The sequence below is a fragment of the Sorex araneus genome, chromosome 11 (genome assembly GCF_027595985.1).
Source record: "Sorex araneus isolate mSorAra2 chromosome 11, mSorAra2.pri, whole genome shotgun sequence".
Lineage (NCBI taxonomy): Eukaryota > Metazoa > Chordata > Mammalia > Eulipotyphla > Soricidae > Sorex > Sorex araneus.
The window spans coordinates 46,700,702-46,770,368 of record NC_073312.1 but is presented as its reverse complement, the minus strand read 5'-3'; the positions used below and the strand labels follow the sequence as shown (position 1 = coordinate 46,770,368).

At 53.3% G+C, this 69,667-nt stretch overlaps 3 protein-coding genes across 3 annotated transcripts in view; 1 reads left to right on the top strand and 2 right to left on the bottom strand.

Moving 5' to 3' along the window:
• GGT1 (gamma-glutamyltransferase 1) overlaps positions 1-840 on the bottom strand; it is a 21,871-nt gene extending 21,031 nt beyond the window's left edge. Inside the window, exon 1 of the mRNA XM_004607439.2 lies at positions 755-840. The gene's annotated coding sequence lies outside the window, so the exon portion shown is untranslated. The remainder of the gene's footprint in view (positions 1-754) is intronic.
• Positions 841-31,412: 30,572 nt separating this feature from the next.
• SNRPD3 (small nuclear ribonucleoprotein D3 polypeptide) lies at positions 31,413-46,481 on the bottom strand. The gene is made up of 4 exons (XM_004607438.2): positions 46,336-46,481; positions 43,743-43,886; positions 34,787-34,979; positions 31,413-31,653 (listed from the first exon to the last, which is right to left on the bottom strand). The coding sequence occupies exons 2-4, from the start codon at positions 43,866-43,868 to the stop codon at positions 31,592-31,594; spliced, it is 381 nt and encodes a 126-aa protein (XP_004607495.1). The 5' UTR covers positions 43,869-43,886; positions 46,336-46,481; the 3' UTR covers positions 31,413-31,591.
• A 639-nt stretch (positions 46,482-47,120) lies between these two features.
• On the top strand, positions 47,121-58,789 carry GUCD1 (guanylyl cyclase domain containing 1). Its single transcript, XM_004607436.2, has 6 exons — positions 47,121-47,363; positions 52,267-52,351; positions 53,292-53,457; positions 54,608-54,699; positions 55,895-56,136; positions 56,822-58,789. The coding sequence occupies exons 1-6, from the start codon at positions 47,321-47,323 to the stop codon at positions 56,911-56,913; spliced, it is 720 nt and encodes a 239-aa protein (XP_004607493.1). The 5' UTR covers positions 47,121-47,320; the 3' UTR covers positions 56,914-58,789.
• The last annotated feature ends 10,878 nt before the right edge of the window (positions 58,790-69,667 follow it).

Sequence of the window (69,667 nt, the reverse complement as noted above, 5' to 3'; positions counted from 1 at the left end):
CCCTCGGCACCACATATGGCCCTCTGAGTGCCACCAGAGATAGAGAGCCCTGAGTGCAGGTATGATCCGAAAATCAGAAATAAAACAGAACAAAGCAATAAATGAATAGCACAGTCACGGCACAGTGAGGGCTGCTACCCCACAGCTGGGACCCTGCCCTGCCTGGGTCCTGGTTCTAAGGGGCCCCGCCCTCCCCCTATACACGCCCCCCCACAGCCGCCACATCCTGTCGGGGTGCCATTTATCCCATGACCTCGTCATTACCTGCAGCGCTCGCCCGCCCGCCTGCCTGGGAGCTCCAGAGTGCGGGGGAGGATGGCGGACTCCGCGGGACCCAACCCCCACCCCAGCGCTCCCCAACACACTCAGCTCTACAGCCTGGAGAGGGGGGCCCGCACCCAAGCCCCCCATCTCCATAACGGGGGATTCCAGAAGTCCAGTCTGCCTGCCCCATGCTCCCGAGGGCGCTCTCGGCTGCATCCCGGGGACCCAGGAGTCCCTTCCCCCGCCGGGCGCCTCTTCCAGCCCTTCCTGGCCAGTCCCGAGGCAACTCGCCCGGGCGGGCGGCTGTTTCAGACACCTCGGGTCCGCACGCCCCGACCTGACTCAGCAGCGGTCCCCCAGACCTTCACGCGCCACAGCAGCCAGGGGTAGCCCGGGTTGCCACTCCTGCATCCTCCCCGGCCCCATCCTTCTGCCCCTTCGCAACCCCACTCCTCCAGACGGACCGACAACTCCGGCCAACACCACCCACCTCTCACCCGCAGCTCCTCAGCGCAGTCCCCAGACCCTTCCCTGGCTCCTCAGGGCAGCTTTAGAGCTCTCGGAACGCAATCCGAGCAGTCCCTCCCCTCTGGGGGGAAAAAAAAAACCCACGTCAAAGGCCCCCTTTGCCCTCTGGATAAATTCCTGCCTTGCCCCGCCCCCTTCCTCCCGCGGCTCCCTCGCTGGGGCTGGCCGGTGAGTCTTTCCAGACCCCAGCCTCAGAGCTATCTCTGCCCCGGAAACCCACTTCCACCTCGCTCGTTTCTAGGGACGGGACCCCCAATTGCAGCTCCCCATCCCAATGAGGGTAGGAAAGGTGGGGGGGTTATCTGTTATGGCATCCTCCGTATTTGAAGTTTCCACCCTGCCTAGCAAGCATCTCTGGATGGACATGCTCACCTGCAGGAAAAGGAAAAGTCATTAGCAGGAGCTGGTGTTGACTCAGCCACGCCTTTGCCAGGTGGGGGCAATCCCTCTTACTTCCCCCTTCCCCAGATAAGGAAGTTGACACACGCTACTGTGATGACTAGAAGAATCCGCTCCCCGCACTTTAAAACTCGTACCCACCTGGGAACTCTGAATAGGTCCTTACATGAAAATAGTGTCTTGATGGGCGCCACTAGTAAGAAAAGGTGACACTGTGTTGCGGTGGCCCTAAGTCCAATAATTAGCATCCTTCTAAGAAGCCCTGGCGAGGGGCTCTCGAGCAGGCTCTGCGGGCGTGCACTTTGCGTGGAGAAGGTTTGAGTTTGATGCCTGGTACCACGTGGTGCCCTTAGCACCTTAACGACTCTCAAGCTGGGAATCGCTGCTTAGCACCACTGGCTGTGGTGGGCTCTCACATCCCCTGACCCCAAAAAGGACTTATGAAGAGACACTCAGAAGACGTGGGGAGAAGGGGGGCATCTGGAAGAGTCGGAGGTGAGAGCAATACAGCCTCAGGAGGGACCGCTGGCAGCCCCCCAAAGCTAGGCAGATGTAAAGAAGGATTCTTGCGGGGGGGGGCAGCGTCGGGGGAGGGCATGGGAGATGGCTCAAAGGGCGGAGCGCATGCTGGGCTGTGGGAGCCCCCCCATTCTATCTCTGAAACCGCTTGGCCCCCCTCTCTGGGCACAATTGTGCCTCCCCTGCCCCACCCCCCTGAACACAAAACAAACAAAACCGGCCACCTACTTTGACTGTTTACATATCCCCCAAGTGCCCAATCCAGGGACCTCGGATACAGGTTGGGGGGGCCCTCTACCCCTACTCCCCCAGAAACCATCTTCCACTGCCTGCCGCAGGCTGACTCCTGCCTGAGACAGGTTTGGGGCGCTCTCTAGACGGCTTTCTCAACTTTTGCCCACCTTGGCCCCCTTCCGCCCTTGCCCTCTTTCTCTGGTTCCCCTGTGGTTGGCCCTCTAGTCTCTCATTGTGGCCCCCCCATTTATGCAGTTTTTACCCGTGGCCCCCTTAGAATGTTCCGGGCCCAGGTGGGGAGCGGCAGCTCCGGCGCTGCCCACTGGCTCCCTTCCTCCCACAGAGCTCTGGAACCATCCGCGCAACAGCTGTCATGGGTCTCAGCCACCAGGCTGTGTGCCGAGGTTCCATCAGCCCCGGGCCAGCCTTCCTCCCGCGCCTCGCTGGTGGGCAGGGAAGGGCCCAGAGACGGGACAGGTTCCTTTCCCTGAGGGAGGCTGCCCTGAGCCTCGCCTGCTGGCTCCTCTGTCACCGGTCCCTCGCCACTCCAGTCAGGTCACCACATGGGTGGCTGAGGGCTCGGAAACCAAAGATGGAATCTTTTTCTTTATGCTTTTGGTCTTTGGGCCACACCTGGCGGTGCTCAGGGGCTACTCCTGGCTCAGTGCTCAGGGATCACTCCTGGGGTGGGGGCGGCTCAGAGGGTCAAACGTGATGCCGGGACGAGACCAGGGTCAGCAACTTGCAAGGAAGGCAGATGCTTCGAGCCCTGAACCATCTCTCCAGCCCCTGCTGTGCTCCTGTCTCCCAGGAGGGTCTGAACCCCCCTCCCCCCCAATGATTCCCTGCATCCTCTCTCCCACTGGCTGCCAGGGTGCCGGCACTTCACAGCAAGACCTGGTGCAGGCCACTGAACCTTCCCAGGAACCGTGGGACTTGACAGGCACTATCACAGCTCCCGTGCCCCAGGGGTCTCCATAAACACAGCTCCGTACAGACCCCAGCTACAGAGCCAGCAGGGGTGGCTCAATCCCCACCCCACCCCCTAAAAGAAAACAAACCCAGCACAGTTCAGGGCAACTCCAGGGGAGGTGGGTGGGGGAGGGGGGAGCAGTTCTTAGTTTTTAGTTTAAAATACAGAGAGGCCATTAAGGGGGATGAAGCCCCCACTCCCGAGGAGATTAGTTCTGTCTCTGGGGGGCGCCCGCCCAAACCAACTTAGACCAGAAAAAGACCGTCAAGCGCCAACTCAAACCAGGCAACCCCCACTGAGGGCGGAGAGGCCGATCCGGGCACAGACGCCACCTCCCTCCTTTCCTGGAAAAATGTCCTCCAGGAATCGCTCGGCCAGCCAGGGGCACAGAGTGGGGATGTGGGTGAGGGACTCGGCCTTTCTCAGGGCTCTGAGCATCCCCCTTAGTTGTCCTCCTCCTGCACCCAGGCTCAGCCTTCCCTCCCTCCCTCCCTCCCTCCTTCCTTCAGCTCGCCCCCTGCCTCTGGGGCTCCCCACCCCACCCCCACCTCCTCACGTTCCAGGGGGCAATGACCATCCCTGGCGCAGCCTTTGGAAGGCTCTGGTCAGGTTCCGGGAGCGATCCCAGCCCTGGCTGCAGCTCTGCGCATGAAGAGACGGGGGAGAGGAAGGTTCTTACCAGGATGCCAGCTCTGGCCCAGGGTCTGAGAGGTCCCTGGGGCGCTGGGCTGCTACTTAAGTCCCTGGCCCCTTCTCGGGCCCCTCCACTACCACGTCAGTCAGTCAGAGACAGCCTTGGCCTCGGGAGAAGGCAGGCTGGGCAGTCCAGCGCCCGCCAGGGAGGAAACCTGTGGTGCCAAGGTGGCCCCAGGACCAGACTCGTGCCAGCAGGGGGAAGGGGAGCCGCCCGGTCTGGGAAGAAGGGGGCCCGGGATGGGACGGGCCCAGGAACAGACGCAGTGGGACTGCCTGGGCAGGCACTGCAGGGCTAGGGTCAGCAGGTGGACCAGGAGACAAGAAACCAAGCTGTCCTCTGGCCTGCCCCAGGGGTCCACACCAGGGTCCCACAGAAGCCCAGTGTCTTGTCCCAGGAAAGCATCCTGGGCAGGAAGGCGTCTGACGGCGCTGATTTTCCATGTCTCCCCCCTCATGCATCTGAGTCTGGGCTCAGCCCCTCCTGCTGTGCTATGGGGGGCTGGAGCTCACCCCCTAATGTCCCCACCACAGCTGGGAGGCACAGGGCTGGGGGGAGGGGGTGGGGGGACTGGAGGCGCAGCCTCCTTCTGTAGCAGCCCCTGACCTCAGAGCACACAGTGGGGGTGGGCAGGACTCAGGGCGGCCCTGGAGGGGTACCCAGCAACAGCAAGGCGCTCAGAGGTGAGGGCTGCTGCTGAAGCTGGGGTTAAAGGTTTTTTTGTTTGTCTGGTTGTTTTTTTTGCTTTTTGGGTCACACCCGGTGATGCACAGGGGTCACTCCTGGAATTAACCCTGGTGGTGCTCGGTGCTCAGCCCTGGTGGGATGCTGGGAATCGAACCAGGGTGGGCTGCGTGCAAGGCAAACGCCCTACCCACTGTGTTATTGTCCAGCCCCTGGGGTTAAAGGTTAACTGGAATCCTCAAGCTGCTAATCCGCAGGGTCACCTGCCTCCTGCCAGTTAGGGAGGGGCCGTAAATATTTGTCAATGCAGGAGTATTGGAGCCCAGCGTAATCAATCAGTTACTATCCTTTGGGCAAGTAGATGATGCCCCGCCCGCCCAGTAACGGCAAAAGGCAGCGGGAGCCCTCACCCAGCACGCCCTGACTCCAAGGCCAGTGCTCTTTGCACAGTTCAAGTGACAGGTCCACCCTCAGCCCTGGAGCGGGATTCAGAGGTGGCCAAGCGCTACCTCCTCCTCGCTGGCCTCAGCGCCTCCCCGGGCTGCACCAGGACTTTGCAGTCGGGTCTCAGAGCCGGCTCTAGGGTGGGCAGGGCGCGTTTCCAACGAGAACCCTCAAACGGGGAGCTTGGGGGGGCTGTGGGGACGACAGGAGAAAACTCGGTCTCCCCCCACCGCCCACCGCGGGCACCTTCCAGCTCTGCGCAGCGGGGCCAGAGGAGGCGTGGCCGGGGCGGGGCCGGGCCATGCGCCACTCCACCGGCTGCAACCCAGGGAGGAGGCAGGGGTGCGGCCCGGCCCAGGGCAGCTCCGCCGGCTGCATCCCGGGGAGGAGGCAGCGGGGCGTGGACCCGGCTCTGCGCAGCTCCGCCTGCTGCATCCCGGGGAGGAGGCAGGGGTGCGGCCCGGGACCTGCGATTCCCACTGCGCCGCCTGAGCCGGGCGGGAACAGGAGCGGACGGGGCGCTGCGGCTCCCCGGAGACGCAGGCTGGGCGGGTTGGGGGGAGTGTGTGTGTGTGTTCGGGGGGGGGGGGGGTACTCTTGGCTGCACCCGGTGGGAGTCTTGTCTGGGGGAGAGGGCAAGGGGGACAACCAGCCAGGCCAGAGTCAGGAGCCAGTGAGTCCCACAGACGCTGGGGCAGGGGGCGTGGGGGGAAGGAGGGTGGGGGGGAGGGGGAGGAGTGGAGGGAGAGGTGCAGGAGAGGGGCAGGAACCGCATCCGCATTTCTGAGGCTTGAGGTCAGATGAGTATGTTGAGGGTGCCCCAAGCGGGGCGCTCAGGACCGGATTTAGGTCTTTCTTGGCAGGGTTGGGGTGCAGGAGAGGGACAGACGCTCTGAGCTGCAGCGGGGAGCAAGGGGAGCGCCCCCCTGCCCCCATCCTCAGGTGGGGGAGAGGACCTCCCCGGAAGGGGCAGCCTCACGGAGACCAGACCGTTCGGCCCCCACCCCGGGACAGCCCAGCAGGCCGCACCCACACCACAAACAGCCCACTCATACCCGCTGAGTACACACATCCACACCTGCAAATCACAGCCTCTGCCTTGCGATGGGCGCGGCTCCCACCCACGCTGAGACCAGATCCCAAGTCCTTTGTGGCCACTTCCATTTCTGACTCCCAGAGGTCTGGATGCAAGGCCCTCTGCCCATACTCCATCAGGACTCAGCTCTTGGGCATCCCCACCAGCCTATCTTACCCTGCACCGGGTTGGTGCACAGCCCTGTCACTCTCAGCTTGGGGGCGGACCTTCCTGGGGGCTGGAGGGCCCACCTGCCTACGTCTGCCCCATCAGCTTCTCAACCTGTCCTCTGTAAGCCCTGGGAGAGGGTACTCCGTGCCTCAAGAGGCCTTGGGGAGCGACAGGAGGAGGCCAAGAGCAGGAGGAGGCCCCAGTGCACGTGGTGGGGGTGGTTGAGGACAGTGCGTCCTGAGGGTGAAGGGTGAGAGGCATGGAGTGGGCACAGGTGGGTGTGCCTGGCAGAGTGGGCCTGAGCCTCGGATATTGCAACCACATCCGCCACTTTGGCCTTCACAAAGGGGTCAAGGGCCAGGCTCAGGTGTTTGCTTCATAAAACCGGCTTTGGCCGACAAAGGAGGCTATTTGCGGCGAGGACAGAAGACTCCGGAGCAGCTGGTAAGCCGGGTGGAGAGGAAAGATCGGGGCCGTTCCCGTCCCTGGCCTCTGTTCCTGGGAGGGTGGGTGGTATAGGTGCCCTTTCCTGAATTGGGGCACAAGTGAGGCGGAGGGGGGATGAGCCTACCTGCTCTTTGTATGTGTTTCTGTGGTTTTGTTTGTGGAGGGCCACCGCCAGCCGTGCTCAGGGCTGACTCCTGACTCAGAAAGCACTCCTGGCAGTGCTCAGGGGAGTCTATGGGATGCTGGGCCTCAAACACAGGTCGGACGCCTGCAAAGCACATGTCTTACCCTCTGTTCTGCAGCTCCGGTCCCTTGCACACCCGTTCTGAGTGGTCGTCAGAACGTGGCGGGGTGGGGGGGCCTCGAGTACCCACCCTCACACAAGGGGTCCAAGTCTGCCAGTGAGCAGAGGGTGGCCACAGCTCAGGGGAACTCCGGAATTGCGGGAGAGGCAGAGGCTGGATGGGAGAGCTGCAGAATGGTAGCATTTGGGGGTCATAGACGCACCCCAAAAGACCCCTCAGAGGCACCCACACTCATGGAGGTCAGGTGTTACTGCACGGCGTTTTCCCTCAGGGAACCAGTCCACCCCTGCCTGCCGGTGGCCCTGACCATTGACCCCCCCTCCCCTGAACAGCCCCCAGAGAAGAAGATAGTTCCAAGGCTCTGGCTGGCAGGGATGGAGCCAGGCTCCCGCAGCTCTCACGGGACCTGGGCCTCGAGGGGGTCCCCCTCCCTGGCACCTCTTCCCCATCTCCCACGACCAGTGTGTGCACATGGCCCAGCACCTGCAGGAGTACCCCACCAGGCTTGAGGCGCTGCAGGCTGGAGGCTGGGCTGGCCTGGCGCAGGTCCCTGTCCCTCTGCGGTCTCTGGGGGTGCCAGGTGCAGTAAATGCAGCTGCTGGGGTGCGTTCAGAGGTGCCTCCCTCAGTCTGATCTGCCACAGCTGCGCATCAGCTTCCAGGGCCCGAGCAGGAAGTCTCAGAATGTTCTGAGATTTCTGCTGATGGGGCCGACCCTCCAGGCAGACGAGAGTTGCCTTTGGCGGGAACCCCCACCCACAGGTCCCCCTCCTGCACACCCTTGGGGGACTCACTGCTCCCTACAGCAGGCCAGCTACAAGCAAATCTCTTCCCCGGACCCATCGAACTTCACTGCCTGGACCCCTCCAGCCCCTGGTGACCCCTACACCGCCACCTCCCTCCGATGCCCCCCAGGTGTCCTGCCTGAGCACTGGAGGAGCCGCAATTTGCCACGAGCCCCAGTGCCAGCCACGAGTCCCTGCCAGCTCCGAACCCCCGTGTCTGTCCACAGGTGCCACCGAGGACACTGAGGCTGGCCCGGAGTCATAATGGAACCCCCAGGGCTTGGTGCTCCTGTGTGTGCCCGTGTTTAAGGAACGTGCTGGGGGAATCGGGCTTGCTCAGTGCCAGAGACGTGGGATACAGTCCTGTTTGCCGCCCGAGCTGGACATCTCTGCAGGGCCCACTGAGGACCAGGAAGAGAGCCAGGCTGTGGGGCTGTTGTGGGCCACCCCCCCGGCCCTGGCAGCCGGGCCCCCGAGAGGAAGAAGAGCGTGCTGACCTGGCTCGGTCCTCTCCCCGGGGATGGAGTCAGTGGAGCAGGCCTCCCTGCAGGGGCCTGGTCCTGCCTTGCCCTGTGGCGAGTCCCCTGGGAGTGCTGAGGGTGGGTGGGCAGGGAGCCGCGAGGGCCTGAGACACTGGCTCCGGGCCGGAGAACAGGGAACAAGGGGCCATTGTCTGGGCTTCCTCCCACTGGGCACCGCGGGCCTCGGACCAGCCTGTCCAGCTCGCAGTGGGCAGCCTCCCCTGGCTCCGTGCCAGGCCACAGCTAAGGTGGGGGGTAGCGGGAGAGGAAGGCCGGTAGGCAGTGACTCCTGGTGACAGTCCCCAAGACTCAGCATGGGGAGAGAGGCCCGGCCGGCCTCACGGTGCTGCACCCCTTTGCACCTGCAGGACTATGCGCTCTCAAATAAGGGCTGCCTCCACCTCCCTGTACCCAAACCTCACCTACAGAGCCGGCCTGGCTTGGGGGGAAGGTTCATCGCTGGGTGCTAGGGCGGTGAGCTGGCCTGGGGCTCCCCAGGCAGGGGTGGAGGGCAGTGCCAGCCCTTAGGCGAAGCCCAGATTTCTCTTAGCAAGAGACCTGTGCCTGCCTTCCCCTGCCCCAGCCCACCTGCCCTTTGTTCCTCCCACAGTCCCTGGCCTGGCCCCTCACGGTGGCGACTAACCCGGGAACCCTCCTCAACTGGAACCATGCAGTTCTTCCCCCAGAGCACGCCTCCTGTCCCCACCTCCCCACAGCCTGCTCTCACTTCCTAGACAGGTCCCTGGCTGGCCCCTAGACTGAGGGGGTGGGCAGCCTGACACGCTCATCCTCCCAGAAACCGCTGTCCTTGCCCCCCAAAGGGCTAACCTTAGCAGAGGCATGGAGGGGAAATGGGTGCACTCCGGAGTCTGAGGGCCTTCACCTGGGGGCCCTGACTCCCCTCTTTGCCCTGTGGAAGTCACGTCACCTCCCAGGCCCTTCCTTGGCTCCTCTGCAGGGCAGACAATCAGTCCTTCCTCACTTGGTCAGCATGAAGTCCGTACGAGGGGTCAGAGCGATAGTACAATGGGTAGGGCGTTTGCCTTGTATGCGGCTGACCCGGGTTCGATTCCTGGCATCCCATATGGTCCCTAAAGAACTTCTAGGAGTAATTCCTGAGCGAAGAGTCAGGAGCAACCCCTGAGATCTGCTGTATGTGACCCCCAAAGCAAAAATAAATAAGGGGCTGGAGCAACAGCACAGTGGGTAGGGCATTTGCGGTTGACCCAGGTTCGATTCCCAGCATCCCATCTGGTCCCCTGAGCACCACCAGGAGTAATTCCTGAGTTCATGAGCCAGGAGTAACCCCTGTGCCTCACTCACTGGGTATCACCCAAAAAGCAAAATAAATAAATAAATAAATAAAACATTTGAAAAACACAAAAAAAGAAAAAAGAAGGGGTTGGAGAGTGTGGCTCACAGGACGGGAGCCTGAACTGTGCTTGGCCCATCCTTGGCACTAGACAGTCCCCCACACACTGCTGACATAACTTCTGAGCACCACCGGGAATGGCCCCAGATCAAAACTAATACATGAATATGTAAGCGAGACAATAGGCGCAAAGGTGCAGGCCCCACAGCCATCCGCACCATGGGCGTTTCTGGTCAGGACAGCCATGGCACCCTCGTGCGTGCGTTCTCATCAGGGCCAGGTCACCTTCCAACAAGGGGGAAACTGAGGCTTGGAGCGGTGCTGAGAATTACCCATGGCCACTCATTTAGAAAGTGGTGGTTTGATTTTTGGGGAGGTGGGGGCCACACTCAACAGTGCTCAGGCTTCCTCCTGGCTCTATCCTCAGAGATCTCTCCTGGCCGTCTTGGGGGACCACCTGGGGTGCTGGGATCAAACACATGGTGCTGTGTGGAAGGCAAACGCCCAGCTCGCTGTGCTATCAATCGCACTGGCCTTGAAAGTGGCAATCTGAAGGTGGAGAGATAGTGAAGCATGTAGGGCACTTGCCTTGCACTTGGCTGACCTGGGTTCAATCCCCAGCACCAAGAATGGCCCCCTGGGCGCCACCAGGAAGGATCCCTGAGCACAGAGACCAGAGTGACCCTTGTGCATTATCTGGTGTGGCCTCACCTGTGTGTATGTGTGTGTGGGAGGGGGGAACCTAAAGTGGCGAGTGGAAAGGTAATACATTGGGTGTAGCCTGCCTGGGTTCAAACCCTGGCACCACATATGGTCCCCTGAGTCTTGCCAGGACTGATTCCTGAGCACAGAACCAGGAGCAAACCCTGAGCACCACCACATATGGCCCCCAAGCAAGCAAGCAAGCAACCAACCAACCAACTGACCAAAACAACTTGAGTGGCGATTTGCGCAGAATCTCCCGCCCCTGTGCCAGGCTGTCTTCCCCAGGGCACCTCGGGGGGTGGGGGCGGGGGCGGGTTGAGTTTCTCTCCCTGCCCCAAGCAAAACCCTGGCAGCTGAAAACCTCCAGAACCCAGCTGCAGCCATGCTCAAGGCCACTCTCCACACTTGGACGAGCCTCACCCATGAAGGAACCAGCAGAGGAACCCAGGTACAATGGGACCTGTGACTGAGATCTCCAAGCCTGCTCGGATTGGGACTGGACACCCTTCACCCAGCTCCCCAGTTTTCCAGTAGTTTGGCAGTCACACCCACAATCTGCCCTCCCCGCCTTGTAATCTCAGCAATGGCCAAGATCCAGAGACTATAAAATAAAACTCCCAGAAGAGAGCGATGCAGTATTTCCTGGAGAGTGAGGCCACATTCACGACCACACGACCCCTTATACTCTAGCCCAGTGGTGTACCTAAAATAGCACACATTTGTTCATCTTCACATACTTGCTTGTATTCTCTTATACGGGCTTAAATGGCTCCAGAATGAACTACAACAACCGTCACACACTTCCCTCTTATTGTGGTGGGAAGATGCTTGCTGGTGGGGTGTGTGTGTGACTATTATCTGTAATGACCTATTGTGAACTACTTTATGAAAACAAAATGTATAAAAATTGCAAAAAAAAAAATACAGTGGTGATTTGCTCCCAACTTGGCCCCGCTGCTGTTGGGGCCCCCTGGGCCATGGACCCTCCCTCAGTTCTGCCCTCCTGTCCCCTCCCACAGCCTCGGAAACAGCCTGTGCTGATCGTGGAGACCGGGGAGCTCTCAGGAACGCCCTGGTGCCAGGAGATCAGGAGATATGCGATGCCTAACGTGCTCCCGGGACAGGCAGGGCGTGCACCCGAGTGAGGGGCCATGTGATGAGTTGCCGCACTTCCTGCGGGCCCGTCTGTGTGCACTGCCGGCCTCACCGCTGGTCTGTCTTGGGTCACCATTCAGGAGCTCCCTGAGGCTGTCAAGGCCCCTGCTCTGGCCAGGGTGGCCCCGGGCAACAGGGTGGACATGGCCCAGCTGCCCCAGCCCCTTGCTCCCCACCATCTACAAGGACCTGGACCTCCAAACCAGAGGGCAGCGGGGCTGGTGGGGAGCTCCAGGTGTGCTGCACCAGGTGACCCCCCTCCCTCCACCCTGCCGCTCCCTACCTGACTGGTGATGCTCCCTTGCACCTGGGGCATGGGTGAGGGGGGCCCCCAGGGATCCGGGACAGGGGCTGGAGCCATAGTACAGTGGGTCGAGGGTTTGCCTTGCACGTGGTTGACCCAGGTTGGTTGCCCAGCACTCTATAGAGGTTCCCTGGAGCATCACTAGGAGTGACCCCTGAGTGCTGAGCCGGGAGTAACCCCTCAGCACTGCCGAGTGTGCCCCCGCCCCCCCGCACCCCAACAACAACAGAGTTCCAGTGGGAAGGCTTAGCCTGGGATTAAGGACTGGAGAACGGGCTCCATAGGGTGTGTGTGTGGGGGGTGGCTGGTGAGCCTGGCCTGCAGTTTCAGCCTTCCCCCAGCAGGAGGGGCCTAGCACCCCTCCAGCAAACCCCGGCAACGAAGACCCAAGCCCTCCGCCTTAGCTTCTGCATCGCTGGCCCAGCTTTGGGGGCTAGAGAAAGGATTGGCGAAGGACTCAGGTGACCAACAAAGCGGGGCTTGCAAGGACCAAGGTGCTCTCCAGGCAGCTGCCCAGAGATCAAGGTCATCTGTGAGCCCCCAGGGCTGTGCGTTCCAGGGCAGGACTGGGATTGGCAGACCCCGGGCGCGGTCTCTTGGCCAGCTCCTGGCACTGGGCTCAAGACTATACCCAGAGGGCCCCAAGCCTGTGCGGCCGCCTGCCATCCCCCCACACCCTGCACCCCTCGCCCCTTGCCTCCTGTGCTTGGCACATGGGCCAGTCTAGCAGAAGAGGGCAATTCCACTGAAGGCACGTTAGATCAGATCAGACGCACTGGGTCAGAACAAAGAGCCTGTGTGCTTCCTCCAGGCCCTCGGGGGCTGTATGGACCGTATCCTCCCGGTGGGGGTGGGGTGGGGCGGCCCCAAGACTATGCAGGGGGCAGAACTGGGTGCGGTTAGCAGCAGGAGGCCTTGGGACAGAGCCATCCTAGAGCCAGCGCAGGAGGCAGCCAGCTCCGAGCTCTGAGCAATCGGGGAGGGTCCCACCCGAGGGTCCCACCCCAGGGCACCTTACACTCCACTGCAGTGGACTTGGATTAGAAGCAGGGATTCCTGCTGCGGCGTGGGGGGTGGGCTTCAGAGACAAGAATAGAATATCAAGTACCGGAGGCCACAGAGATAATATAAGGGTGATAGCACTTGCCTTACACACAATGGACTCTGCTTTAATCCCCAGCACCACACTGCCAGGAATGACCCCTGAGCACAGGTCCAGGAGTGACCCCTGAGCACAGCCAGGTGTGGCCCAGCTTGCCCCCCACCCCCTACCCAAGATTGGGGGGTTTTGAGGTACTCCCGGTGGTTCTCCGGGGCTATCCATTCCCAGCTCAGTGCACAGGGCACCGTTCCGGGGAGAAGAGGTCCTCGGGGACAGAACCTGGGCTTCCTGCCTGCTGACCTGTCCATCAGGCCCAAGGAAGGAATGGAAGGATGTCCAGCAGCCGGGAGAGGGGTGCCCACCCCCTACCCAAGATTGGGGGGTTTTGAGGTACTCCCGGTGGTTCTCCGGGGCTATCCATTCCCAGCTCAGTGCACAGGGCACCGTTCCGGGGAGAAGAGGTCCTCGGGGACAGAACCTGGGCTTCCTGCCTGCTGACCTGTCCATCAGGCCCAAGGAAGGAATGGAAGGATGTCCAGCAGCCGGGAGAGGGGTGCCAAGAGTATGGGCGCCGGCGCCCTGAGGCTGCCACATGGAGCCTGGAGTTTGGGTCAGGGCTGCCGGAATTGCAGAGGGTGGGCGGGCCAGGGACGCTGCATAAACCAGGGGTTGCGACACAGCGGCAGGAGCCCCGATAGGCAACGAGGTTTATCCCATGACCAGGGAAGAGGCTTTGATGGGAAACAGCCCCTTCCTGCAGCCTGTCCGCCCCCAGGCCAGGCCACTCTGGTTTCCCTGCTTGCAGGGGCCCTTATCTGCAGGCCCAGCACGGGGTGGGGGGAGGGGGGAGGTGAAGAGCCCCTCTTTCAGCTCTGCTCTGCTCCGGGCTTGCTCTGGGACCTGGCCAGGCCCTCTCCTCTCGGGGTCTCGGGTCACCTCCGCTGCTCTGTCACGGAGGGCTGGCTGTCTCTGGTCCCTTCCAGTTCTCAGTGTTCCCTCCTTGGGGGTGGGGGGGCGGGGCGGTCTGGTCTTCTTGTTTCTTGAGTGGGGGGCACATAGGCCTGCCCCGGGGCGGCTTGGGAGCCACAAAGCATCTCCCTGGGCCCGTATCCCGATCTGGGGCTGGGGGGGCGGAGCTCGGGCTGCTGGGTGTGAAGCAGAGAGCAGGGGTCCGGAGGAGAGCGCTGAGGAGGCCCAGGAGGCTGAGCAGCTGTCACACTGGGCACCCACGCGCTCCGGCGACTCCTTGCTGGAGTAGCGCCCAGCTCACCACGTCCCTCTCCCCCTCCAGCCCTGCGGGCTCCCTGCCGCCACCAACTGACCTGTATCCAGCCCACTGATCTTGAACATCACCGCCTGCCGCTGCCGGCGCCCCGGGCTTCAGGGAGAGCTCTGGGAGAGGCAGGAGGCCACGGCGGCAGCTGCTCTCAGTTTCCCCGCCTCCCTGCGGGGCCTGGCAGCGCAGAAACTCATCCTGCAGAGAAGAGGCTCAGCTCTGCGGCCGCACAGGTGGCCCTTGCGCCTCGCCCCCGCCCCTGCCCCCGCCCCCCTCCCGCAGCAAGGCAGTGATCCAGGAGGGCCAAAGCCCCGCCTGGCTCCAACCTGGGCCCAGAGGAGGCAGCGGCAGGTGGACTTGACACAGGCTGCCCCACACCTGGCCCCACCTCGGAGGAAGACAGGTCCCAGCCTCGTCACTCACTGGCAGTGCTCAGCTCGGAGCTTCACCAAGTGGCCTGTATCCAGCCTGCTGGAGTAACAGTGACCTAAGGCACCTGCCGTGCAAGGGTGCTGGCCCGGCGCTCCCCGGTGCTCTCTCTGCACAGGACTGGCAGGAGCCCAAGCGCTGGGGGTCTGGCAGAGTCACGGCCACTTATTCACCCAGCATGCTCGGAACCTTTCTGGGGGGCCAGGGACAGTGGCTGCGGCTTTACATTCCATTCTTTGTTGCTGGCCGTCCGACGAGTGTTGCGACGCCTCCAGCCTGCAGGTGAGAGACCGAGGCAGGCAGAGAGAGGGTGAGTGACTTGGCCCACAGAAGTAAGCTGGGACCAGGAGGGGCTGTGGGTGGGCTATACCATCCCCCGGGGCCCGGGGGCGGGGGCACTCTGGGGGCAATAGCAGTCTCAGATGAAATTGGGAGACGGTGCTTCCTGTTTGTTCCTTTAAAGGAGGTTCATTTGGGGGGTCTAAGTGACTTTTTTTTTTTTTCTGAAAAGGAGGCAGAGAGTCAAAAGAGCCCGGTTGCTTACATGCATGATGTGGGCTTGCCTACAGCCTCTCCAGGCCTAGCGGGGACTCCTGAGCCAACTCCTTCCAGAGAGCCCACGCAGGCAGGAGGCCCCAGCCCAGGTGAAGTGGAAATAGAGTGAGACCTATCAGGACCTCCCTGGGCCTCAGTTTCCTCCTGGGGGTGAGGGGGTAGGAAATGACCCCTCCCCAGCTCTTCTCAGACTCAGATCATCAAAGGAAAACATCCTACACATGCACAAGGCAAAAGCCCAATTGATCCCGGGCTTGAGGTCCCTTAGGGAGCCCCCGTGGACTTGAAGGAGGGGAGGACAGGGAGGCTAAGAGGCACCTGCTACCATCCTGAGCGGACAGGTGGGACAAGGGCCGGGGCCACAGAAGGGCAGGGCGTAGTCTGTGCCTTTAGGTTGGGGGATCACACCTCGGTGCTCAGGGGTCACTCCTGGCAGTGTTTGGGTGACCATATAGGGCTGGAGATGGAACCCAGGGCTCCGACATGCAAAGCCCGGGCTCCCACCTCTTGTATCCAATGTCATTTAAGTATGACAGACCCCCCAATGTCATTTAAGTATGTAGATGTTTGGGGATTAGAGTTTTGCTGGCCATACACTGAGATTCTAAAAGCTTAATCCTGTTAATTTTTTTTATTGTGACCAAGGACTCTGTAAATTATTCCAGGTAACTAAGGGAGAAGCAAAAATTTATCATCTGCATTTGCCGCCTGCTCAAAGAATACATATGCTAAAGTGACATATCTTTACAGGGGGAGAGGGCACACCCGCAGATGCTTGGGGCTACTCCCAGCCCAGTGCTCAGAGGTAGCTCCTGGCAGTGCTCACGGAGTCGTTTGCTGCTGGAGATGGAAATCCTGCATGCAAAACACATGCTCTGAACTGGAATGATAGTACAGAGGGTAGGGGTAGGGCATTTGCCTTGCACACGGCTGACCCAGGTTCGATCCCCGGCATCCCATATGGTACCCCCCAACACTGCCAGGAGTAATTCCTGAGTGCAGAGCCAGGAGTAACCCCTAAGCATCGCTGGGTGTGACCCAAATAGAAAAAACAAAAGACAGAAACAACCAACAACACATGCTCTAGCTCTTTGAACTCTTTCCTTAATCTTGGCCAGATTTTAGTTTCTTTGTTTTATTTTGGGACCACACCTGGCTGTGCTTAGGGCTTACTCCTGGTTCTGCTCTTAGGGATCATTCCTAGTGTGATGCTGGGGATAAAACCCAGGTCAAATGTGTGTGAGGCAAATGCTTTTCCAATTGTATTGTCTCTCCCCCCACCAACACACACACACACACACACACACACACACACACACACACACACCTTATTTATACACCATGGTTTACAAAGTAGTTCATGATAATTTGTTAGAGGAATTCAACATTCCAATATCAACCCCACCACCACTGTCACCTTCCCTCCACCACTGTCTCCATTCTCTTAACCACTACAAAAGTCAGCCCCATAGCAGACCCACAATACTTTATTTTATATTGTTTATTACCATTAAATGGCTAGTGGAAGGATCAAAAAAGATTTTTGTAGAAGAAAATTTGTGAAAATTGTTGCATCTCACCATGGGGATATTAAGTCCTTGTTTGGGGGTTTACTAAGCTGTTGTTGCAAGTTAAGTCTTCTGTGTTAATGTTTTCGTTAGGTGAGATTGGTTGGATTTGACGTTAACACTCCCATCTAATCTACTGTGCCTCTACTGAGACGTGTTACAGATTTTTAGATATGTCGAATCTCTGTAAATGCAGCCACATGTTCCGAAAAGTCCAGAATATTTAACTGGGCAGTCCGGTCAGAGGCACGGCAGTGGCTTTGGGGTGTGGGAGTGCCTGGGGCTGTGTGCTCGCCCCCGAGGTCTCAGACAGGAGCAGGTGTCCAAGAAAGTTTTGCCTGTAGTTGATCTCTTCCCAGATTTATTTATTGGTCTCTGGAACAAGGTCAGCAGATGAGCTTACAGGGCGGCAGTGTGTTGGGGATGGGCATGGCTTCCATCCAGAAGTACCGGGAGGTAGGGGGTCGCTCCTCCTGACTCCAAGAAGGCCTGGAGTTTTCAGCCACAAAGACCCCTGTACCTGGAGTTTTGGGCAGATTAGGTTCTCCCTGGTGCTCAGTCCTGAGGTGGTGGATTCCAGCCAGAGACCTGGACGCGGCTTTGAGTTATAGGAGTGTTTTGTCGCTTTTTAGAATAGATTGAGAGTGAGTGGACGCTTTTCATGCTGGAAGAGATGCATGTTGTATGCAAAGATACCTATTCATTTATAGGAACTTGTATCATTTTCTATGTAGAAAGGCAGGAATGTCTCCAAGCAGAAGAATGAGCATCAGGAGCTGCACTTTGTTTCTAGAAGGGTCTAGACGGGGTGCCTGGAGCATGATGTATGCATGAACTCTGAACTGGAATCACTGAAACCAGATTTTGTTTCTTTTCTTATCTCTTTTATTAGGGCTTGGGCCACACCCAGCAGTGCTCAGAGCTTACTCCCAGCTCTGTACTCAGGGATCATGCCTGGCAGGCTCCGGGAACCGTATGGAATGCTGATGCAAGGCGAATGTCCTACCTGCTGTAAAAATCCCTATCGCTCTGATCCCTGAAGCAGATTTTGAATATGACAACATAGGTCAACTTAAGTGGTCATGCAAGTGGGGGAATTTGTTTGCTACAGATTGTGACTGTAAATGTTTTGTAATTTTTCTCCAGTATTATTTTTGGGAAATGGAAAAGTTCAAAGTCAAGGGTCATGAGGTTGAAAACTTGAAGATATTGTGGCATGTGGCTATTGTGAAGTGGGGAGGAGAGAGAAGGCAACCTCAGGGCGGGGTCTGCTGATAGATTTGAGGACCCTACTGGTGCAGATGGAGAGACCGAGGCGAGTAAAGTGAAGAAATAGAAGTTGGTTGGGGTGGGCTCTCTGGTGGCCCCTGCTACCTCTCATTAGGCTGGAGTAGAACTGCACCGAGGGAGAAGCTAAGCTGGATTTTAAGTGGTCTTGGGCGGGAAAAGGGAAAGAAGGCGAGTAGGACAGATGCGCCTGGTCTGATTTCCCGTTATCTGCAGGGAGTGGCTGTGAGGAAACACAGATTGCAGCTTGGCGGCTTCCTGGTACCAGATGGGCTGAAAGTCTTGCTTTCTGCTCCTGGGGCAGGGCGGGGAACTGTGATCTTTGATCCTGGGAATGTTGGTATTTCCTCAGCTGGTGGCCACTTGGTCCTCAGCAAACATACATCTAGGGCTCCCGCTCCACCTACCTGGTTTCCCTGGGGGGGAAATGTCTTGGGAACTTCAAGAGTTCAGAGTAAGAGTCAGCTCTGAGCCCCTGCATGGTACAGACCCACAAGATGGTTGTCGAACAGCACCTGAGTCATACTTATTCTACCTGGCGTGGGAAATGATCCCTGCTACCTGATTTCTTAGGGAGCCGCAGAACCCAGGGTGCAGGAGAAGTTTCCTTTGCAGGAAAGGAAAGTCCGTCTTTAAATTCACCCTGGGCTTTCCAGTCCCATGGCCTTCCCTCTTAGAAAATAAGACAAATATTTATTAGGGAAATGAGGGAAGGGAGAGAAAAATTTATACTCAAGAGAGGGAGCAGTGGGGCTGGAGCGATAGCACAGCGGGGAGGGTGTTTGCCTTGCACACGGCCGACCCAAGTTCGATTCCCAGCATCCCCTGTGGTCCCCTGAGCACCGGCAGAGGTGATTCCTTAGTGCAGAGCCAGGAGTAACCCCTGAGCATCGCCAGGTGTGACCCCCAAAAAAAATTAAAAAAAGAGAGAGAGGGAGCAGAGGTATGTCCAGAGTGGAGAGAGCCAAGTGTACATCCCAGGTCGGAGAAGGCGGGCCCTAAAGTAAGAAGTTCCATGTGTCAGGCCCTGTGACCACATCCCCAGAGTGGGGAGATGCTGTGCCTTTCCCTCTGCCAACTGAGTTTCTATACCGTCTCCCTAAAGTTCCCATGTTCCCCACCCCAAGTCTGTTATCAGGGTAATGCCCAGGGGGAGAGCTTGGAGCTGCGATGGCCTTTGTCATTCCTAGCATGACCTTTGGCCAGCACTGGAGCTTCTCCTCCCAGGGACTCCAGCCACCCTGGAATTCTGCATCTTCGAGGCTTTCCAGGCTCCTGAAACGGGTCCTATATCTCATAGGCCTGGCTGTCTTCCTTTGGGCTTCATAGTGTTTTTCCCAATACACATTTCCTGTGCCCCTGTCTCTGCCTGCAATGATGTTGTTTTTGCCCCAAGGAATGATGGGCTGTCCCCTATACTGCAGCCTTCATTGACAGAGCAGGACACCTGGGAAGTTCAGAAAAGTGAAATAAAATTAATTCAGCTTGATCTCCCTTTGGAAGTTGGTGGGCCACAACCTGAGGTGCTGTGTGCTGTGCTCTGTGTGTGTGTGTGTGTGTGTGTGTGTATGTGTGAACTATGTGCAGAATTCAAACCATTATCACAGCAGCACCCTCATGCTAGGCAAGTGCCTTAATCTCTGAACTGGTTTATCAGCTCTCTCCCTCCCTCCCTCCCTCCCTCCCCCCCCTCTCTCTCTTTCTCTCTTTCTATCCATCCCTCTCCCCCCACCCTGTGCTGGGGATTTAACTCAGGACTTCATGCATTTTTGTTTCCGTTTTAGTTTTTTGGGCCATATCTAGCTGTACTAAGGGGCTGCTCCTGGTTTGATGCTCAGGAAAACATGTGGATCTGGCATCAAGTTCAGAGCTCCAGCTACCAAACAAACACTCCAGCCCTTCAAGCTATCTCCCTGGTCCAATCTGACCTAATTTACATTTTTTTTTCTTTTTGGGTCACACCTGGCAATTCACAGGGGTCACGCCTGTTTCTGCACTCAGGAATTACTCCTGGCGGTGCTCAGGGGACCCTATGAGGTGCTGGGGATTGAACCCAGGTTGGCCGAATGCAATGCTGACACCCAATCCTTGCTGGTGGAGGTTCCCTGGGAAACAGGTGAAGTGGGGACGGGAGAGGCTGCAGTCTCGAGCAGGAAATCCGCCACTTTCTCTTAATCCACCTCTGTCACCCAGGCAAGAGCCTGGGAGATTTAGGATTGGTGAACGTCTGTGATGAGTCCCTGCACGGTACAGACCTCACGTCTTTCCAGCCCTATCGGGCAGCCATGAGGATGCACCTGAAGTCCACTTGTTCTGCCCAGCCAGGAAGAAGGTCCCTGCCTCCTGGCCCGTTCCTTAGGGAGCTGAGGACTCAGGCTGGAGTGAGGAATTGCTTTATGCAGGGAAGGAAAGTCAGCCCTAAATCTTCTTACTCAGGCTTGTTGGGGCTGTTGCTTTGCTTTCATAGAAAATAATTTCGGGAGGAGACGAACAATGAATTATATAACAAGTTGTGTGTGTGTGTGTGTGTGTGTGTGTGTGTGTGTGTGTGTGTATGTGTGTGTGTGTAATAAAAGGAGAGATAAGTTAAGGTACATACTCAAGAGAGAACATGGCGGGGCTGGAGCGATAGTACAGCAGGTAGGGCATTTGCCTTGCACGTGGCCGACCCAGGTTCGATTCCCAGCATCCCATATGGTTCCCTAAACACCGCCAGGAGTAATTCCTGAGTGCAGAGCCAGGAGTAACCCCTGTGTATCACCGGGTGTGACCCAAAAAGAAAAAAAATAAAGAGAGAGAACGGGCTTCTCCAGAGTGGAGAGAGCTGAAGAGTCAACACCTCAGGCGGAGATGTGAGATCTCCGGAAGGGGAGACGATGTGCACTGTAGCTGAGAGCCTTGACCTCAATAGGGCAGATGTGGGCATGCGTGCAGCCATGTGTGTCCAGGAGCACTCTTCCTTCGGCCAACTTAGTTGATAACCACTTTCCCAAACTGTCCCCTTTCCCACACCCAGTCTGTAGCTAGGGTGGTTGTCCAGGGAGGGAGCTGGGAGCTGTGACGGCCTTCTTTCATGTCTTCCTGCAGGAGCTTCTCTCAGAGAAAATCTTGTATGTTTTGTCTTTAAATATTCAGTTTATGTCCTTATATTTAATTTCAACTAATTTTTTTTGTACTGCCAGGGATGAATCCTGGGCACCCCACTTGCACAAGGCAAGTGCTCCAGTGCTGAGTCCCACCTCTGCCCTCCACTTACTCTGTAGAGAGGCTGAAGCACATAAACTTTTATTTTTTTTTATGAGGCTTTGCCATCCTGGGTTATTGCTAATCCTAGAACTGCCCCTACTAGTTCGTTAATTCCTAGAGATAGCAAACAGCTTGCATACAAACATTTCTTTCATACACAGACTAGTGGATCAGAAGTCCCCAATCATCCTTATGTAACTCACACTTCGAGCCAGGAGTTCTGAGGTAGGCAGCCAGGTTGGGCTGGGGGTGGCAGTGGGGCCGGAAGGGGCTGGGGTGGAGGGGGGAATTGTTGGCAGTGAATTTCAGGAAGGCACAGAACCAAGAAATGTTTGGAGGTATGCTCTGAAGTTACTCTTTCACCTACTCAAACCCAAAGGTCAGGACCCTCCTGTGAGAACAGTTCAGCAGGGATCAAGGCTCTGAGGAGACTCAGAGAACAGGACAGCAGAGTTCAAAGTCCTTTCACTTGACAATGACCTGGCAAAGACTTATCTGCAGAGGGGCCGGAGCCTTGCACGCAGGCAACCCGAGTTTGATTCCCAGCATCCCATATGGTCCCCTGAGCACTGCCAGGAGTAATTCCTGAGCGCAAAGCCAGGAGTAACCCCTGTGCATCGCCGGGGTGTGACCCAAAAAGCAAAAAGCAAAAAAACAAACAAACAAACAAACAAAAAAACTTATCTGCAGAGAGCTTCAAGCCAAAGCAGTTTGGAAGAGGAAAAGACCCATAATTATTTTTTTCTTTTTGGGTCACAACTGGCGATGCACAAAGGTGACTCCTGGCTCTGCACTCAGGAATTACTCCTGGTGGTGCTGGGGGACCATATGGGATGCTGGGAATTGAACCCGGGTCGGCCACGTGCAAAGCAAATGCCCTACCCGCTGTACTATCCAGTCCTGAAAAGACCCATAATTAACTTTTTTTTTTTTCTTTTTGGATCACACCTGGCGATGCACAGGGATCACTCCTGGCTCTGCACTCAGGAATCACCCCTGGCGGTGCTCAGAGGACCATATGGGATGCTGGGAATCGAACCCGGGTCGGCGGTGAGCAAGGCAAACGCCCTACCCGGCTGTGCTATCACTCCAGCCCCCGAGACCCATAATTAACTTTCTAAAGGAACTCAGCACACTCCATTCTGGAGCTGCCCATTAGGGGGAACATCTTTTCCTTTCAGGGTTCTCTTTTCTCTGGAGAACCCAAACTCTCCTTGTGGTGGTGGTGGTGGTGGATTGGGGTATGTGTGACATGGGCCAAAACAGGCGCAAAACAGGCGTGCTGATTGCTACTTCTATTCTCCAGTGACCCCTGGTGGTGCTCAGGGAACCATATACAGCGCCAGAGATCAAGCCAGGATCAGACCTAACATGAACATATAAGGCAAGTGCTTCACCTCCTGTACTATTCCTCAGTTTCTGACAAACTCTTGAATTCATTTTTTTCCCCTCAGTAAAATTTATTTCCACCCCCCCCCCCCACCGCACACAATATTCTCTGCTTTACTATATTCTCCTGAAATTGTTTCTTTTTTCTTTTTGGTTTTGGGGCCACACCTGGTATTGCTCAGAGTTTAATCCTGGTTTTGTGCTCAGAGATCACTCCTGGTGAGCGCACGGGACCATAGGGGTGCTGGGGATTGAAGCCAGGTTGGATGTAGCGAGGTAAGAGCCCCTACCTGCTCTACTGTTGCTCTGGCCCCTGAAATTGGTTTCTATAAGAAAAGAACCTGAACTTGAGTAGAGGTCAGGATTTTTTTTTTTTTTTTTAGTGGGGGAGCACAACTGGCAGTGCTCAGGGATTATTCCTGATTCTGTGCTCAGGGATCACCCTTGGAGGTGCTCAGGGGACCATATGGAGTTCCAGGGAATTGAACTTGGGTCATCTGTGTACTCGGCAAACATCTTACCTATTGTCTTCTCTCTCCTGGCCCCAGGGTTGACTTCTTTCTTGTTTCCAGTCACACCAGGGAATTTCTGAGTAGGGTAGGGTGGGGCACTCCCCAGGGTGCTCAGGGAACCACCTAGGTGCCACAGATCAGACCTTAGGACCCTAATGTGCGACAGCCCTGGGAGTTATTTTCCCAGACCTAGAATGAGCCCCCCCACCCCCTCAGAGATGAGCATACTAGCTTCCCTGTGGCCTGAGAACCAGAGCATCCCGGAAGCCTGGCCTCAGGTGCAGCTGGCGGGCTGCTCGTTGGGGCTGGCAGGCTCCTGTAAGGAGCTTGTGCAGACTTGCCCGGCCTGAACCTCCCAGGGCACACACAGCACCCAGTGCCAGGTAGAAGCTGTCACTGTCACTGTTGTAGAAGGGTACTTTCTTCTGCCCAGAGGCTCCCCTTTCACCTGACCTTAAATCACGAGAAACTATCCCTACAGCCCAGAGTCTCTGAATGTATTCAAAGGATCCAGGGGCAGATCTACTCCCTGAGTTTCCCTGAACTGACCCAGTCAGCAAAGGCTCTGGGTGATGCTCTCCCCTCCCTCCCGCTTCCTGCCCCATTCTGGTCTTCCCTCCCTGGGGCCCACATTATGGTGAGCTCCACCTCTTGCTAACTAGTAACAAAATCTTCTTGCAGGCAGTTGTCTTGTCATCTTACCGTATCTGTTTTGTTTCTGTTTGGTTGATGGTGCTCAGGGCTGACTCTGCACTCAGGAATCACTCCTGGCAGACTTGGGGGACCACATGTGGTGTCAGGGACTGGCTGGCCACGTGCAAGGCAAGCCTCCTACCCACTGTCCTATCCCTCTGGCCCCACCTTACCATATCCGATTAAAATATCCATGATAGAGGCTGGACAGATCATAAGGGATTTACGGCACTGGTTTTCACATGGCTGACCCAGTTCAGTCCTCTGTACCACAGAGGGTCCCCTGAATACAGTCAGAGTGATCCCTGAGCACTGCCAGTTCCTCCCTTACCCCCAAATCCCTAGCTTGTACGTGGCAGACCTTAGCTCAATCTGTCACAGATGGTCCCCTGAGTAATGTCAGAAGTGACCCGCGAGTATAGAGCCAGGAGTAGCCTCTGAGCACTGGTGCGGCTCCTCTGTCCCCTCAATGTCCATTGTTGGGCTGGAGAGATAGTACAGGAGTAACGGTGTTTGCCTTTCATCCCACCAGCCTCGTTCAAGAAGCTGGGCTCGAGGCTAGAGAGATTCTACAGGGGCTAAGGCACTTGCCTTACACGTGGATGACCCCAGTTCAATCCCTGGCACCCTGTGGGCCCTGAGTAGAGAACCAGGAGTAGCCCCTCGTTAAGTGTGGCCCAAACCCCAGCCCTGCCTGCTCCAACTGCTCCCCCCACCCAAAACAAAACCCAAAACCAACCAAACAAACACACAGCTCAGCTCTAGAGCAAGTTAGATTTCTGGAGGCTGTGCTCAAGACCTGGAAGAAGTTCATCTGAATATACTAGAATGCTAAAATCCCCAAGGCCATCCCTCCTCAGAGCTCTCAGAATTTCAAGGAATGGACACTGGGGATTCACCAAAACAAAGTTCAAAGATAAAGAGATAGTGGCTGGAGTGCTTGCACGGAGCCTCAGGCACCACGTGTACCCAGAGCATTGCCAGGTGTGGCCCTAAAGCCAAGCGAGTCTATCATATCACCTTATAAACACAATTTTTTTTTCCAGTTTGTTTACCCGTCATTGCTGAGGGCTTACTCCTGGCTACGGTCAGGGATCACTCCTGGCAGGGCTTGGGGACTATATGGGGTGCCAGGGATTGAACCCAGGTCAGCTTGTACCTACTGTACTCTCTCTCTAAACTCTAAACATTTTTATTTTTATTTTTTTTGCTTTTTGGGTCACACTCGGTGATGCACAGGGGTTACTCCTGGCTCATGCACTCAGAATGACTCTTGACAGTGCTCGGGGGATCATATGGGATGGTGTGAATCGAACCCAGGTTGGCTGTGTGCAAGGCAAATGCCCTACACACTGTGCTGTTGCTCCAGCCCCAACACAATTATTTTTTAATACTTCACTCTTTGTATGTGTGCTTTTGAGCTGTTATATCTGGCAGTCCTCAGGGCTTATTTTTGGCTCTGTAGTCTGGGGTCAGACCCTGAATTCAGGGGACCATAGGCAGTGCCAGGGCTGGGATTTGAGTTGGTTACATGCAAGGAGAGTACCTTAACCCTGTACCATCTCTCTGGTTCAATACTCTACTTTTACACAACTAAGAATCGTCAGCCAGTTAAGGAGTCTGCAACATAAAAGATAAAAAGAAAAACAAGGCCTTGAGCAAGTCAGTAGAACACCTGTCTTGCAGCCAACAAGCAAGCTTGACCCCTGCACCACCCATATGTTGAGTTCCAGTGACATGGTTGTCTGGGATCCCCAGCATTACAGCCAAGTGTGAATGCACCACAACTCAAGGGTAACCCTTGGCAAGCACCACAAATGAGTGTGAGTGCTGAAGTGTAATCTCTCCTCAGTCCTGTTAGCTAAGCAACAAAAGAGGTGGTGGCAGATAAATAAATTAAATAAATAAATAAATAAATAAATATGGGAGGGGAGTGTAGAGGGTGGATGGGGGAATGCAAGGAAATAAAAGCTTCCACAAAGCAGACTGATTTCCTCTGAGGTAAGAGACTGAAACCATGACATGGTTTCATGAGCTCAGTGATAAAGCATCTGTTGCATGTATGAGGCTTTGAGGATTGATTTTTCAGTGACAACACCTCCCGCACCCCCGCCCTCCCCCCCTCCCCCAAGGGGACAAAAAAAGAGCACAAAATAGAGATTCAACTTAGGAAAAAAATCTTCCATAATGGAGATCAAAAGATAAGGAAATAGGAGGTGGGCAGGAGACAAAAGGTAAGGCATTGAGAAGTGCAATCCAAGGAAAGGAAATCATTAAAAAGCAATTCAAGCAAGCTGTCCCGAGTAAAGGACGAGAGTCCATTCTGAGAGCTATTAAGGGTCTGGGACGAAGCACTGTCAAAGTTCACAGGAATGGAGGTAGAAGGGAAAATCCCACACACAGGGCCAGGGAAGTAGCTTCGTAGGAGGGCATCAAGGCCTTGTAGGTGTGAGGCCCTGGGTTTGATCCCGAGATACAGAAAGGAAAAATAAAACATAGCTAGAGAACTGGAGGGATGTAGGAGTCTTCGGGTTGGATCCCCTGCACTGTATGTTCCCTGGAACGGCACCACTTGCAGCTCACAAGAAGCCAAATCTAAAGCCACGCCCTCAAGCCAAGACAGGGAAGGATTCGGAGTGTCCAGGCTGGCGTCAGCTCTTGGGGCGGGCGAGGAGGAGGGTGGTGGTGCTGGAAATGGCATCCAGGGCCTCACACCTGCGAGGGCTCGGCCATCCCTTCCGCTTCACAACAGCTTTAGAGTCAGGCTTATGCCTGAACAGAGCCAGGCATAAATAGCCCCTGCATACTGCTGGGTATGGCCCCCCAAAAAAACAAATAAAAAAGCTGAGACTATCTTGTTTACGAACCATGCCCCACAGTGATTAGGAATCACTCCTGGAGGTGCTTGGGGGACCACACGCAGTGCCAGGGATACAACCACAGTCAGTCACCTCAATCCATGGACTATCTCTCCGCCCCCAAGCAGAGATTATTTTCTTTTTCTTTCTTTTTTGAAATAAGTAGATTTTATTTGGAGGGTTTTTGAAGGCGTGGAGGGGGAGAGAGTGAGAGAGAGAAACATGCAAGAGAGAGGAACGCGCTCAAGAGAGAACCTGGGCTTCACCAAGGCGGAGAGAAGAACTCCTCCACACGTCTCAGCATTAGACAGGAAAGCATGAAAGTACACCTCTCAAGAGGGGAGATGCGGGCGACACATGTGCTGGGGCATCACAGGTGCTCTCACGCTACATGGGTAGCAGCAACATATGGATAGCAGCATGTGCGCCCACTTTCCTTTTTGGTTTTTGGCTGTGCTCAGGATTTATTCCAATGCTCAGCAATCAGTCTGCTTGGGGGGAACCATTATGTTGTGTCAGGGAACAAACCCGAGCTGGCTGCTTGCAAGACAAGCATTCTACCCACTGTACTACCTCTATCTAGCCCTGGGACTAGTGTAAGCAGGGAAGAAGGCAGGGCAGGGGTGCTGCTACTCTTCATAGTAAACCTTGCTCTCCCTCCAAAATCTGAGATTAAAAAACTGTGAAGCTACATATTTTAGATTTACTTTTTTGGTTGTTTCTGGGCCACACCTATTTGTGCTCAGGGCTTTCTCCTGGTTCCGCGCTCAGACATCTTTCCTGGCAGGACTTGGGGAACCATCTGGGGTGTCAGGGATAAAATCTGGTCAGGCTCTTCCATGAATGGCCTTTGGTGGTCCCGAGATGGTGAACTACTTGCTGGACCCTGAGAACATGACAAAACCATGCAAATCCAGGGGCTTGAACCTTTGTGTTCACTTCAATACCTGAGCAAATGGCCCAGCCATCAAGGGCATGCCTATCAGAAAAGCCACTATTTGAAAGATGTCACTGCAGAAGCGTTACAGGATGCTGTTACACCCTGCCAGCGTTACAGGATGCTGGCAGCCAGACAATGGGGCCGGACACAGGGTTGCTGGCCCCAAATGCAGAAAGTAATGCTCTAACTTAAGGATTTTGATGTAGATTCTCTCATCTTTGCGCATATCCAGGTGAACAAAGCACCGAAGACAGTGCTGCAGATCTTACAGGGCTCATGGGCGAATTAACCCCTATCTGAGCTCTCCCTGCCACACTGAGATGATTCTTACTGAAAAAGACCAGATTGTTCTTAAGCCTGAAGAGCAAGTTGCATAGAAGAAAAGGTATCACAGAAGAAACTGAAAATATTTATGGCCTGGGAATAAACTATGCGTAAAATAAATACAAATCTAAGTAAACCGGGGAAGAAAAACAAACAAACCAGAAAACAACCCTGGGGCAGCCATGTGCAAGGCAAGCAGCTTATTTGTCGTACTCTTTTTGACCCCCAGAGTATTCTTACTTTTGTTTTATAGGACATTCCGAGTTCGTTGCAAAATCATAAAAGAATCTCCTTCAGTTGTCAGGATCACTGTAGGGAGTAGTTCATTTTAACGGAGTAACTGAACTGTTACTGTAACTCTGAGAAGCTGACTACTGCAAATCTGGAGTCAGCTTCTCAGATCCAGGAGGCAATCACTGCTCTTGTGTTCTCTATTGTTTGAAGCATTTACTGTAGTTCATTATTAAAATAACGAACCCTAGTAGGGATTCAGTGTGCCTGCCTTCTATTTTGGGAAGGAGGACTAGAAGAGGGAAGCCAGATGGTTGCCTGCAAGTCAAGCGCCTAATCTCTTGTATCTGTCCCTGGCTGCCTTAATCCAATTGAATCAGACTCACCTAGCTATATGCCAGTAAGGGCATGGCCTTGTTTAAAGTGCAAATTCTGAGCCTGGCAGAGCTCAAAGGGCTGGAGTGCATTCTGATGCTGGAGCGCAGGCTCAATCCTCAGCCCTGCGTATTTATTCCCCAAAACTGTTGGGAGATCCCTGTGTTACCAAGCCAAGAAGTAGCCCCAGAGAACCACTGGGTGTGGGCCAAGAACCAATACTGTAGTGCAAAAAGAAAAAAAAAATCAAAACAGAAGAGTTGGGAAACCATGGGGGGGTGTCAGGGATTCAAGATTCAAGCTGGATCAGCTGCATGCAAGGCTAGTCTCTACTGCTATAATTTCTGGCCTCAGAATTTGTATTTTTAAGATCCCTGGGCTGGAGCGATAGCACACCGGTAGGGCGTTTGCATTGCAGGCGGCCAACCCGGGTTTGATTCTGCTGCCCCTCTCGGAGAGCCTGGCAAGCTATTGAGAGTAATATGCCAAAAACAGTTAACAAGTCTCAAAATGGAGGCATTGTTGGTACCCACTCAAGCAAATCGATGAGCAACGAGATGACAGTGACAATGACAGTGACAGTGAAGATCCCTGGGAGATGCTGAATACTGCTCCTTCGTTGTATAGTTCAGTAGATTTCATTAATATTTTCAATGAATCAGTTTCTATAATCAAGGTCACCAGCAGAAGACTAACTCATGGTGTTTGTGGTCTGCACATCTATCTGTAACTCAGTTAAATCTAACCTTGTGCTATCTCTTCAGCCCAATAAGGGTTGCTCTTGAGGATGGTCCCTAGTCCTACCACTCGTGCCTGTGCTATCAGCCCCCAAATATTTGTTCCTTAATTTTTTTGGGGGGGGAGGTGGAGGAGTTTGGGGCCACATAGGCTGACGCTCAGGAGTGAACCCTGGCAGTGCTCAGTGTTCACTGAGTGCTGTGATATGCAGTGCTGGTCAATGAACTGGAGTCTGCAACATGCACAAATGCCTTCTACTTTACTTTCTCCAGCCCTAATTATTCATTGTATCACTTCATCCTGTTGTTCATCAATTTGCTCGAGCGGGCACCAGTAACATCTTCATCTGTCCCTGTCGTGTGCTAGTGTAGCCCAATGGCGTCTGCACGCTCCAGGAACATGGAAGAGCACGTTGTTGTTACTGTTTTTTGGCATAACAAATATGTCATGGGTAGCTTGCTAGGCTCTGGGTTCCTCTGTCGCTTTCTTCATGGATGAGGCTCGTCCAAGCGTGTGGAGTGGCCTTGAGCATGGCTGTTGCTGGGTTCTGGAGGTTTTCAGCTGCTGAGGTGCTGCTTGGGGCGGAGGGGAACTCAACCCGCCTCCCTCCTAGGGTGCCTGGGTGAAGACAGCCTGGCGCGGGGGTAGGAGATTCTGCATTGCTCTCTTCCAGGAACTTTGTTTTATAGTCTCTGGAACTTGGCCGTTGATGAGATTACATGGTGGGGAGAGGGGGGAGGAGTTTGTGGGTGTGACTGCCAGTAGCTTGGCAATCAGTTATTAGAGAAATAATTTTAAGATATTACCTTAGAGCCGTGGGGGCTGGAGCGATAGCACAGCGGTTGGGTGTTTGCCTTTCACGCGGCCAACCGGAGTTTGATTCTTCCGTCCCTCTCGGAGAGCCTGGCAAGCTACCCGTGCGTACTGGATATGCCAAAAACAATAAGTCTCTCAATGATACGTTACTGGTGCCCGCTTGAACAAATCGATGAGCAATGGGATGACAGTGACAGTGACAATGACCTTAGAACAGTGTAAAACAAAGCTTCTTTGGAAGCTTAGGCATCCTTAGATGCCAGAGAGGGCATATATGGGTATGGATAGTACTGTGGCTAGGGTTAGTGAGCAGAGGCAGGAGTAAGCTCTGAGCACTGCTCGGCATGGCTCCAAAAAACCAGACAAGAGATTAATTAGTGTGATGGATTTTCTTGCTTTCCACTCCAGGCATCCTAGAAAGCGAGGTGTCAGGATGGCCTCAGCTCATGGGGAGGGCATTGGGATTTAAATATTACGCTGGTCGTGGTCTTAACCAAGAACTTTAAGAACTTTCTTGGTCCTAACCAAGAACTTTAAGCTACATCTCCTAGCCCTTGTATTGGATGTTCTTCATTACTTGAACGACCTATTCAATGAATAATCTTCTATAAGCCAATATAATCAATCCCTCACATCCTCCACCAACTTTTTAAACAGAGCCAGGATCAAACCCATGGCATCACAAAGGCAAGTGCTCTAATGCTACAACCCATGTCTAATTCCTTTTCTGTTAAATGTTTTGTCCCTCACTATCGCTAACGCATCTTACACTGAACTGAACCTCTGAAATTTCTTTTCCAGGTTGCTTTCCCAACTTTCTTTTTTTGGGTGCTATAACCAGCTGTGCTCAAAGCTGACTCTCTGTTCAGGGATCATTCCTGGCAGGCTACAAGGACCATTTGGGGCACTGGGGACCAAACATGGGTCAGCTGCATACAAGGCACCTTACCCACTGTATTATCTCTCTGGCCCCTTCTCCAATTTTTGAGTTATTCTAGTTAACTTGGTGACATTCAACTATGGCTTTGCCAATCAAAGACATGAGATGCTGATAAGCATATTGTTCCCCTAATTCACAGTAAGACCACTGATACAGTGAGCAGAGGAGCCAGTTATCGGCCAATAGGAATTTGGATTGCCTTTCAACATTAGATTACTCTTGCCAAATGTTGAGTCACTGGCTAAGAGGTCAGAACCATTTGTGTCGTACTGTTCAAGCTGAGCTGAGAGTGTTTCCACAAAGGTTAACTAAGCAAAATGCCATGGGAGTGCCTGTGTCTTAGACAAGCCTAAGCCAGTCCAGGAGCCCTCGGAATACTTCCGTGGTGGACTTTTCTAGGACTTAACAAGCAACTGGCCCGAACAGCAGCTTAATCTCTTATCAGTAAGCATGCTACTCCAAAGTACTGGCATTTTCCCAGGACATCTCCCAGGGTGTCAAAATTTAACCCGCTGCCAAAGCAAACAGAACACTAAACTCCAAATGAACACACAGTTCTTATTTTCTCAAAAAGAAAAAACACAACCATGTTTATTTAGTTTAACGTTCCCCCTGGCCTAAAGAGAAAGATGTTAAAAGAAAACAGAACATATACACAGTTTTGTATGTACATATACAAAACCCATATAACCTAAAAGAAAAAATACGATCAAAGTTTAGCTCAACAGATAAATTTATCTTCGCTTCTGGAAGATGTTTCCACGTCCCATTCCACGTCCTCTTCCTCTTGCAGCCACTAAGGGGGAAGAAAGGACTAGGTCAGTTCTTTTTTTTTTTTTTTTTCTTTTATTAATTCACCATGTGGAAAGTTACAAAGCTTTCAGGTTTAAGTCTCAGTTATACAATGCTCAAACACCCGTCCCTTCACCAGTGCACATATTCCACCACCAAGAATCATAATATACCTCCCCCCTTCCCCCCACCTCCCCAGCCCCCCACCCCACATGTGTAACTGGTAAATTTCACTTTACTTTCACTCTACTTTGATTACATTCAAAATTTCAATTAAAAAATTCACTATTATTGATTTGGAGTTTCTCCCCCCTAAAATCGATCTGCTGAAAAGAAAGCATTTGGTAATTTGTTTTCCATTGCTGAGAATGAAGAGATATGAGGTCAGGAGGCCACACTAGCAGCAGCATAGTTTTGGATTTCTGTATTTTAGTAACTAAGTCTAGTGAAATGTCTGCCAGGAATCACAACATTGTAAGCTTGTACCTTTCAGCTACTTTATATTCCACATATGAGTGCGATCTTTCTATGTCTCTTTCTTTCTGTAGGTCAGTTCTTTAAGTCCCTGTGACAGAGCAGCCAGAGCTCGAGGTCATCAGTGCAGGAAGGAGCCTGAAAGGCCACCTGGTCCCCACTATGCTCACCCCCATCCCATTTCACAGGGGAAAACAAGAGAGAGCCAGAGCGGGCTAGCAGTGACTAGTAAGCATCAGGGTGGGCACAGACTCCGGTCTCCTGTACACCACAGCAGCACTGCTTTGTAAAAGGCAGGACTGCTTAAAACTAAGGGATTCAGGGAGAAAAGTTTGAGAACTACAGGAAAAAAAATTAAAGCTGGCCTAGGGCAAGCTAATAAAACATGACAGAAGAGTTTAATTCACTTAAACCTCTGAACAAATAAAGTTAAACATTAACATCTGTTATATCTGAGTGAGGGGTTTATTACTTTTTTCTTTTGTTTTGGTTTCTGTGCCAGATCCAGTGGTGCTGGTGGCTATTCCTGGCTCAGTGACTGGGGCTGCTCTCAGTCGTGCTAGGAGACCATGCAGTTCAGCGCTGGGTCTCCCTATGCAAAGCATGTGCTCTAGCCCCAAACTAGCCCATCTTTATCTAATGATAAGACCAATCCAGGTTCTATCATTTCTTTGTACGGGTATGACATGATTGAAATAATTAGTAATAATAAAAAACTACTCAACAATGAACTACTAAATCAAAACTACTTCTGTCACCCAAAGCTTCGAGGAGACCACTATTTTGAATGACAAGTGACAATATTCTCAGAGCCTCTAACTGAAGTCTTACAGAGCCTCTTCCCTTACAGAGCCTGGAGAGACTGAAGAATGAGGAGTCAGGGAGGAGTCACATGCTTGGGAAGAAATCAGTAAGCCTGGGCAGACTCTCAGCAAACCACCACTGTTTCCTTCACCTTTTTCTAGAGAAGAGGATAAAGTGATAAGGACAAACCCTTTCTGTGAAGGAAGAGAGTGGCAAACTCAGCATGAAACCAGGGAATTCTGAAAACTGTTTTAATCTCATTACTACAGCTTGTCTAAAAGACAAAACGATTCTCCACTCAATTTTTTAATTTTTGGAGGTGAGGGGACCAGGGAGAGAAAGAGGTTGCACCACACTAGCTGGTGCTCAGGAGTCTTTCCTGGTGATGCTGAGAATTATCTGGGATTGGCCACTTCAAAACAAGCACCTTAACCCCTATATTTTGATTTTTGGGCCACTGTATCTGTGGCTCAGGGGCTACAATTGATGGTGCTCAAGGGACATGTGTGGTGCTAGGATTGAAATCAGGGTCATGGCCCCAGCCACATGCTAGGCAAGCACCTTAACCTTTGTACTACTTCTCCTATATACCCTTGCCCTGGGCATTTTATTTTTATTTTTAAAATTCTTCTTTTTTTTTTTTGCTTTTTGGGTCACACCCGGCGATGCACAGGTATTATTCCTGGCTCTGCATTGCTCAGGAGACCGTATGGGATGCTGGGAATCAAACCTGGGCCAGCCATGTGCAAGGCAAATGCCCTACTTGCTGTGCTATCACTCCAGCTCCTGCCCTGGGCATTTTAAAGGATTACTTAGTGTATCTTTAAACTCATACTATTTCATGTATGAAGTATTTACAGCAGTTAAGTGCTAAATACAGATGTCAATGACTTTACCACACTGCTTATCACTTTACTAATAGAAGATAGATTTTTCGGGGCGAGAGGCATACCCGCTAGCATTCAGAGCTTACTCCTGGCTCTGCATTCTGGAGACCAAATGTTGTGCTGGGATAATAAAGTGGGTAAGATAATAAAGTGTGTAAGACAAGGGCCAATCACCTTGAACTTTCCATGGATCCATATATTAAAATATAATCTGACGAAGCTAACCACAAGGTAAAACTAAGTCACTAGGAAAAGACTAGAATCTGTATACACTTTCAGAATGTGCTAAAGGAAGGATAACTTTGAAAACAGAAATCCTACCCGCTTGAATGGGTAAAGATGATTCAAACTGGTTGTTCTCATCTGAAAACCACCAGCAATTCTGTTTATGCTGAGTGACAATGTGCATTCTCGGACTTTCTGGGAACCAAGTGAGACAGCACCAAAACGAAGCGGGCATGACCTCTGATCATCACAACCACCACAACAGTTAACAAAGGCAAGGGGTGGGGGGTGGGGTGGGAATCTGGACTCCAGATCTGAGCCCAGCTAGCCTGATCCAGAGCTTGAACTCTGCTTCTCGCTAGCATGCGAAAAGCTCAGTGGGGATGAATTCTACTTGAAATAGCTTTGACACCTTGTCCAAACTGTGTCCTCGCTACCTGCCTGGTACACAGAACACATCTGACACTACACACTGCCCATCACTTCAGGAATCATTTCATCATACTGTGGTGCCCTACTCAGGAGAGTTAACCTACCTCAGACCTTCCTGGACAGAATTTCTAGGTGTTGTTGGGCATCATTATAGAAGGCAGGCCAAGGCACCCTGCCTCTATGATTGCTGGGAAAGAGTTGTGGGTAGTGGGTGTGGAAAGAGGGATGAAACCAGGAAATAAAAGAAACCTGTCATAAAAATTACAAGTCAATCTTAGTTTAAAATCTGTGCATTTTAAACTAAGAAGTACCTACCTTGGGCCTTCAGAATAGCAGCCTTTCCCCGGCCAGCCCCCGAGCCTTGGTTTTTATTTTTCATGCTCTTTAACATAGGTGCATTTTTCAGCATGTCAGGCAAAATCAAAAACCGAATCTTGCTGCCACGAATGTACACCTGCTCCAGTTGTGCTACACGGCCATCTCTGTATGTGACGGTGATGTTGGACATCTGGAAGGGAATCATCAATTCATCAGTTCTTCAGTAAGCATCAACAGAGAACAGGGGCAAAGAGGGGAGAGTTCAGAAATGCAGAAATTAACATGGTGAATTAAAGAAGACAGGCAATGTTGGAGAGTGGGGTTGCTCTCTGCTTTCTGTGTGCACCAATGACTGTGACTGTGCCAAACACCCACATAGATATTTGTCAAAGCACCTCATACTTACCAAAGTGTATGTGCTTTCCCAGTTGTTATTATTTTTTTGGTGGGAGGAGGGATGTTTGGGTCATACCTGGAGGTGCAGAGGCTACTCAGTTTCTTGCTCAGGGGGTCCTGTTTCAGCAGGAACTTTCCCAATTTTATATATAACACCCCCCACGGGCCCAAGGTCAAACAGCCAAATACCATGGACTCCCAAGAGCTTAGGGAAGATCCATGGCAGAGCATCTGGTTTGCAATAAGGCTGCAAGTTTAACTCCCAACACTGCCCCACAAATTAAATACAATCCCATGGGCACTATGGTTTGTGATTCCCTAGTGCCATACACAAAAGTGTGCAACCAAATGTGTGCCCATACTACAACCAAGGGTGTGTATGGATCTTTGGTCACTGAGGCAGCATTGACAGCATTAGCTACAACAACAAGGAAAGGAAAGGGGATGGGGAAATACAGGGACCTCAGATTTGAGCCTAGCTAGCCTGGACCCAGAGCCCTGACCCTGCTAGCATGTGAAGGGCTTTCAGGGCTGATAAACTTTATTTGAAACAGCTTTGGATGCCTCGTTCAAATTCTCATCTCCTGCATCTGCGTGGCACACAAACTGCAAAGGTTCTGTGAGGTTTATAAGCACAAGCCCTATCCTCTCAGAGAAAAGTCAGGGCTTCTGCATGCACACATGCACTCTCCACGATGAAAAGAGAGTTCCTCTGGCTTATGTAAGTAGAGCTGGAGACGGTGAGGGGGTGGAGTTTGTACAACGGGCCCAGAATACTGGAGGGAAGCATATACAGGAAGATGGGACATTCTGGCAGGAACCTACAGGATGTAAGGAGTGGAAGCAGTGGAACTGGAACTGAGGATAGGACCAGCACCTCAGTGTGTGCTGAGGTTTGTGAACAGAAAGGGTGGACAGGATTCAAATAGCATATTGGAAAGATGACTGTGCCAACACAAACAAACTTTGGGATAGAGAAAAAGGGAGCCTTAGAGGCTAGACCAGTCAGAAGTTCCATGTAAACCTAACCCTGCCACTCTTAACAGACACATTTACCAGAAATGAAAAGCTCATTCCAAGAGTCTTGGGACAGAAGAGGATTACAATCTAGATAAAATGTGTCAAGTCCATCCATCACCACCCCCCCTGCCTGCCCCAGCAAAAAGACTAATGATACTCTAGGACCACTCTGGCAACGTGTGATCCTGCATAGGTGGAGTGGTTTCTAGGACGCTGACCTTGTTCCCTCCCACCCTCAGAAACAGCAGATTGTTTCCTAAATGCATGTCTAGGTTCAAATGCATGTCCAGGTGTGGCCCCCAAAACTAATCAAAACTTGTCGTCCTGACTCAAAATTGTTAATTTCTTAACACATTTCCATACAAGTTTCTATTTATATTTATTTCTGGGGGGGAGGGGAGTGGGGAGGGAGATGTAGATAGACCTGGCTGGCCGTGCTCAGGGCTTCCTCAGGGATAACTCCTGCCTTGGGGAACCATATTGGGGGGGGGGGCACTTAGAGATCTAACCTACAAGGCAAGTGCCCTACCCACTGTATCATCTCTTAGTACCTGACAGGTTCTAGTTCTTTACCATCTTGTTCTTGAAGAAGGCAACCTCTGGAGCCACAGATGAATTGGTTAACTACTCTAAAAAAAACCAGTCTGACCCAGGTTCACATACTAGACTAGTGTCTACTCTAATAGACACAAAAGGCCAGAAAATCTCCTATATTTAAGGCTCAGTCATTTGTCAGGGGTATAATTTCTGGTTAAGTCTCCAGGCTCCCCTGAGGCTTCTTCCTTCACTGATCAACAGAAGGAAAAGCCAGTTCCACTGAACACTTACTAGAAGTTAGGCACTGTCTCAGGGACAGGGACATGACTCATTTTACATCATACAATCCTACAAAGAGGATATCTTCACCATCCCATCAGCAGCACAATCCCCAGAGGCAGACTTGTCACAGAGGCAAAACCATAACCCATTCTCCATTTTTCCTGTCCAAAATCATAATGTCTTTATGAGGCTTAGCTGGGATTCAAATGCAGGAGCATCTGATTCAAAGCCACACTTTTTTTTTTTTTTTTTTTTTGCTTTTTGGGTCACACCCAGCGATGCACAGGGGTTACTCCTGGCTCATGCACTCAGGAATCACTCCTGGCGGTGCTCAGGGGACCATATGGGATGCTGGGATTCGAACCCGGGTCGGCCGCGTGCAAGGCAAATGCCCTACCCGCTGTGCTATCGCCCCAGTCCCCAAAGCCACACTTTTTTTCTTTTAATTTTTCTTTTTGGGTCACACTCAGTGTTGCACAGGGGTTACTCCTGGCTCATGCACTCAGGAATTACTCCTGGCGTTGCTCAGACTCCTGCCGCCTGCAAGACAAACGCCCTACCCGCTGTGCTATGGCTCCAGCCCCAAAACCATACTTTTTTGGGTATGTGCGGGGAGGGGTCCACCTGGCAGTGCTCAGGAGACTGTGTAGCATTGGAGGTTAAATTTGGGCTCCCATATACGAAGCATGAACTCCAGCCATTTGGACAATCTCCTTGATCCTTGACCTAAACTCTTTTTTGATTCTGGGCCATACCTGGCTTACTCCTGGCGGTTGTCAGGGAACCCTATGTGGTTTCAGGGATGGAACCTGGGTCAGCTGCATTCAAGGAAAGCCTTATCTACTGTGTTATTTTTCCAGCCCATTTTTTTTTTGGGGGGGTGTGTGTGTGTTTGTTTTGTCTTTGGGCGAAACCCAATGATGTTCAGGCGTTACTCCTGGCTTTGCACTCAAGAATAACTCCTCGTGGTGGCTTATGGGAAGGCAGGAATCAAACCCAGGTTGTTCATGTGCAAGGCAAGTGCCCTACCTACTGTAGTATCGACCCCTTAACCCAAACTCTTAATCACACACCATACCAACTCTTACTTTCTAAAGCCATGATGTTGTTAAGTATACCTAAGTGCTGTTCTTACTGCCAACACATAATAGTTCAATAAAAGAATGGAGAGTCTTGAGCTGGACAAAGTACAGGCGCTTGCTTTACACACAGCTAACCCAGATTTGATCCCCAATACTACACATGGTCCACTCCAGCACCAGGAGTGGCACCAAAACCAAAACCAGAAAAGTAAAAAGAAAAATCTAGAACAGTGTTTCCCCAACCGAATGATATTGCTCTCTGGAGCACTGAAATGATCCAGCAGGTAAGCAGAAGCTTCTAGAACTGAGGCATTCTGAGCAAGTTATTCTCTGAAAAAGGGGTGGTAAGTTAAATGATGGTAAAAATGTTTGAGGTGCCGTGCTAGCTCCTGCCATACTATATTTTCCCATTCTGCTTGGAGAATCCCTGTCAGAAGTTATGTAAGATCAACGAGACTTTAAATTTTTCACAAACAGTAAATGTTTTGGCTGAAACAGGAGCATCATCTGACTCCTATTACAACCCAGGTCCACTGTTGTTTTTCAAGCTCTCTCTGCAGCACCAGAGAACAGCTGCCTTGTGTACACAAAGCTCCACAGTCCCACTGCCTACCCTCGATGTTTGTTAATAAGTCAGAACTGTGCTTGCATCATAAGTGGCAATTTGATGGATTAGGTTTTTTCAAAGTCAGAAAGGAACACCCTGTTTATTCAATTTTGCTAAATACTCATAATGAAACACAGATGGCATGAGCCTGGTACCCAACTAAAATGACATCTTAGGGGAAAAAAAAAATCTTAGTACAGTCAGAATTAAGAATTTCTCACACATCTGGGGCGAGACAGTGTTAGCTTCTAGATTATAAGACAATGCTATGGACAGATAATCACAACTTCCCTATTTTGGACACGCATCACTATCCACTGGTAGTATGACTTATTTTTTGGACTCATTCTACTCACTTCCCCTCTGATACTTGACAGAGTTGAGGCATTTAAGTTTAGCAACATAAATCTAACAGATTTACTTGGAGTCAAAAATTTGGGTCCAGGGCAACTTTCTTTGAGTTTGGCACCTGAAAATTTGTCCTGTGAGGTTTTAACATTCTTTGCCAAACACAGAATAAGCATGCAATAAAACAAGTTATTACTAAATACTATTAAGAACAGGTAGCAGGGGCTGGAGAAATAGCACAGCGAGTAGGGCATTTGCCTTGCACGTGGCCGACCCGGGTTCGATTCCCAGCATCCCATATGGTACCCTGAGCATCGCCAGGTGTGACCCAAAGAGCAAAACAAACAAACAAACAAACAAACAAACAAACAAACAAACAGAGGTAGCAGCTTAAAAGGCTGGAGGGCATGCCTAGCAGGCACAGGGCACCAGGTTCAACACCTAGCATGGCGTGGCCTCCTGAACACTGTGTAGTAGCCCCACTTGGAAAGCATTCCCCACGCCTGAAAAAAACAAAAAACAAAAAACCACAACCAGTAATAACAACTATAACAAAATTAGCTGATTCTAGACCTCGGTCAGGAGAAGCTTAAGAGAAGAGTTTCTTAACAGGGTCTAGAGAGATAGTACTGCAGGTAGGGCGCTTGTCTTGCACGTGGCTGATCTGGGTTTGATCCTACGAACCTCATGTGATCCCAAGCACATCAGAGGAGATTCCTGAGTGCAGAACCATGCGTAAGCGCTACACAGCTGAGTGTAGCCCAAAAATCTGAAAGATTTTCATAAACATCTTTCAGAGCTAGGATATATCAAAAGGACATTATTGCTAGGATATACCAAAAGGACATTATTCAGCTTGAAGGAATACTGTCCATATCTAGATGAATTTAAACATATATATATGAAAAAGATTATACCTCACTTAAATAACACATAAATCCAGAAGTCCATATAGACACAATAAAAATGACAGGGAAAAAAATTATTCTTGGGGCTAGGGAATTAGGGCAAAGGGATGGAAACATATAGGCAGTCCCAATTTGATGTTTAGCTCTGCATGTCTTTCCCTGCCCAGCATTGCTGGGCATCAAACCCGGTGGTATGCATGTCAAAAACAAACTCTAGCCCTTTAAATGAGTGTTTCTCAACTGAGGACCATATGGTATTCCAAGGAGCCAAAGTCTTGGGAACCAAGTGAAAGGGGGTGGGGGGAGCACTGGCAGAAAACAATACTGGAAGGGGCAATGGTGAGAAAAAAAAAGGTTGAAAAAACACTGTTTTAAGCTATCTCCCTAGCCCTGTGGAGAGAGCTTAAAAACAAGCAGTCTTGAGTACTATCACTAACACCAATGGCTCCCTGAGCACTGCTAGGTCTGAGTACCATGTGGCCTCTATAACAAACAGAAACATGCTCTGCACTCAGGAGTCAGACCTGGTTTGGGAGACTACATGAGATGTGGGAGACAGAACCCAGGCCATCTGCAAGGTGAACACCCTACCCACAGTACTAAGACCTGCTTTATATGGGGATGCTATTGAGTACATTAACTAATGTGAGATTGTATTTCCTTCATCAGGAACCAGGAATCAGTGCCAAAAAGAAAGCAAAAACAAAAACACATGAACACAAGGGTCAGGGAGATAGTACAGGAATTAAGTTTTGCAGACAGCTGATCCTGGTTTAATCTCCAGCACTACGTATGATCTTCTGACCACCACCAGGAATGAGCCCTAAGCACAGAGCCAGGGGTAAGCCCGGGGCACTGCTGGTGTCACCCAAATTTCAAAATAAGTAAAAAAGATGATATAGACAATATGCACACTAACAATAATAGATGGCAGCCCTCTCTCTGCCTGTCCTTTAGGACAAATCCATTTATCATCAGAATCTTGCATTACAATGTGCTTTCACTATAATAGCTGTGTCTGAAAGACTTGTAAGGGCACTTGTTTTGTTATCTATACATTACAGGAAGGAAATCCCAGGCTCTGGGAACTCAGTGAGCTGTTCAAATAGTTGAATAAGCACACTGAGATTCACTAACTTGGGTAGGAGAGTATCCCCAGCACTGCATACAGTCCCCCAGTACTGTCAGAGGACCCCTGAACAGAAGTAGTCCTTAAACAGTGCTGGGTGTGGAGCCCGCAAACAACAAAAGATCCATTAACTGCAACTTTGTGTTCTACTCACTGAACCAAAGTACCTTAAAATAAATGTCATAGTACTGGATCTATGATTTTTGGGAGTCACACCATCTAGCTCTGTAACATCAATGAAGACAAAAGCCTGCATCAACCTCTACCTCACGCACCAACAAGCTGCCTCACCTAGTCACCATGATAGGAAGATGATACTCAGAACCAGAGAAATCACAAATGAACAGACACTATGGAACAATGGAGCCAGGACAACTAGTTTGCAGCATGAGCTCATGTCAGATTACTTAGATGACTTTAATGGCTACCATACACTGACACTTATAAAGAATAAGGTGCTCAGCTAAGCTAGCTGCTGCATACAACTCATCTCATCCTTAAATAGGTCTGGGATATGGGTATTACCCTGTGGCTCTAAAGAGAGATACACTACCGAGAACTTACAGAAAACAAGATATAAGCAGCCTTCACCTCAAGACCTCTTCTTGGACTGCCAGACAATGAATGACCACAGCAGGAACACTAGAGCCAGGTCATTTTGCTCCATACCAGACTCTTCTAATCTTTGCTTGGCCAAGACTTCCTCAGAGATATGCTATGCTATGGTATGGTTTACTTCCTCCTTCCTTTCAACCTCCTCCTTTCACCAGCATCAAAACAGCATTCTAGATCAAAAGTTCTTTTGTCCATTCTTCTTGTTCTTTCCTCCAATAAATCTATCACACAACTCTTATAACTTATGTTTCAAAATCTAATATAATACCATTCCCATTTTAGAGATGAGAAAAGCTTACTAAGGCAAAATAATTAGGTTTTAAAATCCATCTGATTTCAAGCTTTTAACTTATAGAAAAGTGTGCTCGTTATTTTATAAAGTAATGCCATACAAAGTCATGTGAGGATTAATAAAAGGCATGTCACAGGAAGGTACCTTACTAGGAAAAGGGTAACATGTTGCTTTTAAAATCAAGTTAATTCCTTTAATTTTATTCTTTTTGCTTTTTGGGTCACACCCGGTGATGCACAGGGGTTACTCCTGGCTCTGCACTCAGGAATTACTCCTGGCGGTGCTCAGGGGACCATATGGGATGCTGGGAACAGAACCCGGGTTGGCTGCATGCAAGGCAAATGCCCTACATGCTGTGCCATCGCTCCAGCCCCAAATTTTATTCTTATTTTATGAGAAGAAAAATCATCAAATCTGCTTACTAATCCAGGACAGGTATTCTATTAAGACATACCTCATTTACTGTGTGCTCTGCAGATAATTCATTAGGAGGTGAGATGGTAATGGAGTGCCCATGCAGCTTGGGATTAAATCAGGGCATCTGGGATCAAATTAAGACATTTGCATGCCAAGCAAGTGCTCTAGCCCTTTGAACTATCTCCCTGGACCAGATTATATGCTTTTGGTTTTTGGGTCACATCTGGCAGTGCTCAGGGTTTATTCTGGTCTCTGCACTCAGGGGATGGTATAGGGTGTCAGAAACCAAACTCAGGTCAGCTCTGTGTAAGGCAATAGTACACCCTATCTGATGTATTATTGCTCACACTCCTAGAAAACATTAAAAACAAAAACAACAGATTTTCTACCAGCAAAAAAGGTGAAGGGGAGCTGGTTCAATCCCCAGCACTATAGTTCCCAAAGTACAGGGCCAGGAGTACAGGGCTATAGTTGGGTGTGGCTCTAAAAATAAAATACAAAACATGGTAGGGTCAACTGTGATGCTGGCATTTTTAGCAATAACGTTATACTTCCTCTCTAGTTTGTTTCTGAACCACTCCCAGATGTGCTCAGGGTTTACTCTGAAAGATTCTGAGCTCAGAGATCACTCCTGGCCAGGTATTGGGGAGGTTTGGGTGGGGTGGGGACAAGAGATGGGGCACAGGGACCATATGTGATTCCAAGGATAGAATCTAGGTGTGTGTGCAAACTAAGCACCTTAACCACTGGACTAGACCTTCAGACTACAATAAATTATTTTTGATTTAGGAATAAATGTAGTTTTTCTTTTTATAGACACAATGTTACACATTTTTGTCTATGGGAAAACAAAACTTGTATGACTTGATTAGTTTGTGATATCTGATTTACAAACACACAGCATCTCCCAGATATACCTGTAATCAAATAATACTCCTACAAGAAAAATGGTAAATAAACTCGGTATGCAAATTGGAGATTTCGCTACATGCAAAGAATTAAACACACGCCGGCAAACAGATAACAGTCCTAAGCTTAGAGGATTCTACCTAGGGGAGTGGTACCATTTCTCTTAAACGGGTCCTCACAGTATGTAAGAAAATGATTATGGGATGAAGAAATGAAGGACAAAGGTAAAAACCCAAACTTCCAAGTGGCACTTAGTTGTGCCCACACCCCTAACACTAATAGTACCTGGCATAGATCAGATTCAATAATTAGTTTCTGAATAAGAACAATATAAAAGTCTTCCAATGACCACCTTCCTGACCTTTTAGGTAAAGGCCCAGTCCTTACAGCCTCATGTTTGAAGTGGAATACCTGGCAGTTCATGTTGTCCTCTGCCTCGATGAGTTTCCCACGGTATACCTCTCCAGTGTTTGTCTCACAAGTCACGATGTGGCCCTCAGCCTCATGGAGAACTTTTATCGGCACACCAATGGACATCTTGGCAAGAAGAGAGTTCTAGAGTAAGAAAGACAGGAGTCAGTTTATCTCTCAGAGCCTAAGGAGGTTATGAGGCATACCACATCTTGCGTTAAGGCCGGATATCCTATAAAACAGTGAAGATGACAACGAGGCTCTCGCCCCTCCTCCAAGAAAAAAGAAACTCTTAGGAGCCAGAGAGATAGTATAGTAGGCAGGGTGCTTGCCTGCCTTACACAAAGCTTCCCAGCTTTGTTCTTTGGAATCTCATATAGTCCCCTGAGCCCACCAGGAGTGATTCCTGAATGCAGAGTCAGGAGTAATTCCTGAGCATCGATGGGTATGCCCCCATCCCTACCCCCCGACCTCTGAGTTTAAGCATCCTACCTTGCAAACACAATAAATAGGAGAGACCAAAAGTGATAGCACAGTGGCTGACTGGGAATTCTGATCGCCAGCACCCCAGATGGTCCACTGGGTCCCACCAGGAATGAATCTTGAGGTACAGTTGGGATGAAAACTTAAAATATGAGGAGGAGGGCTGGAGCAATAGCACAGTGGGTAGGGCGTTTGCCTTGCACACGGCAACCCGGGTTCGATTCCCAGCATCCCATATGGTCCCCTGAGCTCCGCCAGGAGTAATTCCTGAGTGCATGAGCCAGGAGTAACCCCTGAGCATCGCCAGGTGTGACCCAAAAAGCAAAATAAATAAATAAATAAATAAATAAATAAATAAATAAATAAATAAATAAAATATGAGGAGGGCTGGGGGAAGAGGTGGCTGTGGGACTGAAGAGACTAATGGGAATGGAAAGAAAATAAGTGTCTTCCATTTCCATCTCTACTACCAGTTCCTTTCTCTTTGTCCATCAATGCTGTGTGACAGGGAAAGAGAGCTGAAATACATATCACCAACCCACACAACAGTGTCCACACATTTGCTATCTAAACTCAAAATGAAAACACCACTCCCTCACTCACAAGAGCACCACACCAGATACTCAGCAGCCACAGGTGGGCACACAGGCAGACTGTCTGATGACACAGCTATAGGCCCAGGGACCCAAATAGATGCATAAGAAATTGTACATTTGACGCCAATTGCTGATTGCCCTATAATTCTCCAGACACCACCATCAAGGAAGGCTAAACAGAAATCAGGGTTTGGCACAGCCAACACTGTGGTATAAACAAGCAGGGTAAGTTTATTTGGAAAGAAAAGCCATCTTGGCAAGCACTAGACTTGACCTAGTTTTATAAAGATACATGGGGTGGGACTGGCTCACTTAATTTTTTTATTTTTAGAGCCATACCTGGCTGTGCTTAGGGATCACTCCTGGCAGGCTCAGGGGATCATACGGGGTCCTCAGGGACAAAATTATTCACTGTGCTATCGCTTTGGCCTCTCCTACTTCTTGTGTTTTCCAGGTAGGATGCTTAAGCTAAGAAGGTTCTGTGAGGATAAGGGGCACACTCATCGACGCTCAGGAATCACGCCTGGCTGGCTCAGGGGATTAGAGAGGATGCTAGGGATGGAGCCCGGGAAACTGCATGCAAGACAAGCAAGCACCTACCCACTGTGCTATCTCTCTGGCTCCTGAGCATTTCTTCTTCTTCTTTTTTTTTTTTCTCGAGCAAGTGTCTGGGGACTGAACTCGGGTAAGCCACTTGCCAGACAAGCGGCTTTTGTTCTTTGTTTTTAAACTGAAATCACTGTGATACACAGTTACAAACCTGTTCACCGCGTCGGGTTTCAGTGATACACTATTCCAACACCCACCCCCCCACCTGCCCCCAAGACAAACATTCTTAAACTCTACATTCTCTCTCCGGCCATTGAATTACACTTAACTAATAAAATTTATTATTATTTTTTTGGAGAGGTGCCTCGGGCTTACTCCTCACGGGGCTGTGTGTGTGTGGGGGGGGGGTGTGGGGGGGGAACCATATGCAATGCTGGGACGGAAAGCCCAGCATCGTCTCCCCCGCCCGGGGCTGGGGTTCCTAAGCCCCAGTGTGATCCCAGGAGGGGCGGGAACGCGCGACCTCTGCGTCGAGGGGCGAATTTTGTGAACTGCAGCGGAGGGGCGCGGCCCTTTGCGGAGCGGACGCGGCCGAGCCCCGAAGCTGGGGCACTGGGTTCTGGGCAAACGCCGGGACGCCGGGAAGCGCCAGAAGTGCAGGAGGGGCCCCGAGAAAGCCCCCCCCCGCACCCCATCCCCAAAGTGCGTGGGAGGACGCAAGTCCTTCAGAAAGGCTCGGACGCTCCCAAACACTAGCTCTCGGGGCGCGACCCTCGCGGAGCCGCGAACGCAGGCACTTTCCGGGGCTCGCGAGGGCGCGCGACGCCGTTATGGGGGGGAGGGGCGCGGGCTTCCCGCTCTCCCCCTCTCCGTGCCCCGCTTAGAGCTTCTCGGCCGCGCGTCCTCCCGCCACTCACGGCGACCGCAACCTTCCCGCGCCCTCGCCCCCCACGCCGGCTCCTCACCGGCTCCGGCCTCCGAGGTGTGAAGCAGCAACGCGGGGAAGCACGAAGGGATGAGGCGAGCGAATGGCAGACCCGCGCTCCCAGAACACCACGCGCTCCCGACGTGCCGCGCGCAACGCCCGCCCCCTCTCTTCTCTTATCCAATAGGAGCGCTGCCCTCGCAGCTACTTCCGCTTCTCCCCGCCGGGTGGGAAACTTGAGCGCCAGTACCAGGGTTCCGGCCCAGCGCGGGGGAGGGGTGGGGCGGGGGAGGGAAAGGGGCAAGGCTGATGATGGGATTCAGGTATCTGGCCGATTTGCATTTCCAAGCACCCCACACTAGGAAGGGGGCACACTGCCAGGCGGGGATAGGGGCCTGGGCCATCGCCTCGGGGGCGGCAGACGGTGGGGGCAAGGGCCGGGACGTCCCGGCACATTTGAACCCTTGGAAGCCGGCGCCGTCAGGTAAGGGCGCCCATATTCCACTTGGAGAAGCTGGGTCAGGGAGCCAGAGTAGGGGTAGGACCAGGCCTGAGCCCTGAAGCAGGCCAAGAAAGAGGGGCGGGACAGAGGCTGAGCTTGCCAAGGAAAGCGCCTGCCCGCAGTCGCTGTTCACCGGCTGCCAGGGCTCCGGGTGGGAGGGCAGAGAAGGGCGGAGCTTCCGGGGAGGGCCGGCGGCCGAAAAGGGCGGAGTCACCAGAACAGCGAATTGCGGGGCCTCTAGGGTGGGGCGTCATGGAAGGGGAGGAGCCTGCCACTCCCGGGCCTGGTGAAGGGGCGGGGCTTGCGGAAGGGGCGGGGCCTGCATCCCGGCCGGGAAGGGCCGGGGCGGGACTTGGGGGTGGCCTGGCTGCTCTCTGTCCCCTTCTCTCCACCGGGGTGGCGGCGGCGGCAGCGGAGGAGGAGGAGGAACCCGACACGCACCGGCTCGGCTCCCACTGCAGCCGAAGCCGAAACTGCAGCCGGCGCCGGGCCGGGGCCATGGGCTCCCCGCGCCGTTCGGGTCATGAGGACGGAGGCGGAGACAGCGGGGCATCCGCTCGAGGCGGGTTAGTGTCTCTTCCCTAGGGCCTGGCCCGCACCTCGAGGAGCAAGGGGGCACCCCTCGCTAGCGCGGGGCAGGGTCTGGGTGCGCGACCTTGGGGCGACCGCTGTCTTTGGTGCGGGGGCTAGAGTTTTGCAGCGAAATCTAGCCAGGTGCACTATTCGCCTTGGCGCCCCATCTCCCTGGCCCGGGTCACTTGGTGTTTCCTGGTACTCCGAGGGCTGCGATTCGATGGAGTAGCCGATAGCGGTCAGGGTGGGAGAGCAAAGGCGCCACTTTCCCCAGAAACGAAAGGTCCTAGTGCTCAAGCCGCGTGGGAGACCTTTTCCCCTCCTGCAGGCTGTGGGGGAATGAGGGTCCCCGAAGGGCGAGGGACTTGCTGAAAGCGCCGAGCAATGGGAGGGCCTTCTGACCTCTCTGGCTAGGCCCCTCACCCCCTGATTCCTTCGGCCATGGCCCGAGTTCTTTTGGGCAGAAAAACAAGATTGTGGGACTGGGTTTGCTGCTCTGAGCAGCTGAGTTTGGGAGGTCCAGGGATAGGGTGGGTGGAACGTAAGCAGCAATTCATGCTTTTAAACCATCGAGAAGAGAAAGTGAGAGGTTAACACAAAGTGAAACCATGGAGTGTGTCATCACGTCCAGGGAGTGCTCTCCTGTGACCCCAGGAAGGAGGGTCTGATGCTTTCCTAGGATTTGCACTTCTTAAGCCCCCCACTTTGTGGTGCCCCTTTCGAGTCCACGTGGAGTCGAGGCTCCCATTGGTGGGAGCTTTAGTAGGCACTGTGCTGAATGTTTACTTGTGGTGCCTGGGATTGAATCCAGGGCTTCACAATCAAGGCAAGTGTCTACCACTGAGCTGTATCCTGGGCCCTGTACTGCCTAGTGAATCCTCAGAAGTAGCCCATCTTACCATTCATTGTCATTTGCACTTTGCACATAAGCAGATTCGGGCTGAGAGGGGTTAATTATCAAGGGGCCAGTGGCTGCCCGCCTTCCTTGGCTCTACCTGCCAACCCAAGGCCTTCCAGGAGGACCCCAGATCTCAGGTGGGATAGCCCCCAGCTCTAAGCATCCACATCTGGTAACGGCTTTGGGGTTGTAAGGCCTCGCCCATCCTTATCACCCCCACAGCAGTGTCTCTGGGCCCCTCTGGGCTGACCTGCCAGCGCTGACATCAGCCACGTGGCAATGTGCAGCCCTGCTGGGCCTCAGGATCAAGGGGTTCTGGGGATTAGGGCCAGACTAGGAGGGGCAGTGGAGTTGCCAAGTACCCTGGAGACAGCTGTTCTGTGCCGTAATTATAGCTGGGCATAGGGAAGGTGCAGTCATAGTCCAAGCCTGGCCAGAGAGGGTCCAGCTGGAGCTGAAATAAGACACAGCAACAGGGGAGCTGAGAAGAGGGACAAAGTCTGAAGCTTAAGGGGTCATTGTGACAAGGTGGCCCTGGGCATTTCAAGGCATAATTGTTGGTAAAGAGCCTGCAGGAGGCAAATGCAAACCCCACCACCCTCCTCCTCTGTTGCTCCATCCCCACCCTCTGCCACTTCTGTCCGTCTGCTGGGAAAGCAGACAGCACCTCGAGTACTCTGTTCAGAGAGAGAACAGAGCATTTGGACTTTGGGAGATGGATGCCAGCATTCCAAGTCAAGATGCACAAGAGTTAAGGCTGGGGAGGAAAAAAAACACCGTTACTGGGCCCAGTGAGGGGGTTCTTGAAAAGGGAGGCTCTGCAGTATGCGGGGCTGCAGCTGTCTGAGATGAGTCACTGGAGGGCAAGGCTTGGGTCTTCCCACCTTTTGTGTCACTGGCACCTAGCCTAGTCAGCCCTTTCTCCCACCAAGTGTTTATTGGGTTACTTGTAAGCATCAGGCCAGAGGCCCTGGGAGTATCAATAAACAAGGCTAACAAATTCTTTCCCTGCGCGAAGCTGGTAGGAGTCTGGTGAGGCGTGAGTAGCTTTAGGATGTTCTTATTACTTTGGCTGAAGGAAACAGGAGACTGTGAAGGCCGCCATCACCTTGAAGGCATAGCCAGGAAAAGCCTCTCCGAGGAGCTTTAGAGCTGGAACCTGAATGGCAAACAACAGCAAGGGACAGAAAGTGCCAGATAGAGCTGCGGATCTAAAGGACCTGGGATGGTATGGAGCTTGATGGGGTCCTAGGGCAACCGAGAGGGTAGGTGTGGGGTCAGAACCCAAGTGAGGCTGGTAAGTGGGGCAGGCCCTTGCTGGTCAGGGTATGGGGTGAGAACTTGAGTCTAAGAGCAGTGGAAAACTGGCCAGGACCCCTCTGGCTGCGCAGGGTAGAAATGGACAGGGCTTGGGGTAGAATTCGAGAGAGTGCCAAGGCAGGGCAGGAGTCAGGCAGAATGAAGCCTTCGGGGCTGAGCCCTGGACATGGGGGTGGGATGGTAGGTGTTTAAAGTCCTTGAATAAAGAGTCCGGTACCTTTAATGTTTTGAAGGGCCACACCAGGCAGTACTCAGGGGCCTGTGTATGTGGTGCTGGGGATTAAACAAGGGTCAGCTGCATGCGAGATGGGCACCGTTACCTCTCTGCTATCTCTCTGGCCTGCTAAACTCTCTGTAATTTCATCAGTGCTCCTTCTTTTTATTTTTCAGTTTGGGGGCCACACCATGCTTATCTCAGGGGGCTATTCCTGGCTCTGTGACCCCTGGCAGTGCTCAGTGGTGCCAGGGATCCAACTGGGATTGGCCACATGCAAGGCAAGCTCCTTACCCTCTCTGACCTTGTTGGTTTTCGAGGCACCTGGGCTTGGACAAAGGCAGGATCAGACTTGGCCCTGCGTGGGTTCAGCGTGCAGGCCCAGCTGGTTGGTGAGGAGAGTTGCTGTCAGCACCCGCCAGGAAAGGGCTGGGCATTCTTTTTTTCATTTTATTTTGGGGTTTATCCAGTGGTGCTTCGGGCTGACTCCTGGCCCTGTGCTCCGGAGTCATTCCTCTTGGCTGCCCAGGGTCGAACTTGGGTTGGCCAGGTAGCAAGGCAAGCACCTTACCTTCTGGACTATCTCAGCCCCAAGCTGGACAATTTGGCCCAGAGCTTCTGGCCTTTATGTTACAGGCCAGCAGTCCATTCCATTAAGGAGGAAGCCGGCCCCAGGAGGTCAAGTGCCACTGCATGGGGAACCAAGCAAGTGGGTGGCCTGCGGTTGCTCATGCTGTGCTGCATTCCACAGGTCCTGTTACAGGTCCTTAGAGGGGAGGGGGGAGGGGCAGAGTGGCCAGGGCAATGCAGGGCAGTAAAGGAGCGCTCATAGATGCCTGCATCCTGAGAACCCGCATCAGCCTCCATGGGGTGGAGATGCAGGAAAAGGTCTGGCCGGCCAGGGGCCCTGGGGCGGTGGCTTCTGAGCCAGGCCTGCAGGGCTACGGAGGGTTTCAACAAAGAGTAGGAAGTTGGGGCTGGCTCCAGACAAGGGGCTGCTCAGATTGGCGTGGGGGCAGAGGGATGGGCAGGATGGGTGCCAGCCTGATCACGCAGAGAGCCAGGCCCCTGTCAGGGCAGGTGGGCTCCTGGGCAGCTCAGGACAGTTTGGTCTCAGGTTCAAGAGCCGATGAGGCGATGGGAAGCCTGTCCTGGTTCTTTAGGCTCAGCTTTGTCCACGTGGACCCGGGAGGCGGAAGGCCTGGGAAGCTGCGTGCAGGTTTGCTCTGTCTTGGGGCATCTTTGTGTGCTCTTCCCCTTTGCCTCGTGTTCCCCCACACGTCCCTGTTTTTCTCACATTTGTCCCTGAGGACAGTGACCTGTCTGTCCCTCACCATCACATCTCCAGGTCACATGCCAGGCACCGACTTAAACTCTTGGGAAATATCTGTTGACTGAATGACTGAGTCAGGCCAAAGTCCCCTGATTTAGAAATGGCCCCACAGGGTTATAGAGGAAGTTGGTTGCTCAGCTCATGACCCTGAAGTGCAGCTAGAACACCTGTGGCAGGCTCCTCCTTCCCTGTTCATGGTATAGCCAGGACAGCTGAGAGGTCACTCAGGGCACTAATCACATTCCACAAAGAAATTACCAGGACCCCCAGTCTTATTTTTATTTTTATTTTATTTTTTGTTGAATCAACATAAGATAGCCCGTTACAAAGCTGTTCATGATTGGGTTTCAGTCATACAGAGTTCCAATACCCATCCCTCCACCAGCGTACATTTCCCAGCACCCATGTCCCCAGGTTCCCTCCCACGTCCCCTCACCCCGCCACCCTGATCACAAAGTCTGGAGTAAGCCCTGAGCAGGGCTGGGTGTGACCTAGAAACCCCCAAAACCACAAAAACCAAGCCAAAAACCCCATAAGAAAAGGGCTTGGGTGGGGAGGGGTGGGAAAGAGAGAGAGAGAGAGAGAGAGAGAGAGAGAGAGAGAGAGAGGGAGGGAGGGAGGGAGGGAGGGAGAGGGAGGGAGGGAAAGAGAGGGAGGGAGGGAGAGAGGGAGAGGAAGGGGGAGAGGGAGAGGGAGGGCAGGCTGAGAGGACTGGGGATGAGGGTAGCTGTATGGGGGAAGGAAGGGAGGTCTCAGGGCAGGAGTTGGCAGCTGGTACCTGTGGTACCTGTGGGGACTGGACGGGGGAGTCCAGGCAGAAGTATGCAACGCCCAGAGCCTGAGGGACCAAAGCAGGTGCAGATTCTGCCTGGAGGGCAGCGAGTGCAGTGAAGAGAGGCTGCAGCGGGAAGTGCTGGGCGGGGTGCACTACCCTCAGGTGCTGTCCTGAAAGGTACAGAACCAGCCCTAGGGGGGATTTGGGGAGACCCAACTGCTCCTATTAGGGGGTGGGGATCACTGCTGCTCCAAGGAGGAAGGGTGGGGGTGGGGGCGGGAGTGGGGGCGGGAGCGGGGGCTGGAGCTATGGCGGTCGTCTCAGGGATGGCTGTGACCTCCCTGTGCTTCCCGTAGGAGACTTTGTGCAGCTGCCCGTGCCCATCATCCAGCAGCTCTACCACTGGGACTGTGGCCTGGCCTGCTCCAGGATGGTGCTGCGGTGAGTAGGCAGGTCCCCTTCCCTGCCCCCCACCTGCTCGGACTTGGTGGGCGTGTCCACGTGCTGTCCTCGGTTGGGGCCTCGGGCAGCCTTGTCTGTCACTTTGAACTAGTCCCGTGCAAAATGCCGCAAGGGGTGGACCAGGTCCTCCGTGTCTTCACTCTGAGAATGGCCAGGGCAGGTCCCGGGTGCCCAGTCACAGAGGGGCCCCATGACTGGGACCCCTAACTGGGGAGGGGGCTTTGCCCGCCTGGCCCAGGGATCCTGGGAGAGCAGGGCATGAGGGAGTGGACTGCTGAGTTGCAGCTGCTTGAGCGTCAGAATGACCTTACCACAGGGTCTGGAGGGACAGTGGTCATCACTGGTAGGTTAATTGGCAGGCCGCAGTCTGGTGAACCTGAAAGAGAACGTTCACCGAAAGGATTCTCTGACCGAAGCTTGGAAAACCACCCATGTGATTCGAGTACCTCAACTGAGAGACAAAACTAATGAAGCCAGAGAGAGAGAGGGTGGGTGCTTGCCCGAAGGCTGTGGTCCGCAAGAGAGGCTGTGGGTTGATTTATGAGGTGCCGGGGATCAAAGCCCGGTCAGCCGTGCGCAATGCAAACACCATGCCCACTGCTCTATCTCTCTGGCCCAGAGACACTATCTGTGGGTTTAATCACGTCTACAAAATACCTTCACAACTACATCCGGATTAGTGTCTGATTGACTAGCTGGAGACCGTGGCCTAGTAAGTGGACACCGGCCCTGCGGATACCCCACCCCGCAGGTTGTGCCCAGCATGTGGGCCAGTCACAGGGTTCCTCACAAAGGATGGAGACTCCCTGAGGGGGGCGGGGGGGTGCTTGGACAGGGGCTCCCAGGCCCGAGGATGGAGGGCGACGTGGACCCCCTTCCCCTGGAGGGGACGCCCGCCTCAGCAGCGCCCCTGCCACAGGTACCTGGGCCAGCTGGACGACAGTGAGTTTGAGGGGGCCCTGCAGGAGCTGCAGCTCACCAGGAGCATCTGGACCATCGACCTGGCCTACCTGATGCGCCACTTTGGCGTCAGGCACCGTTTCTGTACCCAGACCCTGGGCGTCGACAAGGGCTACAAAAACCAGGTGAGCAGTGGCGTTGGGAGAGGGTGTGGCCAAGGCCCAGACCCTCACGTAGGCCCCGGTGGGCAGAGACCAGGGAGGAGTGGCAGTCACTTGCAGGCAGGACTTGGGAGCTGCTCACGCAGTGACCCTGAGGTCTGGCCCGCTCAGGAAGATGCCCAGCAGCGAGCTGGGTCCCCACCGGTCCCCTCCCACCCCCGCCCCCACCCGCCCTCCCACCTGCCTTTGACAGCACTTTAGGGTGTGCGGGACTGTCACTCGGGCCCCCTCCCTCGGCCTCCTCTGCCACCCCGCAGCACAAGGCTGTGCCCAGGGCTTGAGACGTGTCGGCCTCTCTGGCCTCGTGTGGCCTCGTTTGCCCCTTCTCGGGACGGCTGGCTCCCGGCGCGTCATTTGTATTCTGGAAGAAAATCCTACAGTGTTGTCTCTGCTTTTTGAATCTTCCCGTTGGAAAAAGGACGTGGCCGTGGCCTGGCCAGCACACCTTTGCACTTTCCCTCCCGGGCAGCTGGCGTCAGTCTTGCCTGCCACAGAGGCAGCTCTCCGCCCAGGCTCTGAAACTCAGCAACACAGGGGCACTGCTGGCCTCGCTGGCAAGTAGACGGTCGCACGGTGGCCAGTGCTGGTCGGCCGCTCCTTTGAACCTTCCAGGCCGGGGGAAGAAGGCTTATGGGTCTGGTTTGGTCCCTGTGGCCATGAGACAGAAAAAAGGGCCCACGAGCGGAGTCTCTTCTGCCTCCCTCTCCCACTCCCCTTCCACCCCAGGGCCTCTCTCCCCCCTTAAGTTCCCTGCGGCAAGCAAATTCCTGTCCCGTGGATCTTGCCCGGCTAAGCGGAAGGGTTGAGTGGTGGCGGAGCGTACTGGTGGACTCAGCCACGTCCTTTGCTCGTTTCCTACCCTCGCGCCCACGTCCCCCAGAATACCCGAGCCCAAATGTGACTGACCCCAGGAAGCCAGCCTGCTTATCCATCTCCTGTGTGCTCCGCCGGCTCCATGCCAGCAGGTCACAGATCTGGCTTTCTGCCGGGCCGTTCTGCACGTGCCAAACCTGGTCTCTCACCCGCCCCACTCCCTCTCATGCCCTTTCCTCTGCCCAGAGGAGGTGAGGACGGTGAGGGTGGACACCCCTCCAGTCTGCCTGTGTCTCCCCAGTCCTTCTACAGGAAGCACTTTGACACGGAGGAGACGAGGGTCAACCAGCTGTTTGCACAAGCCAAGGCCTGCAAGGTGCTGGTGGAGAAATGGTGAGACCCCCTCCTCCCGCCCCTCCCTGTGTGTCTGCCCCATTGTGTGTGGGCCTCAGGGGCAGCCAGGGCTTCCGACCCAGGGGGCTGTAGACCCTGATGTGCCCTGAGCTCGGGTTTTCCTGTGTAGGAAAGGGGACCCCGGGGATTACGTGACCTGCTCTGTAGCGAGCCCTCACCTGGGCTGGGGCGTGATCAGGGGTTGGAAGGACAGACTCCGGGCAGTCTTCAAGAACAGGAAGCCCAGGACAGGTGGGGTGGCTGCCGGAAGAATCGCTGAGAGCAGTGTGGGGCCAGGTCCTGCTCTTCCCCGTTCACGCAGACGTGGTGGTGGCGTCAGACGGTCTGCTGGGGGGGCATCTCTGGGCTTGCTGCTCACCCAGCACCCCGCTGGTCTTCCTTGGACTACTTAGTACTTCTTTTTCCTTTGCACATTTTCTTTTCATAGGCAGAGCCTGGCAAGCTCCCCGTGGCATATTTGATATGTGAAAAACAGTAACAAGTCTCACAATGGAGACGTTACTGGTGCCCACTCATGCAAATTGATGAACAGCGGGATGACAGTGCTATAGTGACAATGACAGTGCTATAATAGCAAAAATGTGGCGATATGGTAGGCAGTTAGGAAAACAGGAGACTGTCTTCACGTGCCTTTTGTCCCGTGCCTTTTGTCCCCTGTGTTCACGCTGGGCTTGACCGGTGCTGCCCCCATTCTTCAGGTGGGGTGCCCGAGGGTGGGGAAACGTGAGCGGCCCAGGGGTCCTGCAGGCAGCTTGGACGTGCTGTGATCTCAGGCAGTTGGTTCCCAGGGAAACGCTGCTAACCAGCCCTTCCTGGGCAGCCTCCTCTGCCCTAGAGCCTGGGGGTGGGAACGAGAGAAATGGCCCTTTCAGAGCCGCGCTTGATTCTGAAGCTGCAGAGCCACACCCGGGGAACTGAATTGGGTGGGAAACTTGCCTGACCTATGGCACATGTCACAGAAGGCAGAACGCCCGAGATGTCGCTCACCAGGCCTGGGACTGGGGCCTCTGTAAAGGGCCTGAGCTGGCCAGCCCGTCTCCGGGCACCCCCCTGCCCTGAGCTTGGCCCTGGGCCGAGCCTGAGCCCTGTGACAAAGAGGGTGGGTCTGAGCGGGGCCCCGAAGCCTGGGGGCTGCTCGGGCGAGCCGCACAGCTGACCCGCGTCCTGCCCACAGTGCCGTGAGCGTGCAGGACATCCAGGCGCACCTGGCACAGGGCCACGTGGCCATCGTGTTGGTGAACTCGGGGGTGCTGCACTGTGACCTCTGCTCCAGCCCTGTCAAGTACTGCTGCTTCGCCCCCAGCGGCCACCGCTGCTTCTGCCGCACCCCCGACTACCAGGGCCACTTCATCGTGCTGCGCGGCTACAATCGGGCCACTGGCTGCATCTTCTACAACAACCCCGCCTATGCTGACCGTGAGTGTGCGGGTAGGGTTGGGGCAGAGCAGGGGGGTGGGAGGCGCTACGTTCCCCACCAGCCTGCCGTGGCTGGGCCTGCCCTCACGCTGCCTGTCTGCTGGGCACCAAGCCCGCCACACCCCCGGCTCCCTCCAGCCCCTGGGCAGACCCCCCTGCTCCCTCTCCGCCGCTTGGCCCCACCTGACCACCTGCTGCTCCAGGCTGTGGCCCTTCCAGGACAGCCACACACTTGGCACAGGGGCAAGCCTGCCCAGCTGTAACCCTAGACACTGCCCCATCCAGGGCTCCCACTCCCCAGGGAATGGGGAAGGAGGGACACAAACTCTCCCTGTGTGGCTTAGAGTGTGTTTCTCACATCTGGGCCTGTCTCTCTCTGCTAAACTCTGTGTGTGCCTGCGCCTGCGCCTGCCTTTCTCTGTCTGCTAAACTCTGTGTGTGTGTGTGTGTGTGTGTGTGTGTGTGTGTGTTTGTGCGCCTGCCTTTCTCTGCTAAACTCTCTATGTGTGTGTGTGTGTGTACGTGTGTGTACGAAGAGTGCTTGAAGTCTGCCAGTGCTTGAAGCCCTGAGTGGCCAGAGGCAGCCAGGTGGGTGGGACAGAGCCAGCTGTCGCCGCTCCCCATGAACAGGCCATGGCCCTGCCTGGCACATGCTGACCTCACTCTGCCCTTCTGCCCCTCGCAGGAATGTGCAGCACCAGCATCAGCAACTTTGAGGAGGCCAGAACCAGCTATGGCACGGACGAAGACATCCTCTTTATCTACTTGGACAGCTGACTGCGGGCGCCTGGCGTGCCCACACCCTTGGCTCGCCCCTGCTGCTCCCCGCTGGGCCTGCCCGGGAGGCTCTGACCTGGGCCCCGAGCGGTGGCCTGGGCCTGTGTGGTCCAGCCCGGGGCACCGTGGGAGATGGCATGTGCACACCTGCATCGCCTGCTCGCGCCACGCCCCATACGCACCCTCCAGTTGCCGCAGGTGTCCCAGATCACCTGAGCAGAGCCCCCCTGGGCCTGGGGCCTATGAGCCGCCAGTGAGCACCTCAGGGCTCCTGGGTCAGGGAGAGACCTGAGCCCTTCTCTTTGCTGGCCCGGGACGGAGCCCTGGGGATGCCCTTTGCGGGGACAGCAGCTGTGTGCTTGGAGACAGTAGCTGGCCTTAGCCCCGCTCTGGGCTGCTCCAGGCCACCCCAGGAACCGCCCGCTCCCCTCTCCCCTGGAAGTGCTGCAGACCCCCGGGCCCCACCGCTCTCACCTTCCTGGGGCTGGTTGCAGGGCAGAAATGACTCAGGCCCCTCACAGCCCTCCAGGTACTCCAGCCCTCCAGGGGTAGGAGGGAACTGGCTGAATGTGCTCCCAGAATACTTGACCCTGAGGGCCAGGAAGAGCTGCCTGCACCCCAAAGATCCCCCGCCCGACACTCCCCCGTGTCCTGAGCTAGGAGCACTGAGTTGGGCAGGCCAGTGTGCAGGGGTGCCCGACCCGCATTCCTGAGGTGGGGGCAGGGCAGCCTGGGGCTCCCGGTGGGGTGCTCAGAGCAAAGGTCTTGCTGTGAGCACCCCAGAGCTCTTCCTCCTCCTCTTGCTTTATCCACTGGCACGTGGTTGCTTCTTTGAGATTTTGTGTTCGCTTTCGCGGGAGGGGAGGCTCACCCTCGAGTTAACAATAATAGTGAGCTCTAGGTACTGAGCGCCTTGGTGGGGCCAGGGCCGGGTCTCCCGAAGTGAAGGTGGTCCGACACTCGGGGGCTGGGGGTGCTGCGGCCAGGGTGCCACCCCCCACAGGCAGAACGTGGTCCAGTCGGGGAGAGTTTGCCGAGGCCCGTGGAGGAGGGGTCTGGAACCGAGTTCTGTGCCTGAAAGATAAGGGAAAGCGATTATTCCCGAAGGGGCCGCTCTGACGGAGGAGCCATGGACCCAGTAACGCCCTGTCCTGCACCCCTGCATCTTGGTCTTCCAGTGCCCAGGGCACAACACCGTGGCAGCTGCTACCCTCCCCCAAACTCGAGATGACGCCCCGCGCTCACTCCCCTCAGCCGCCAGGACATCAGACCACACCCCACTGCCCTCTACACCAGGTGCAGCTGAGGCCCCCGGGGAGGTGCTAGGAGCCAGCAGCCACCCTGGGTTTCATCTCTTGCCTTAACGCTGGGCAATCCAGGACCCCAGTGGGCCCCCAGTTCCACAGCCAGGAGCGTCCCCGAGGCCCGCTGTGGGGTGTGAGTATCCTCAGGGCACAATGAGGTGAGAGGAAGGGGACATTTTCAGGGCGACCGAGTGTGAGGTCAGCCTCCACTGAGTGATGGGGACACCTCGGGCCCCGTCTGGAACCCAGGACGCTCTGTCTCCCGGCTGGGAGCATGTGGCTTTTTCTGGGCACCCACGTGGAAGATGAAGGAGCTAGCGGCCTGCCCCAGAGATGGGGCCGAGGCAGAAGCCATGCTAGTGGACACCAGGAGCTAATGCCCACAGCACGTGGCACCCCGGGCCGAGGACCCCCAGTCCCTGCAGCCACGCAGGACTGGTTGGCTTGGATCGCCCCAGCTTCATGGGAACAAAAGGGATCTTTTGCATTGCAGAGATTTTATACATAAATATATTTTGTTTGTAACGAGCCATTCTCAATAAACATTACTGCAAAATGATGGCAGCCCCTGACCTGCGTTCGGCGGTTCTTCGTCTCCTTTCCCGGTTCTCGGCGGGAGCATCCTTGGCTTGCCAGCCCAGGTTTCGCTGTTTGCTGCTCCTGTTCAGGCTGGGACCTGCCCTGCAGGAGAGAGGGCCCAAGAGCTCTGCTTGTCCGGTTTCTAGTGAGCGTATGGGGCTGTCGGTGAGGGAGATAACCAGAGAAGGGGAGCCCCGTGGATAGGACTCCAGCCTGCTGTACCTCCCGTCAGCAGCCCCTTTCGGCTGTTGTCAAATTCTGCTCTGACCCCGGTGAGCACCACAGCTGAAGTGTGAGTATCGCAATCAAGTCTGCCACCCCCAGTTCTGTGAAAGGGAAGAAAGAGGCAAAGAAACTTGTAAAGAATAACCTGGCAGGGACTGGCAGTAGCATAGCGGGTAGGGCGTTTGCATGCCACCAACCCGGGTTCGATTCCATATGGTTCCCCGAGCACCACCAGGAGTGATTCCTGAGTGCAGAGCCAGGAGTAACCCCTGGCAGGTGTGACCAAAAAGCAAGCAAAAAAAAAAAAAAAAGAATAACCTGGCAGCCTCAGGCCTCTTCAGTCTCCTTCCTGGAGCTGGTAGAGCCAGAGCTGGCTCTCGGGTGGGGGCGGGGGCGCCTGTCTCCAGCCCCTGGCCCTGCTGACTGCTCCGAACTCTCCCAGGGAGGAGTTCTCAACAAAACGGACTCCAGCTGTGCTGATAGGCTGAGGGGGGCCCAACTCCGGTGCCAGACAGCGCCGCAAATGCTTCCACACATATGAAAGTGGAACACACATGTGGCCCCTGGCAGCTCGCTCACCTCTCCCCCACCCTCCTCCCGGGCTGCCTAGAAAAGGGGCCCCACCCCGAGTGAGTGGAGCAGGCTTTGATGTGGGGCCTCTGACTGATCAGGGAGAAAGCTCAGAGGAGGGCTGTGCTGTAGCAAGGGGGTGAGACAGGCAAGGTGCTGAGTCTGCAATCGGGCTAGGAGCCCAGAGCATGCCAAGTGGGACAGTCTGCGGACTCGGGGTGGGGGGGGCGGGGGCGTGGACCCACGGGGAGCCAAAGGTACCCTCCAGAGCAGACGCTGAGGTGTAGTTGAGCCTGCTCTCGGCCAGGGCTGCAGTCACCACCCCGAGGCTCTGCTGAGGCTGGAGTACCGGTTTTCTCTGGTGGGCTGCGGACGGGTGATGAGCTCAGGGCCACTGGCGGCAGGTGTGTCGGGGAGGCATTGCCCTGTGTTGGTCAGGAGAGAGAGGAGAGGCGCTGCCACGCAGGGCTCGGGGTGAGCAGCGGCAGGCATGGGTCCCCGGAGGGCTTGTTTCGAAACCCCCAACAGAGCTCGGAAGGCCCCCCAGAGACCATTTGTCAGCGTGCCCTGAGGCATACCTTCAGAATGCCCAATGGGGAGGCTGGGTAAGGGGGTGCAGACACTGCATGCACAGTGCCTCTGAGAAGTCCTGCACGTGCAGAAAAGGCTCTGAAAATCCTCTGGCACCTGGGGGTTAGGTTCTGACCGCCTCAGCCATGGGCTGTGTGACGCTGGTGTTCTGTGAAATACGCGGAAGCCTGGGTTGACTACTCATGCGGTCTGGGGTAGGTGGGGAGAGCTCTGAGGGCCAAGGACCCCACTCAAGGAGCTCCGGATACAGCCCCAGCCCCTTCGTGGTACTTTCCCGAGCCTGGGCCCGCATCACATTTAGAAGTGACCCTGGGGCGGGTTGAGTTTCCCTCTCCGCCCCAAGCAGAACCCCGGCAGCCGAAAACCTCCAGAACCCAACTGCAGCCATGCTCAAGGCCACTCTCCACACGCTCAGACAAGCCTCACCTCCCAGGGAACCTGCAGAAAAACCCAGGAACGTGGGACCCGTGACTGAGAACCCCAAGCTCACTCAGAACAGAACTGGGTCTCCCCCACACAGTCCCCAGTTTTCCAATAGCTTGGCAGTCACACCCACTAACTGCCTTTGGCACCATAGAATCTCATCCACGGCCAAGATCCAGAGACTATTAAATAAAGCTCCCGGAAGAGAGCGACACAGAATATCCTGGAGCGCAGCCACGTTATACTCTACCCACGGATGTACCAAAAGTAGCATGCATTTGTTTGGGTTTAACATACATGCGTGTAATCTCTTATACAAGGACTCAAGTGACTCCAGGATGAAATACAACAACTTTCACACACTTTCCTCTTTTGGTGGTGGGAAGGTGCATTGTGGTGGGGTTGGTGCTTGAATATTATCTGTAATAAACCATTGTGAAAAACTTTATGAGAATAAAATAATATTAAAAAAAGAAGCGACCCTCAGGAACACAGTGGTGTTCAGAGTTAAGAAGTGAATCCTGGGGTTGGAGCGATAGCACAGCGGGTAGGGCATTTGCATTGCACACGGCTGACCCAGGTTCGATTCCCAGCATCCCATATGGTCCCCCGAGCACTGCCAGGAGTAATTCCTGAGTTCATGAGCCAGGAGTAACCCCTGTGCATCACTGGGTGTGACCCACAGAGCAAAAAATTAAAAAAAAAAAAAAAGAAGTGAATCCTGAGTTCTGGAGCCAGGGCAGGGCTCACCTGTGCCTGGGCTCCTTCCTGTGGTGGCAAGTCTTTCATGCAGAAAGTCTTGCAGGCAGCCAACCTAGATTTGATCTCCTGGAGCATACAGTGTCCCCAACACCCTCCAGGAACCATCCCTGAATATATAGCCAGGACTAAGCCCTGAGCACTGTTGGGTATGGTCCCCGCAAACCAAAACTGAAGTCTGGCCGGTGGCCTATTGGGCAGGACCCTCTCCTCTTGCTGATCGGCTGGGCCATTCTGTGTTTGGGGCACACACGTGGACACCCCACCCCCCTCCAGCTCCAGAACAGAATTAAGGATCACAGCAAGGTGCTGAGATGTCATCCTGCCTGGTGGCTGTTCCCAGGGACAGGAGCTGGGGCATGAGGAGGTGAATGTCCCAGGGAAAACCCTGGCCCCATGCAGCAGCGCCAGCAGCTTCCCATCCTGTCTCCTCCTGTCCCTCTTCACTGCCCCTTCCTGCTTGTCTGCTCTGATGTCTTCCTGAGGCTTCCCCTCTACCCTGCCCTAGTGCCATCTGGGGCTCCCAGCAGCCCTGGGAGATCCGGTGAGTCAGGCACCCCAAGCTATTTGAAGCCTCCCTAGGTTCATCTCATTCCACCCTCCCAACAGACCCGTGAGGCTCCAAGCTGGCTTTCTCCAGCATCATCCCCTTACCAAAGCCCTAGACCTCAGGACCTTTGTACCTGCCGTGCTTTCCCGACACCCTTCCTGGAGCTCTGCTCAATGCCACATCCTCTCTGGAGCTCTGCTCTCTATTATCTGTTTATTTTGAATGTTGATTTAGTCACTCTGAAGTGACAAAGTGATTCATGACTGGGGTTTTGGCATACAATGTTTCGACACCCATCCTTTCACCAGTGTCCACTTCCCTCCACAAATTGTGCACACACTCTACCATTCGCTTCCCAGGCACCAGGCCACTTCTGTGAGAGGTGCTTTATATATACATATATGTTTTTGCAATGTGAGGTACAGTACTGTTGCTGATAGGGCTTCATACATGACACTTTACCACCTTTCAGCACCACCTCCTCCCAGTTGAACGTATCCCTTCCTCATAGATGTCGCCCCCTCTCTGTCCTACATTTCCTACCAGTTCTCCTGCATGCCACCATTAATTATTTCTGCTTCTCTCTCTCTCTCTCTCTCTCTGTCTCTCTGTCTCTCTGTCTCTCTCTTTCTCTCCTCATTGAGTCACCGTGAGAACAGTTACAAAGCTTTCCAGTTTAAGTCTCAGTCATACAATGATCAAGCACCCGTCCCTTCACCAGTGCACATTTTCCACCACCATGAGCCCCAGTATACCTCCCCTCCCACACCTCCCCCTGCGTATGTGGCAGATGATTTCCGCTTTACTCTCTCTCCACTTTGATCACATTCAATATTTCAACAAAAGACCCACCATTATTATTTGGAATTTTCCCCAACAATCAGATCTGCCAAAAAGGCATCATTAGATAATTTATTTTCTATTGCTGATATGAAGAGCATATAATGATTTTGGATTTATGATATTTTAGTGATAAGTCTGGAGGGATTTCTGCCAAAAGTCGCTGGGTTCTGAGATTGGTTTGTGTGTCTCTGGGATCATGGCTGTTCAGGAGCCAGGAACTGTTCGTGGGCAGCAACTCGGGGCCTCATTGGGGCAGGGAGAGGGGCTGGTTCCACCCCCCATCCCGTGAGGCCCCACGTGTCACATCACTGGGGACTCATACCTGGCTGTCCAATAGGCGCTGAAAAGGTGGTGGCCACCACGCCGCCAGGGAGAAAAGGCAGAAGGGACAAACACCTTTCCCCTCCCGGGGTTATGCAATCATTTTAAAAGGAGCAGCTCCACCCCTTCCTTCACATCTAGTTAGTCAGAAGCCCTGTTGGCCTTCTCAGTTGGAAGGCAAAGCAGCCGTGGAGCGAGGGAGCCGCACTCGGGAGGTGTTGGCAGTGACAGCTGTGTGCGGGCCGAAGCGGAGAGAGCATAGGGCAGTAACAGAGTGTGGCGCGGAACCCTTCTCCCGCCCTCAGCCCTGATGCCTCATGCTCCTCCTCCCCTGACTCCAGCCATTTTAGAGAGAAATGAGGTGAAGGCTGAGATCTTCCTGCACTCCCGGGGGGACCAAAGGCCATATCTGGGGAGCTTTGGCGATGGAAGCAACTCAAGCTTCTACACCTTGTCTTGATATGAGTTCCCAAACCACCCTCCTATGGGGTCCAGAAGTGGTGAAGGGCTGGAGTGCCATTTCCGCTGACGGGGCCTGAACAAGTCTCATGATGGGGGAGAAATGGCCCAATCCACACATTGTTTTTGTTGTGTCTGCATTGGAATGATGTATCAGAATTGATACTCATCCTTTCAACTTCTAAGGGCCCAAGGGACCTGTCTGGCGGGCTGATTGCTGCATGCACTTGTCTGAGTGCTAGGGGGATGGACTCCCTCACCCTGTGCCTCTGACAGGGAGGATCGGGACTAGCATGAATCCTTTTTAACTTCTGATGTCCAAAACTTTCCCTGCATAGAAGATGGCCTGAAAATGGACCAGCCTCTGAGATCCTGCCAGTGGGGCTTTCACACCTCCACCAGCAGGGTGCCCGATTAATCAAGACCAATACCACAATCTTGAGACCACAGCAGATAACTGCTGAGTCACCTCCCAGCAGCAAGAGGCTGCCACCTCTTTTTCACCCCTCCATCAAAAATACAGGCCATCCTGCCCCTTCCTGGAATCCTTGAGTAGGATACAGGAGGCGGCGTTGTCTTCTGAGGGCTCACTCCTAGCACCTTTCACATCAGCTAATGTGCGAGCCAGTCCCTCTGAGGACTGAACCCACCCAGCCCAGGTCCCCCACGAGCCAAAGGCTTTTGAGAAAAGTCTTTTTGTTAATTTGGAGAGGTAGATTGAACTATGCTTGGTGATGCTCAGGGGTTATTCCTAGCCCAGTGCTCAGAAGTGCCTCCTGGCAGTGTTCAGGGGACCATGTGCAGCGCCATGCATTGAACCAGGGTTGTAGTAGATGTGACTGCACTCAAAGCAAGTGCTTTTCTTCCCACACTATCCCTCTAGCCCAAAAGAATCTCATCTGCATGTTTGTATTTAATACCATAGGTGCTCAGGGGCTTTTCCTGGCTCTGTGCTCAGGAGTGACCCCAAGCAGTACCGGGATTATCAGTGGAATGCAAAGCAAGTGCCTTTATGTCTTTAGTATCTCTCTAGCCCCCAAAGGAGCCATTTAAAGCAGGGAAATCTCCGAGTGAGGGAGTGATTGATTGGAGTCTTTGGCAGAAGGAAGGGAGTATATTGCACCCCGAGGTGCTCCTGCAGGTTTGGAACTTACGTCTTATCGACACAGTGACTAGTTCAGGCTCTTCTGCTGAAATCCAACAACTAGTCTAGGAAAACCTCGCTTATGAACGGGAATGGAACATTCAAGAACTCCACCAGCTTGGCCCTAGTGATTCCTCAGTTTTACATACAAAAACTTGGCAGCTAATCCTTGGAGTGGGGGTGACTTCTATTGCCTCTCCCCTCCACCAAAGCAATGCCACTGACTCAGTGACTGCAGATTGAGCTGAAGCCTTTGGGTGCCAGTGGGTTCCTGGGATGCTCCCTGTTGGCACAGGTTGCCCGGAACCAAACATGGACATAGAGGTTCTCCACTCAAGGCCCTCTCATCGCCCTGAGTCACTGCTCCACTTTGTCAGCCGGAATGAATTTTTATTGACCCTTGGATGGTTTCCATTGGCCTCATTATCCGCTCTGTGGCTCAGAAAATCTCAAGGTGCTGGATTAAGGACACACCTCTTTGAGGCCATGAACTGTGGAAGCAGATTGTGACTATGACCTATCGGGCATCAACCCTCTGTGCCTGGGCAAGCGCCTGTCCCCTGATGGAATACTAGAATAAGGCTATCAATTGCACCCGCTGCCTCACCCAGACCACAACCTAGAGCTGCCCTGGTGCTGGCCACATAACCTCTCCCTGTGGAACCACATGCAAAGGCAAAACCTATTTCTGATGCAGAGGTGGCTGTCACGTGCCTGGCTTGAGGGAGGGCTTGTTTCTCTTGTAGACATGCACACGGACATGACTCTCCCTGGCTCAGGGTACACGAGTCCACCAGCTCCTGACCCCTCTCTGGGCCAGTGAATGTGCCTCCCCACTGTAGGCACATTTTCAGGCCGTGGAATTGCTGTTCCAGTCTAGTTAGCCAGTTCAATCGGCACTGAAGCAAATCTCTGTGATGCTTCTGGCTTACTGGACCGTTTGCAGCCTGACAATGCTGCATTTGTTATCACAAGCGAGTGGCCTAGGGCCGCGTCAGCAGTAGAGAGGCATTCAAGGTACTCAACAGACCATGCATGCTCTCTGCTGGCCATAGGTATCCGGAACTTTTCACACTAAACAGCTCTTCAAAAAATCAACTCAAGCGGCCAGGGAGATGACTCAAAGGGCCTGTGCACAGGCGCTGTGTGAATGAGGCCTGGGTTTGATCCATGGTGCCCCAAGTGTCACTGGGTGTGACGCTGGACCACCAAGCCATAAGTATTCACCCCCATCCTGCTGCCCCCACCCCCACCCCCACCCCAGCGTTGGTGAATGTGGCAGTTTCTTTTTCCTCGAAGACTTTTTGCGGTGGGGGTGGGAAGTGCTTAGACCACAGCTGGTGGTGCTCAGGAGTGACCCCTGGCAGTGGTCAGGGGACCATATGGTGCTGCTGGGGACTGAACCAGTGTTGGCTGCATGCTAAGAAGCAGTCTATGCCCTATACTCTCTTCAGCCTCGGGGTTACATACTTTTTTTTTTTCTTTTTGGGTCACACCCGGCAATACACAGGGGTTACTAATTGGCTCTGCACTCAGGAATTACCCCTGGAGGTGCTCAGGGGACCTCATGGGATGTTGGGAATCGAACCTGGGTCAGCCGCCTGCAAGGCAAATGCCCTACACTCTGTGCTATCACTCCAGCCCCAGGGTCTACATACTTTTGTTTAACCATTTGGTCACTGAACGCTGCTGTCTCTAGAAAGACCACTTCTTGGCCATATTGGATGAAAAAGGTATGAAGATCAAAAGGACAGAATCTCAAAGTCATAAGGCCTAAGTTAACAGTCTGACTTCTCGTGGGCAGTGTTGCCTCTTTCTTTCCTTTGAGAGCAACCCTGGGGCTCGAGTAGCTGAAAGGAAACCTAAAGAGTTCAGTGATTCAGCCACTTAGATGCTCTTTTTGAGGGGGATGGCCACATCCGGCTGTGCTCAGGGATCACTCCTGGCACTACTCAGGGGACCATATGTGGTGTCAGGGATCAAATCCAGGTCAGTGTGTGCAAGGCAAACACCTTAACCTCGGAACAATCTCCAACACCCTTACTTATATATTTTTTTTAAACCAGGGGCAATCCTGGTGCTGCTCAAAGGTTCATGTATGCAGGGATCAAACTCTGGTGTGTAGGATCAAACCTAGGTCAGCTTGCATGTAAGGCAAACAACTTTCTCCATGGAACCATGTCTCTGGCCCTTATAAGTTCTTGTTAAATTGAGATGGTCTGAAATCACAGTGGGCTCACTGAAACCCTCTACGGTGGCCCATGGAGGACAAGGTGGGAAACAGAAGGGTCTTGGCATTTCATACAAGTGCCCATGTTCCTCTTATATCCAAATCTTTCTAGAAAAGCTTTGGTGTGAGAAGGGAATGCTGTAAAAAAAAAAAAGTGATGTTTTAGTCACTGGAAGGGGACACACTAATTATGGAGAAGAAGTCACTTTAGATTCCAGGAAGAAGGAGCATTAATGCCTATTGTCTTTCATATCAGCCCCTGGAACCTTCCTTAAGGATGAAAATGCCCAGAACAACATTTCTGACATCTGGAAGCTTCTTAAATGTTACTGACGGCAGTTTGCCTTCTTCCTGAGCAGTTGACTTTGACCACAATCTCGCCCTTATTCCCACTGACATTAACAGTAATCTGTTAGGAAAACAGGAGATTGTCCCCAACTCTGGCAGGTCACCAGATCTTCCCAACTCCCACTCCCATAGATCTCACTGGCTTTCTGTCGGGAAGAGGAATGCCACTAACATGTTGATGGTGGCATCGTCCATCGAGGCACATTGAACACTGACTTTGGCTGCCCTTCCAAATTGAAGGCTTAGACTCAGTCGTATGAAACTGGGAATGTGACGGTTGACCAGCTGGCCAGGAGACCACACTGAAGGTGTGCCTCCAAACAATGTGGGCCCCTGGTGGGGGGATGCAGTAATGCTGAGCACTTTTTCTAGGGGTTCCACAGATGATTGCACTTGTATGAAAACTAGGAATTAACTTGCCCACGTCCCCTAAACTTTCCTGCATCTTCACAGTAACCAGATGAGCTAAAGCAAATACCACCCAAAGATCATTGTCATACACAGACTCCTGTGGAGCTCTCCCTGTGATAAGGGTAGGCCTTGCGATTTGGGGTAGCTTTTTGGACCAGTGTCTGATTTGCTATTTCTGTGAATTTCGTAGGAGTCACACCTAGGATCGTAGTCCTCTGGTTAGAAAAGGAGATACAACATCTGTCTCTGACTTGAGCTCAAGTAATCAGTGTTACTGCATCGGTCCACTTAGGCATTTGGGTCAGCGTCAACTCACTGACCAGGGAAGTTGTGGGAGAGAGACTTGACTGTATTTTATCCCCAGAGGTCAAGGTGAAAATTGGGTAATACCTATTGTATCTTGTCATGCCTGGATTAATTATCTATGTCAAGTAGAAAGGTCAATATTTGGGAAAGCCACCTGGTTCGTAAGGTAGATATGGGGAGTTCAGGGGATTTGTTCAGTCTGTTGGGTTGAGGACCTCAGTGTGTAGGTCCCAAGTTACTCTTCAGGTTGGGCTTATTCTACTCTTGAGTTCCTGTGATTGAGACTAAATGGTGTGACAAAACTAAGCCACGTTGGCTCTGCCTCTGTTGGTGAGAAGAAGTAGAGTGACCTGTGGCATTGTGCACTCCTGGGCAGATGGCCAGGAGTCCAGATAGTATAGAAATGAGGAGTGCAGAAAATTGGATCGGGTCTCCCGAATTCCATACACTTCTGCATTACTTAAGAGCTAAAAACAAAACCAGATGCAACTCCCCTCACCCCCACTTCGGAAAAAACCCACAGAATCACAAACAAAAACAAAAACCACGAAACCAAACCAAACCACCACTCTGACGAACTTTGCTCTGGACTAGCTCTTCAAGGATGTTTGCAGAGTCAACGACTTTGGAAGACAGTGTGAGTGCTGGCGTGCTGGCAACTTTGACAAGAGTCTGCTTTGAGGACAAGGGGGCAGGCAAGCTGACTGTTCAATAGGAAAGACTTACATCCCCACTTTCTAGCCTCAGAGCAGCCCACAGGTGAGCAGGAGTCACGTGGCCATCATCACATCACTCTCTGGGAACTGGGTCTCAGTGAGCTGTTGCAAGAAGATGCTGGTATTCTGGTTTCTGCTATTGCAGCAGTAAACTTGGCTTTGTCTCTGGCCCAGGAGTGTAGATTCTGCCAGCCTCCATGAAGCTGAGAGAGACTAACTTTTCAGTTTGTGGATAAGATTAAATATCAGGATTTGGGGATGTGGATGTGCTCAGGTGAAGCCCTGAGTTTAATCCCTGGCACTGCAAAATTCAAACACACCTTACTCTTCACAGTTCTTTTTTTTGGGGGGGGGAGGAGGATGAGTACACATTTGTTGATGCTCAGGGGTTACTCCTGGCTCTGCACTCTGAAATTATTCCTGGAAGTGCTTGGGGGACCATATAGGATGCCCAGGATCAAACCTGGGTTTGCTGCATGCAAGGCAAATGCCCTACCTGTTGAACTATTGCTCTATTCCCTCTTCAACAGTTCTTTATATGATGTTTATTCTTTTTAACAAAACATATTCCATTTATCAGACTAATTTAGCCTTTACACAGTGTTACAGAAATCTGACCAAGAAACAAGGTACAAACAGTTGAGAGATAAGAGGGAGAGTCAACTTGAATTATGCATGTGGACTCAATTTGGTGAATGCCAAACCAGGTTGAGCCACAAACGCAGTTGATACAGAGCTTACATGAGTTAAGTACATTGTGCGGACAAACATAAGGCACAAAACTACCATCAGTGATTGATGCATTTGTTTAAGGTTTCACATGGACATTTACTCACTGCCTCTGCCTGCCGTCCTGGTTCCATTCCTGCTCAAGAAACCAGATTGGTCTGGCTTTGTTGTTCTGGTCATAACTTTATGATTTATGGCCTATTCATCTTTGCCCAGCTCCTAGAGTGGGTCCCTCAGAGGTTCTGC

What these genes read in the sequence shown, in the direction of transcription:
- SNRPD3 (XM_004607438.2), bottom strand. Translation starts at nt 43,868, where the DNA reads ATGTCCATTGGTGTGCCGATAAAAGTTCTCCATGAGGCTGAGGGCCAC. An exon ending in AGGACAACATGAACTGCCAG is followed by an intron (nt 34,980 to 43,742) that starts GTATTCCACTTC and finishes ATTCCCTTCCAG; the next exon opens with ATGTCCAACATCACCGTCAC. An exon ending in TGCTATTCTGAAGGCCCAAG is followed by an intron (nt 31,654 to 34,786) that starts GTAGGTACTTCT and finishes CTTCCCCCTTAG; the next exon opens with TGGCTGCAAGAGGAAGAGGA.
- GUCD1 (XM_004607436.2), top strand. Translation starts at nt 47,321, where the DNA reads ATGAGGACGGAGGCGGAGACAGCGGGGCATCCGCTCGAGGCGG. An exon ending in GGGGCATCCGCTCGAGGCGG is followed by an intron (nt 47,364 to 52,266) that starts GTTAGTGTCTCT and finishes TGCTTCCCGTAG; the next exon opens with GAGACTTTGTGCAGCTGCCC. An exon ending in TGCTCCAGGATGGTGCTGCG is followed by an intron (nt 52,352 to 53,291) that starts GTGAGTAGGCAG and finishes CCCCTGCCACAG; the next exon opens with GTACCTGGGCCAGCTGGACG.